We start from the raw sequence: 61481 nt of genomic DNA on the forward strand, positions 1-61481 counted from the left end.
CAGTTGTAAAGACGCTGGTATCTTTTTGAGAAATTATGAAATAAATTGATTTCGATTTATAGTGTGCTACGTGACTGTTTGTTTTTCGATTGTGTGATTGATGAACAACGTCGATGTCGACTAACCCTGGTCGTGGGGAGTGACAACGTCGATGTCGACTAACCCACGACACAGAAAGAGTGCCTGCCCAGTATTGTGAAGCATCATCAATTAATAAACTGTGGCTGAATGCACTTTCACGTGTCAAATGATCAAATTTTTAAGTTGTTAGGATGAAATCAGATATGAGATTTTAGAGGAATTCTTGAAAACTTCATGTACTAACATCCAATTATTTCTGAACTTTCTTAGCTCTCTTTTTTGGGTCTGCCTGGTGGTTTCCGATTTTTAAATGAAAAGAATTCCTCTTCGATTTCTTTTTTTGATAGGGCAACTGAAAAGTTCGCCTTTTTACTCTTCTTCCCATATATGTTAGCCCGGTTGCCGCCCCTTCTCCGCTAGAAACTTGTCATTCGCAGACACAGCCCCATCCACCCTCAGATCATTCCCCCTCCCGCCATTTGCACCGACGACAAACCCGCTCATTACCAGAGTCTTACACATGGATCGCATCTTTCTGATCAGACTCATAGGTCTACAAGTCTCACCTTTCACAGGCATCACCACAGTATCATGCATCAAGATGGGAGCGGAAGCGGAGGCACAGAAACCCCGCCTCCCTGATGTCCTCCGCGAAAATTTCGTCTTTCAATTTACCATCATTGTCTCCAATCAATATATGGCCACCAGCTGATACCGGTGGAGGAGTAGAACTCATTTGGTGGGGTCCAAGAAAACACACAGCAGAATAAGAGGAGGCTTTACCTCTCCCGCTGCCGCTCGTAGTTCGCTGCTCATTGATTGGTCGTTGGTGCTGATCAGAAGAAACAGAATCGTGCATGACGAATGGGAGAAATCTCTGATTCCTCCACAGTGCAGAGTCAGGTTTTCATTTATGCGAGCTAGAATTTTCTAAGACAAGGTTTAATTAGCTAATATTCACAAACAAAATCTTATGTATAAAAAATAGAGTAAAAAACCGAGCTGCTCGGGCGGCTCTCCGCCCGTGTTCCTCCACCTTAAACCGCCGGGAAACGTAAAATTATGCACCACATTGGATCTTTGTGTCCCCGGAGACATATCCTTGAAGGCAAAAGCTGTACTTATCTGTGTATTTCGTGAATTTTCGAAGCGTGAAAGAAGCAATGAGATGGAGAATTAAGGCGGAGGACAAAACGATTGCTTCCTGTGATTATGTGAAATCGCGGGGAAGAGGGGGCGGGCCGCTCCTTTTGTAGTTTTGGCTTTGCACACTACTGATATTTGACTTGGGTGGGAAGTTCCGGAAGTATACATGATTACGTATAAAATTTTTAGTTTGCGAATTGACATTTTTTTATTTCATTTTTGTATATTATAAATGTTCAGTTTTTATTCAGTAATTTGTAATTTAATTTTTTATTTCAGATTTTTTTCTTCCAAAAGTCACCAACCTTCTCTAATATTATGTATTTAATACTGATGTTCTTCTACGTAGCTTTTGTAACACATATTAAAATAAGTATAAAAAAAAAAGAAAAACAAAATCAAAACGATACTCAATATTTAAAAATAAGATGAAAAAACTTTTTCTTTTTATTATTGCCTAAATAAATTTTAACGTGAATAAAATATGTTTTATTCTCATTAAATGAGTAATTTAGAATATTAGCTGTAACAAGTAAAATTTGAGAGATTTAGCATCTTAGGCATTAAAAAATCACAGTTATCTGATGAAAAATAAATATTGATAAATAACATGATTAAAACTCAAAATATGACTAAAATTACAATTTCATATATATTAATACAGACAAATTTGGTATCTTGATTTCTTTTTTATTTTTTTTATTTCAAATTTCAAAATAATCACTTCAAAAAAATTAAAAACATGTCATGAATATGCCAATATATTATTATATATAATATAATGAATATAAATATATTACTCTCATAGTAACTTTTGGCAGAATACTTTTATTCATGCCCTAAAAAGTAATGCCAAATCTATTCGAGAAAATGTAATACCGCACTACGTACTAGTCGTAGAAATTTTTAATTAAAAATATTATTTAAAGAAGTACTTAAAAAAAAAAAACATGAACAAACATATATTTAATCATATTTTATGCTGGTTTTCCATTAAATTTTCAATTCCTGACATTTATAATAAAAATAAACTTGGATCATTATCTTTATAATTTTAAGATTTTATTTCTTGATTTTCAAGTTTTTAGGAACATGTTCCCCTTACTGTCAACTTCCATCAAAATTTTAACGACGTTACATAAATTTGTCAGATAGTTTCGTTTTAATATCGCAGGTGTTTGAATTCAAATATCATTTGTACTTATAATTATTGATCTCACGTACGGAATTTGAGATAATAAAACCCGAAAATAAAGAATAAACTGGATACTGAGATTTACGTGGAAAACCCCTAAAAATTATTAGGGTAAAAACCATGGACAAGATGAAAAGAATTCCACTATAATATTTTGTGGTGTACAACTCACTCACTGTGTTTCCAAAGAGAACACACTCTCTTAATACAGGAGAACAAAACACCTCACAAATATTATAGAACTAAGTACTCAAATGCTTATAAGATGAGAGAAAACTCGAAGAAGGGATGATTTCAGAATGAAGGAGGGAGCTCTATTTATAGAGCCTCTTTCAGTGTGAATACGCGTTAAAAACACGTATGAAAATTCCTCTTCAAATTTTCCTGCGGCCAACCCATGTTTCTTTTTTTATTCAGCCCATTCAAAGTATGCCACCTTTGGCCCCATCTCATTTAATTTTTTCCCGACATTTCTCCCACTTTGAGATTTGAACGAGAACCAAACACATCTCCACACATCCTTTCAATCTTGCTATTGCTTGCTGCTTATGTGTCTACTGGGTCATTTGAAGATCTACACCACTCAAACTTTTCAATGTTCAGTGGCTTGGTCAGAACATCAGCTATGTTGCCCTTCGTATGGATCTTCTGCATATCCACGCTTCTTTTTTCCACTACTTCCCGCACAAAGTGAAATTGTACTCCAATGTGTTTAGTCCTGGAATGAAAGGCTGGATTTCTTGCGATGTGCAAGGCATTCTGACTGTCACAAAACAAGGGAACATTTTCTTGTTTGTGCCCGATCTCCTCCAATAACTTTTTGATCCATATTGCATATATTCTGATTTTGTTGTAGATAACGCCACAACTGTCTGCAGTTTTGAAACTCAGCTTACTGCTCCCCCTGCAAGCATAAACACATAACCAGTAGTAGATTTCCTCTTATCAAGATCACCTGCATAATCCGAATCGACATAGCCCCTGAGTGTAAAATCTGATCCTTCATAACATAATGCAGCATTCGAGGTACCCTTAATGTATCGAAGGATCCTCTTAACAGTGCTCCAATGCTCTCGTCTAGGATTCGTCATATACCGACTAACTGATCCCACTGCTTGAGCAATGTCCAGTCTTGTACAGATCATGGCGAACATCAAACTTCCCACTGCTGATGCATATGGTACTCGAGACATCTCCATCCTCTCTGCTTCACTGCTAGGATACATCTCGATGGATAACTTGAATTTAACAGGAAGAGGGGTCGAAATTGGTTTACTATCTTGCATGTTGAAGCGTTGCAAGACTTTCTTCAAATAATTTTTCTGGGAAAGCCAAATATTTCTGTTACTTCTGTCTCGGTGAACTTGCATCCCTAGAATCTTGTTTGCTGGTCCCAAGTCCTTCATATCAAATTCCCTAGCCAATTGTGCCTTCAATCCTTGGACCTGATCTTTGTTGGGGCCTGCTACCAACATGTCGTCCACATACAACAGCAAAATGATATAATCATCACTAGACCTCTTGAAATATGTACAAGGATCTGCACTCAATCTGTTGTATCCAAGGCTCATGATATATGAATCAAATCTCTTGTACCAACACCTCGGCGCCTGTTTGAGACCGTACAGAGATTTGTTCAATCTGCAAACCAAGTTCTCTTTGTCTTTTTTCGCAAAACCTTCTGGCAGGAGTATAGAGATTTCTTCTTCAAGATCTTCATGAAGAAACGCCGTTTTCACATCTAGCTGTTCTAGATGTAGGTCAAACACCGCACATAATGCCAACACTACTCTGACTGTTGTAAGCCGAATCACAGGAGAAAATATCTCATTGAACTCAATGCCTTCTTTCTGAGCATACCCTTTTACCACCAATTTAGCACGATACCGCTCCACTTGGTTATTGTCATCACGCTTGATCTTATAGACCCATCTGTTACCAATGGCTTTCCTTCCTCGTGGTAGTGTAACAAGATCCCAAGTTTTATTCCTGTCTAATGCCTCCAACTCTTCTTGCATTGCTATCATCCACAAGGATACATCCGAGCTTTGAGTAGCCTCAGTGGAAACTCGATGGCTCACCATCCTCTGATAATAGACAATATGCAATATTGCTTTCAGTGACATAATCTGAAAGCAAACCTGGTGGTCTTCTGTCTCGAGTTGACTGCCTCATATTGGAAACCTTAGACTCAACATGTTCTTGTTCTTCGTGCTCTGTTACTGCTTCACAAGAAACTTGACCTTCATCCGTCTTATTTTCCACCTGAAAAATAGTAGTTTCTGAATTTAGTGTTCCTTTGTCTCCCTTTACTTTATCTTCATCAAAGATAACATCTCTGCTGATAACAAGCTTGTGAACAGTAGGATCCCACAAGCGAAACCCCTTTATTCCATCAGCATAACCCAAAAAGATACATTTTCTGGATTTTGAATCCAACTTCGATCTTTCTTGCTCATTGTACAGAACGTACACAGGACTTCCAAATGTATGCAAATGAGAAAATCTGTCGGCTTTCCGGTACACATCTCCTATCGGAGTCTTCAGATCAATCGCTAATGAAGGAGAACGATTGATAATATATCAAGCGGTTTTGACTGCTTCTGCCCAAAATGACTTTTCTAGACCTGCAGTCCTCAACATAGCTCTTGTTCTGTCCAACAAGGTTCTGTTTATCCGCTCCGCCACTCCATTCTGTTGAGGTGTGTAAGCCGTCGTGAATTGTCTTTGGATGCCCTAATGTTGACAAAATGCATCAAACTCGTCACTGATATATTCTCCTCCATTGTCGGTCCTCAGACACTTGATTTTCTTTTCAGAATCAAGTTCAACCCGCACTTTGAAATCTTTGAAGATCTGGAAAACATCTGATTTCTTCTTGATTTGATACACCCAACATCTCCTAAAGAAATCATCAATGAACGAGACAATGTATCTCGCTCCTCCTAGGGATACAACCGGTGCTTGCCAAACATCCGAATGAATCAGCTCCAATATGATTTTGCTCCTGGCAGTAGAAGTGCCAAACTTTAATCTGTGTTGTTTACTGGTAACATAGTGCTCACAAAGGGTAGTGACACTTTTGTAAGTCCCGGCAGCAGCTTCCGTTCTGAGAGAATTTTCAACCCTCGTTCTGACATATGCCCGAGCTTTCTATGCCATAACACTGTTAATTCTTCTCCTGAACCAATTGATGCAACAGCTAGTTCTGCCTCTTTGTGTGTTTCTCCCAAAAGTACATACAGACTTGCAGCAATCTTTTCCGCCTTCATAACCACAAGCGCGCCTTGCACAATTTTCATGATCGCGTTCTCGATACGAGTTTTGCACCCGATGTCATCCAATTGCCCCAAGGACAAAAGATTATTCGTCAGTCCTTTCACATGTCGTACCTCCTGTATGGTGCGAATGGTGCTATCAAACATTTTAATTTTGATAGTACCGACCCGAGCGATTTCCAAGGCATGATCATTTTCCATGAATACAGATCCTCCTGAGACTGGTTCATAATGATCAAACCATTTTCTCCGAGACGCATGTGCCACGTCGCACCTGAATCCATAATCCATGTGTCACAAAATTTGTGTCTACCTTCTGCAACAGTTGCCGCTTCGCTGAATAATATTTCACCACTGCCTGAAGTACTGACCACATTTCCTTGAGAATTTTTCTCGATACTCGTACACTCTTTCTTGAAGTGCCCTTTACCGCCACATTTAAAATAGTAAATATTTTTCTTCTTACTTCACGACTTTGATCTACCTGGTCTTTGGCTCCCACTGGAGTCACGGTCCATACATCTTCCTCTTATCATCGGTAAAGCCTCTGCCTGCTTCGAGGTTACCAACCTATCTTCTTTATTCTTGCGTCGGTTTTCTTCTCCGAGAACCGCAGTTAAGACATCGTCGAATCATAGAAAGCCCATAAGAATATTGTTGGTTATGTAAATGATAATTTGATCATATGAATCTAGTAGATTTTGAAGTAGAAGCTCCGCACGTTCATTTTTCCATATTTTATGCTCCGTGGAAGTGATTTGGGCAAATAGAGTATTTAGTGTGTTGATATGATCGGTAATTGATGAGGATTCCGCCATGCGAAGAGTATAAAGCATTCTCTTTAGGAAAACCATATAACTTTGGCTGTTTTTATCTCAGAGATACTTGACAAAACTTCGTCAGCTATAGCCAAGTGTAAATTGGCAACATCATTATCATTCATCTCATTCTACTTTCCGTCATCCGTAATTTCCACCGGTCTATCTCCAATAGCCGCCAATCAATTCTCCTTTCTTAAAACTGCTTGTATCTTTATTTTCCACAGCATAAAATTGCTTCCATTGAACGTTGCTATCTCGTACCTGCCCGCCATTATGTCTATAACAATTTTAGTAGACTGGAAAAAATGATCCGGCCTTAAATAAAAAATCTCAAAAAATCTTTTCTGATGTGGAAGATCAGTCTAGGCTGCAACCACAGAGCATAATTTTAAGAAATTTTAAACCAAGGCTCTGCTACCACTTGTTGGTCCCACGTGCGAAATTTGAGATAATAAAACCCGAAAATAAAGAATAAACTGGACACCGAGATTTACGTGGAAAACCCTAAAAATTATTAGGGTAAAAATCACGGGCAAGATGAAAAAAATTCCACCATAATATTTTGTGGTGTACAACTCACTCACTGTGTTTCCAAAGAGAACACACAATCTCTTAATACACGAGAACAAAACACCTCACAAATATTGTAACGTCTACCGTTTAAAAATGCGGAATATTTTTTTTTTAAAGCTCGCAATAACAAAATAACATTTAAAATAATCGTATTTATTTGCCAACAAGAGTAACGCAAATTTAAAAATAACTAACGTCAACCAAAATCAACGAAAACGTAAACGTGTAAAAATCGTAATATCATCAACATATAAAAATGTGCAACTCCTCTCAAAACACGTGAATCAATATGCGGAAAAATAATGGTCCTCGGGTCAGTGTCACCGCACATTCCGCCTACCTACTCAGTCTTCGGCACCTCCGGTCCCCTGATCAAAATGCTCACATGCATCACACATGCCTAGTGAGTCTAAAGACTCAACACACCTGTACCAGTAATAACAAGTACATATACGTAGCACACAGCAGTGAAAAATAGCATAATCAACATACATTTCATGAGCTTAAAAACATGAACATAAGCGTGTCGTGTAAAATCGTAACGTGTCAAAACACGTCTCATCATGTTATCATATCGTATGCGTAACCGTGACCTGTCAAAACATGGTAATAGCATGTATCATCGTATTAGCATATACGTATTAAAATCTTAATTTGAATTCCGTTCATTAGCTGTGACTTTCGTATCATCATGTCATCATGTCAGTCGATGGATACATCTACGTGTAACCGCGGTACCCGACGGCGAGGGTCATCAGCGACGACATTACCCGCCCACTGAGTCCGGGCCTTACATGTCATCGTGTCATCGTGTTAGTCTCAACTAAATCAATTCCTTCAAAACGTGTTAACATATTCATCACTTAAATAAAAGCATTCATATACATAATTTTTCCTTTAAACCAAGCAATGCACCGTAATTATCATAATTGCGTAAAATCGTAAAAATGATGCGTAAACATTTAAAATATCATATATTTGTGCTCAGGGCGCTGATAGGACCAAAATCTTACCCCGGGTACAAAATGACCATTTTGCCCCTAAAACCCGAAAATTATCGTTTCACCCCTGGACCTCCAAAATTGACCCGAAACTTACCAAACTCCTTAAAACATCCCAAAACATAATTACATAAATTTCTTAGACGTAAACTCGAGCCAAAAACCAAACTTAACCGATTCGTTTTAAAACATGGACCGGGGTCCCGGTTTTAACCCAAATCGACTCGAAACTTAACCGAATTTCTCCCAACTTTTTACCATATCTTAAAAACACTATAATGCTCCTAAATATATTCACCAGACCCAAAATCTCACATATGATAATTCCAGAAACTTATCAAATTCTCGGCCTTCCCTTGTTTGGCACCCTCGTGCACCCCCTTTCCCAAAAGCTCACGCCACTAGCCTTACCCGACGCACCAGCCATATACCAGCCTACCATGGACCTTGACCAGACCCTAAGGAGCCTACTGAACCATCGCAACCAGCCCCATGCACGCTCATAACAGCTAGGAGCCGAGACTCATCAACACCTCCTACCGCGGCTCACCCCTCTTCACTTGACTCAAGCGATCTTTCCATCAACTCTGACACGGTTCGAGCCATTCCAGACCCTGACTCAGACCCACTAGGGTCTGGTCCAGGGCTGGAGGAGGCCTTCGCGTGGCCAGAATCGCGGAAGGCACTATCGAACACTCCATCTCGCACAACCACCAAAAATTCGATCGGCCCTCACAAACCCACCGATCTCGACCAAGCTTCCAACTCCAGCACCTAAACTCCATTGATTACAACCTGTACAACCCCCTTACATCACGATACAGCAGCCCCTTGCACAAACGCATAAAAACCGTGAGCAACACAATACATGATGCGATAAAATGGTGCAAACCCGAAAGATTAATCGTGCTCTTGAATAGATCGAAAGATTTCGTGAAGAAATGCACACACAACATTAATATGAAGTGCATGATGCAAAGAAAGAAGTAACAAGCGTGCCTTGGTGGGAAAATCTTGGACAAATGATCGCGTGACACGGCCGAAGGGAGGCGTTCTTTGTTTGAGGGAGAAACGGTGACACCGAAGACTTAGTTGCAGCAATTCACGAGGAGGTTTCTGGTTGGAGGGGGGTGTCGGCTGTGGAATTGGTCTAGGTTTAGGTTAAGATGATAATTAGCTAACAATCCACTGATGGGCCTAATTTTGATAATTAAAAGTTAAAAAGGATTTTAAGCCCAACGAGCTTAGAAGTAGGCCCATTACGTCCAAACGCACTCTCGAAAAATATTTCATGTTGAAAAGGTTTTGAAAATATTAGCAGAACCATTAAAAAGTTCTCCGATTCGCTAAAATTTGCGTACCGTTAAAAATAAAGTTCCGCGGGTAAAAAGACCCAATAAAATCTCATTTTCGAAAAATACACTTAAAAACACCCTGTAATAATTTATTAAAAATTAATCGTGTAATTAAAATAATTTTCCTGAAATTTCTCCGGTCTCCGTTCCTCGCTCGAGCGTGAAATGCATCTAGAAATCCTAATGCATGAACTTATAAAATTTCATGAATTGAATCCTATTATGCATGAATTATGCATAAAATGCACAAAAATAAATAAACACAAACTAATAAAATAAACATACATTTTATGTTTTAAAATAATTTAATAAAATACCAAAGAAATTTAATAATTTGCATGCATGTGGTTCACGTGGACCCTCAATTTTCGGGACGTTACAATCTTCCCCCATTAAATTGAATTTCGTCCACGAAATTCACTTATCCTCGATAATCAAAGAGTTTAGATTCTTAATTCTAATATGCCAATAATCTACGCTTCCGCTGCACTACTCTGATAAAATAAGTGTTGATTTGTCTTTATGTCTCCTCAATCCTAATTAAATTTGATTACCAAAATTCTCGTTTGCGGATCACAACTTAAAACAACTTATGGTGACTTAGTTCTATTTTTCTATGCCCTTGAATTTCTGACTTTCTCACAATTCTTCGTACTAGAAATTGATGTCCAAACTTGTCGCACCTTACTTTTCTTATACTATGCCCATAATGTTCATCCACCTATTACATTAGCATTTATGCAGTTCAACTCAAGAAACCTTAACACCAAAATTTACTGATCGACTTCTATCCTTGATAATACACTTAAATGTTAAACCTTACCTCAACCACATAATAATATTAGCCTAAGATCCTTGAATCGATTCTTTATCTTACGGCACCAAACTTACATAACTTAATTATTTACAAGTACATCCCAAATATTAAATTGTCGTGAATCTTAAATTTCGAGTAGTGATAATTCATAAAACCCAAAATATGCAATATCGATCTTCTACCTTAATAATAAAACCCTTCTAGTATCAAATACATGCTTAAACTATTATCTTTCCAAATACAATAAAGTTGAGGCCTAAGACTCTGGACTTTCCTCATTGGAACAAATGTCGCATTCTTATGTATCATTAATGCTTAATTAATTCTAGCGTATAAAACCTACTAAATTATCCAATGTTAGTGTTGGACTAACCCTAGTAAATCAACTTTACTTATAACCCATAGAATTCTAGAATTCCCATATCAAGATTTTAGATTTCTAGCTCGGTAAGAATCTTAATATTCGTCCATTGGTAACCTATGTTGAACACCATAATTCTCTTTCGTTTTTATTTCACCCAACATTTTCGTATGAACACCTATTTCATAAACTTGAATTCAATCTTACGCAACCCAAATAGTCTTAGATAACATAATCCCTACATACACATCCACTCAATCTTAAGTTCCTTAATGACTTTAAAAAAATTCCTCAGAACATGGTGTCTAACCCACTTCCTGCTTGTTTCTATCAAATAATCTAACCATCCGTTATACCCAACTTTCTAGGAAGATTTAACCATGTCACATGTATAATTTTTAACTCTTAAAATTATGATTAAAACTTATGACACATCAAACCTTAACTCCCCAAAAATAAGTTAACTTACTGTTGAATCATATAACTTAATTAATTGCTCAACTTTATCTTAAATATTGTCACTCTAGATTCTTAATTTGTCACAGCATTATTCCATTAACACTTAGATTTTCAAGCCCAAAATTGATTTATCCTACAATGCCCTTGTTTACCATTCCTTATAACATCATAACCCAGATATCTCAAGGTTCTAAATATCCCTTCAAATCTAAATCATCAAAAATTCTGGTCATTTAAACCATTCGATTCTCACTTACTACCAAAATAATCCCCAAATTTCTTAAAAATTAAAAAAAAAATCTTAATTTTCTCAAAAATTATCCAATTTTTTTCTCAATCTCGAAAATTCCTCAATTATTCATAAGTCATCGGCGTTCCCAAATTCATTTTATAGGTTTCCCGTATCATAAGGTTCAATAGCCTTAAGTTTATTAAACCCAAAATTAATTTTCATAACTTCGAAAATTACTAATTTTATCCCAAGTGTTCCTCAAAATTTCGAATTTAATCCTCAAAATTTGCAATTTGGTCTTTAAAATTATCGAAGATTAAAATTTTGGCCCTATAACTCTTCGAAATTTGCATTTTTTTCCCATTAAATTTTCGACTTGGCCTCATTAAACCTTAAAATTCTCATAACTAAAAATTTAATCCCAAAGTTTGGTAAATTCGAAATAGTCCTTAGAATTTTATTGTTGCATTTAGGTCATCAAATTATTGATTAATACAGTTAGGTTCCTTAAAATTCTCAATCCATGCAATTCAATCCTTATGTCCCACTAAGTAGAGCATGCATTCTAAATAATTTCTACAATTTTATACTTCCAAAAATCGTCGTAGTCTTCGAATCATTATTCCTTACGTCGAGTCCTCAAAAATTAACTCAACTAGCAATCACGAACCATCAATAATTTCTTAGAAAATCTACAAGTCCCAAAAGCATTCATAATAATCAAGTTTAACTTATGACCCACAAGTAGCACATCAGTACTACTAACCGAAATTAATATAGTCAAGTCATTTTCTACTTTTCCTAACGTCCAATAGCCAAATTCTTAACCACGTCCAATTCCACCACAAAGCCAGCATACATGAAAATCATATAATTTCGCATTTTCATGTCATAACATGCATAAAAATTTTAAAGCATCTAATCCCCAAAACATAAAGATAGATAAACATGTACTGTAAAGCATTTATCATGTAAACGTGCATGTGATAACATTAAAACTTTCAAAACATTTAAAACATGTAAACTTACAGACTTGAGGCTTGAAGACTGAGCGTCAGAAGCTGGCGGTGGCACAACCCTATACAGGACCCTCGCTCTGATACCAACTGTAACATCTACCGTTTAAAAGTGCGGAAATATTTTTTTTTAAAGCTCGCAATAACAAAATAACATTTAAAATAATCGTATTTATTTGCCAACAAGAATAACGCAATTTAAAAATAACTAATGTCAACTAAAATCAACGAAAACGTAAACGTGTAAAAATCGTAATATCAACAACATATAAAAATGTGCAACTCCTCTCAAAACACGTGAATCAATATGCGGAAAAATAATGGTCCTCGGGTCGTGTCACCGCACATTCCGCCTGCCTACTCAGTCTTCGGCACCTCCGATCCCCTGATCAAAATGCTCACCTGCATCACACACGCCTAGTGAGTCTAAAGACTCAACACACCTGGACCAGCAATTTTCGGGACGTTACAAATATTATAGAACTAAGCACTCAAATGCTTATAAGATGAGAGAAAACTCGAAAAAGAATGATTTCAGAATGAAGGGGGAGCTCTATTTATAGAGCCCCTGTCAGTGTGAATACACGTTAAAAACACGTATGAAAATTCCTCTTCAAATTTTCCTGCGACCAACCCACATTTTTTTTATTCAGCCCATTCAAAGTATGCCACCTTTGGACCCCATCTCATTTAATTTTTTGCCGACAATAATATATGTAATTTAGGTATGAAATTTCTCACCCCGATTGTATAAAAAAAATAGATTTTGATCTCGGCCAGTTTTAGGAATCACCATAATGGATCTTTAATTTGAATGGTTAAGATTCGAAACTCAAATTTTTAGTTAAAAAAATATTAACATCATCTTTTTTTGCTGTAGAAAATTAGATATACCTATTTAGTTTATTCTTAAACTTTCGTCAGATACATTCTATTATCCAAAAATGCTCGAAGCAAAATTGAAAATTAAGTCGTGAGGCAGTTTTACAAGAGTTTTTGAGTTGCAAGAATAAACTTATATAAAAAGTTTTTTTTTTTTTTAAATAAATATTATTTCTAGTAACGGAGACAAGGAAGATGGGTGGATGCGACTGCCCTTGCCCTTCAATTTTTAATTTCATTACTTTCATTTACTTTCCATCCTAATATGTTCTCTCGCCCCACCTAAAATTTGTAAAAAAAAATTGCCCCCCAACTTTCATTTTCTGACTCTGTCTCTGATTGATTGTTTCACTTTTACATGTAATGCAACACATTGCATCATGTGTTTTTCGGTCACTGCAGGTCTACTACTACTGCAAATCATCCCGCATTTCTTCTTGCAAGTATAAGTTCGGAACGTTAATGAGCTGTGACTGAAAAGTGGAAACTATTCGTCAATTATTCTTTTGTTGAATCTCATGTTTGATTTCATTACACCCATTTACGTTAAGGGTCTTTTGTTATTTGATCATTTAATCCCTGCAAATACATTAAATATCAGGGTTTTCTTGGATCTTATTTTCTGGCAGACACTGTTTCCAGGATTTGGATAATAACATATGTAGTGTTTCATATTCGTATGGCCGCATCCATGTTATTTCTAAGTGATTTGGGCTGTTTCAAGAGTGAGTGAGGCCCAACCCAATTTTAAACATTGAATTGATCATTAATCTAGTTTCAAAAAATTATTCGCCCAATATCCCATACACGTTGGTTAGTTCGGGAATAAAACAGTTAACAGCAAATCAGACCTAGTTTTTGTATGGTAGTGTTGGCATCTCAACTGCGTCAATGGAAAAGGTCATCATCAATGATACTCCCATTAGAGCCCGGGTCATGAGTGACCTGAGATATTATATAGATAGCCCAAATCGTGGTCCATCGGCAGGATGAATTCTTAAGTAGCCGGGCATGTGGATGCCCGGGACATCTTCTGCCCGAGCTACCAGAAGCCCGGGTTCTCAGACAAGTTCCTAGGAGGCATTTTTACCCAGGTTATCTCGAAAATAGCACCTCACTCGAGTGCATCAGCATGTGGTACCTTATTCTTGACAATCATTATTGTTAGAACCACATGGGTTGGCGTGTCAGAGAAGATATCAGAGATAGAGTATGGGCAGCCACCTTAGCCTAATTAGCAGGTAACCACTGAAAACAAGGTAATCATGGGAGGCGCCCATTCACGAGTTCATCTTCTTGTTTGCAGTTTACGGTCACAGCCATATCATACAGATATATACCTTCACCACAAGATATATCTCTTTGCTATTGTCCCGACCTAGCTCACCCAATTCGATCAGATCACATCAATCAAGATTGAAGCGAGTAATATCGCTAAATCCATAGCTAGTTCATTTCATTTTACTGAAGAAGAAGCTATTGTATCTTTGATCCATCAACTCGGTTCAAGTTTCGAGTTTTTTCAAGTTCAACAGTGCAAACGTACAGCTAATGAAGTAACTCATATCGTGGTTTTGAATGGGTTACGTCAGGGTAAAAACATCTTGTATAAGGATTTATATCTCCTGTTTATTACCAAATTTGTGTATTAATTGGACTTTGTTCTAGTTTAATGCTAAAGTGATTGTTTCTAAAAATTAAATAATTAATTAACATGCAAGATAAAATCCCACCAGTTCAACGCCATTATAATGTCCATATTCTTTGTTCTTAATAAAAAAAATAAAAAATTGGTTTAGTTGCTTAACTCTTGGAATGCATTATCTCGTTATCGTGCTTACACGTATGTTTCCTTAGCACTCGATCCATTATTCGTTCATCACCTTTTTTAATTACAATCAATTAGCCGTGACCAAGTCATTAAGTTGGTTCTCGAACCTTACATTTTTTTTTTATATTTTTTTCTTATCATAAGAAAAATATCTCATCATCAATTCAATAATCTCAATACCTTTTTCCTTTCAAAATTTTTTTAATTGAGTGAAAATTTGTTACAATTAGATAACGAACTTGAAACCTCGACCTAAATTTAAAACCTTGGCGTCCATAAAATTAACCCTGATTCAGAATCGGGTGGGCAAAAACTTAATCAATACTAGTAAAAGATACACACGCGTTGCATGTTGTATTATGATTTTTTATTTGATCAAATAATACTAAACAATTAGCATGAAATTATTTTCAATTTAGAAGAGTTAGATAATTTTGTTTAGATTTTTTCTATGTAAAACATGGAGTGACTTGAGGAGGTTTTTAGTATGTTGAGAAGGGTAATTATGAAATTAAATATTTTGGTGTCCTCTAAGGTAGTTACTTTAAGGGTCTAACACTTAATAATATAGTATAGATTCAGCAAAATACAATAATTTTTTTATTATTTCAAAAATGATAAAAAATTATGTCATGGTAAAAACTTAAATAATATTTTTCAATAGGCAAAATATAATAGTTTTATTATTCTAATTTTTTTCACAAGATACAAAAATTTATAGGTAAAATTATTCCATTTTTCAAATTTTTACTACAAAATAAAAAAATATAGCTAAAAAATTATTAATTTTTTAAAACTTTGTCGTGCGAAGTTTTGATATAGCAAGGTGGTCGAGTCATATCAAATATCTTTCCATTCTTGAAATCAAAGTACATGTGTGATACAAATTTGGACAACAAGCCAATTAATTAAGCATCATAGAAAGATAATCATGCATTACGCGAAGCAAGACATCAAAGGCCACGTCCCAAGACTCTATTTCGTTTTGTTTGTTTTATTAATTTTTTGGTTATTTTTCTTTACTATATTCGAAATTATCTCGATATATTTTTCGAAATTCGATAATATTTGGAACAACCGATAAAGGATTTACGGACGGATATTGATTGGGGTGTATTCAATATAGAGATTTAATGACTTTCAATTACTTTTTTTAAAGGATAGATTTTCGTGGATTTGGTAGATTTTTATTGACTCTTGTAGAATCTCACATATTTGTAATCAGAAATCCATGGACTTTTGTAGACTTTTTGCAAGATTTTGATAGATAACTATTAGTATTTTGCCCATACATTGTTGGAATATTAGTGTCATCAATAGCCCAAAAAAAAACAAATAACAAATAAGCCTCCGATACAAAATAAAATCAATGAATAGTGATATGGATCAAACTCCTACAAAAATTTTCATAAGAAGCTAATAAACATATACATTTTTTTAACATAATTTGTTAAATTATCTCAAATTTGTTCATCTCGGTACAATATATGATGATCCACTGTTGATAATTTCTTAAGTTCAACAGAATGAAATATAAAAATTGAAACATATTATTTTTTTTAAGAAACTGATAGACCGAAGCCTTTATGTACAGTACTGATGAATTCTATATATATTGGACATTAAAAAGTTACTAAATTTGAATAAAATATAATTATTTAAGTATAATAATATTTTCCAATTCAATTGATTATTATTATAAGGTTATCAATAAATTATATTCATACCGTGCCTAACTTCTTCAAATTTTTTCTTCTTTTTTTGTTAATAAAAACAATAAAATTTAATATTACAAAATGGTGAGAAATGAGATAATAAATAATAATGAGATAGTAGGAACAATAGATGCCCCGTTCTGTTTTCTATGATATTTTTAAAGCTGGATTTTTTAGCTTGTCCTCGCGGAATTTTTTTATCTTGTTATTGTTTTATCAAGTTATAATTTATAAGTGTAGTGATAATCTCGAGGACAATTTGAATGAGGAAGAGAGATATATGAGTGAGAAAGATATTTTATTTGATTAAAAGTCTACCAAAATCTCTAAGATGAGTAGAAGACAATTTTTGAGTTTTTATAGTTGTACCTAGAGTCTTAAGGTTTGTACATAGAGAATTATATTAGAATCATTATAAATCTATGGAAATATTGGATACCTATAGATTTTTATAGATTTTTAAAAATTAAAGTTTGAATACCACTATACTTTTTAAGACTCTATAAAAATCTAATTTGGATACCACAAAACTTTTATAGAGTTTATAAAAGTCTATGTTCAATACCTCTAAACTTTTAAACTCTATAAAAGTCAATAAAAGTAATTAAATTTCCAAGATTGAATACACCCCGTGGTGTTGAGCATAAAAAAACTCTTGGAAAAATCCAAGTAACAATAATATTCATCAAAGCGCTCTCTATTTTCAAACCTAATTCTTGAAAGTTAAGTCTTCAATGGGAACGAATGTTCATCAAATGATTGAGGTTTTCTTCCAAATGTATGATCATGACTTACCAATGACTAATTGTTAAACTTCAACAATCTTTGTCTTAATATTTAGATTAACATATATTTGACGCAAATAAATTGAATATATGATTTTAATTTTTATTAAATTTTATCATTTTATCAAAAGTTATAATTGATAGATCTACAATAAAAAAAATTATAATCGATAGTGTTGATACAATTCAAACATCTAAAAAACTTCTCAGACATCATGGATTAACGCATTTTTTTAGTAATGAAATTGAAAATTTAATGATTATTACTTTTAAACATTCAAGAAAACTATATAAAAGTACATCAATTTGTAGGAAAATTTGTTGAGAATGGGATTTTTTTCCCCACTAATCAAAACAAAAAATATGGAGGGTGTTTTAAGAAGGCCAAAATTCCAACTGTTATATGGATTTAGTAGTTTCGTGAAAAAAAAATTCAAACAAAAAAACTAAGTTTGGATGAAAACCAAACTTTGACAATTTAAATAACTAAAACTCAAAATATACAAACTCAGAGGATTAAAATTGCAATTTTCCAAAAAAAAAAAAAAAAACAAAGTGACTTGGGAAATCTTTTTTATTGATACCTCAATCAATGTATAGAATATTGATTAATGCGTAATTAATCGAATACTGTTTGAACGCATTGTTATGCTCAGAAACAAAATATTTCAAAAAGCATTGTTATGCTCAGAGAACAAAATATCCCAAATCTTAATGGAAATTTTTGTTCTCATACTTCCTATTTTTCCAACATAGAAAATGATATAGGTAATAGCATATTCACTAAATATGTATATTTACATTTAACATTCTAACATGAAAATAAGGTAAAATAATCAATTGCGTTAGAGAAATTCTCCCCCTTATAAAAATAAATAAATAAATCAGAAGAATATACAAAATCGATTGCAAATAATTTAGCTGTGGCTTCACGGCTGATTCTCAAAGATGGGCTCCGAAAACTTACGGCGCGGATGGAGCTAAGCTGAGGTGCAAATCTAGCCCAAGTGAGTCATCCAAACTGAGCCCATCGTCAGCCGTAGAAAATCTACTCAACGAAGGCCCATCTAATCTTCCTCTGCGGGCCTTGACCTGTTGTTGGAGCCCAATTCTCGACTCCCCAGTGCCGTCGGCGTACGATGAGTTTCCCCCACCCCTCCCACTTGTCGAAGACGAAAACACACTACCATGCGACACGTGGAAGGATGGAGCAGGGCGTGGAACGTAAAGCCACGAAGGATGACCCGCCGACGCCGGGATCACCACGGAGCCTGCGGGAGGCAGAAGGTGCGTCGGCGGAGCGAAGGCGGAGACCATAGGGTTACGCATGTAAGAGACGGCGGCATTTCGACTGGCCTGTAACTGTGCACGCTTAAGCTGCTGCCTCTCTTTCTTATGAGCGTTCTGATGGCCGCCCAAAGCCTGCGAGTTAGTGAATTCCCTGCTGCAATATTGGCACTCGTACTTCCGGCTGTCGGAAGACGGAAAAACCCCTGGTTCCGGGATCGATGGGTTTTTTTTGGTGGAGTCAACTTCTTGATCTTCCGCCACGTTGAAACCGAAGAGTTTTAAATGACCATTATGATTGATTCTTGTCTTGTTGCATGTTTCTTTCTGATAATCAAGGTGATGATCGGCCATGCTCTATATATACATACAGCTATCTGTGTGTTTATAGACGAGCGTGTTATCTATGGCAGATGAAAGGGAGACAGAGAGAGGAAGCAAATTGTTGAGGTATATATGGATCAAGAAAGATCATGCATCTGAGAGGGTATTTATACAAGTTTTTAAGGAAATTTAAATATTTTTGAGTATATAAGTAAGAGGTACGCCGATTATGAACAGAACTGATGATTTCTCGACGGTGAAATTGTATACAAGATTTGATTAGTTCATATGTCACTAAAATGAATAAAGAAGAAAGGTAGGAGTGAAGTTGAGAATATGACTCGAGCCAGAAAAAAACATGGGGACCCAACGAAATTGCATGCATCTGTCTTAATTGGGTCACCATCATTTTTATATATTTGTCTGTCTCATGGGAACTTGCTGGATTGCCATTGAATTCTTGATACCTTTGTTTCTATCCATAAATGTACTTTTTATACAAACAAAGAGTTTCAAATTTAATTTGCCATTTCTGTGAGTAATTAATAATTAGTGGAGTGTGATCGATGCATGTGAAGTAGTTCAACAATCAAAACATAATCAAGCTTTGCCCATTGTTTTGAGTAAGAAAGATTCCACCTCTTTCTTGTTCGATGTGCTACTTTTTTTATCGAGCAAGAACGAATGAATCAGGTGGTCTTTCTTTTAGTTCGGAAAATATATATCAAGTTTTACGGATACCATTTAAAATACTTCTTTTTATTAATGAAAAAGAAAATAAATCAAGAATTCGTGGTCTCCCCCTCTGGAGTAGAAGAAGAAAAGGTCATATGTCAATCATCATCGTTCACATTAATCACTCATGGTAGGATAAAAAAGTCCAAGGAAATCATTAAGGCAAATAAAAGTTTTATTTGAAGTTGAAGATTTGGTAAATATTATTGGGGAAGATTTTGAAATTAATATAAAATTAGCTAGTAAATTAATTAATATATCAGCACTTGTCTTGTTTCATGTTAAAAACGTAGTTTTTAAAGAAAGCTGTACATGCTGTTTACCACCAATTGTCCAATAATCAATTAGTACGTACGAATATTGATGAATTTCACTGTTTAAGTTTGTAGACATTTACTAGACTTCATAATTTACGCATTATTCCAATCCTTTTCCTTGAAATTTTGGTGAAGAAAAATGGGTCGTGGAAGAAATCTCGCCTGGCCCCGTTTCACTTTGCGTCTATTTGATCATTTCATGATGTATCACTTGAATATTACTCACAGCTTCATACCCTACTTCATCTTTTAACCTCACACACATACACACAAACACATAATTATAATATGAATAGGTGTCTTGTGAGACGGTCTCACGAATCTTTATCTGTGAGACGAGTCCATCATACCGATATTTACAATAAAAAGTAATACTCTTATTATAAAAAGTAATATGTTTTTATGAATAACCCAAATAATATATGTTGCAATTATTTTGTGGGCTCACATAATTTAATTAATTGTACATGGACAAGTTATCTAATAAAGGGCCCAATAAAGTGATATAATTAATTATGGGTTTCCAAAGTATTAAATAAATTGGTATGGTCCACATTATGTATAGAAACCCAGCCCAATTAGGTCTTCTATGATGGGTTGAAGACTGCTAATGTTATATAAGGTTATGGTCCCCAAGGCACAGAGAATACAACTCAGAATACATACGGCACACGTATTCTAGATCTCTCTCCTTCTCCCATCAAAGGCAAGAATAAGGTGGTCGATTCTCTGTTGCCTTGGAAGATCCATAACTCCGACGCTAGATCAATCAATGGATTCTGGTATGTGTTTACTGTTATTCATATTTTCTGATAATTCGACATGAATTCCTGGCGTGTTGTGATATATGGATTTAATCACATGATTTATAGATTTATTTTATTAAATCTCCAACAAGTGGTATCAGAGCCACGTTCATGTTGAATTATGAGAATTTTGTTTATTGATGGATCGAAACAGAAAAAAATATGTTATGTTATCAGATCTGTGACGATTTTCTTGCCTATAAATTTTTAAATTCAGATCTGATTTTTTTTTAAATTTTCTGAATTTGGATCTGAATAAATTCATGTTATTTGAATCTAATATTTTCAAATTTTAAATCCAAAATTCAAATTAATTTTCGATTTAAAAAAACGAAAATAGAAAATTCGATTTTTTCGAAATTGGGAAGAGCTACCGGAATTCATGGCAAATCGGATGCTCTACGGCCAATTTCCGGCGTCTTGTTCGCAACACGAAGATTCTCCATAACCCTCCATTAATTTCCCGTAAAAGCTTCTTTATTGATCGAATCGGTCGCGTTTTCTTCCTGAATCGCGATCTTATGTGTGTTTTGTATCTGGATTTATTCCGGCCGATTTCCGGCCTAATACGGACTGATTATGGTATGGCAGTGGTCGGCCGTGGTAAGGCGACGCCTGGGTAATGGTTGCCGCCCACTGGTATCGCCGGAGAAGGTGGTGGCGCCGTTTTTGTGAGTTGGGGTTAGGGTTTCGGGATTTGGAGATTTTTGGTTGAATTTTAAGGCCTTGTTTGGTTGTCCAAATTTTGAAATCCAGAATTTTAATCTTTTATGAAATTTTGACTTTCGCAATTCTGATTTGTGAAAATTAAATTCGACCATTTCAAAATTTAATTGCATGAAATAAAATTAATATGAAATTATTCATTATTTTATCGTCTTTGTTTATTTCGATAAAATATTTGTGGATGAATAATTATAAGGTGCAAATATTTTATTTCTTGCATGTTTGGTCTCTATGCTTTATTTGGTCCGATCAAAGTAAATTAAATTTTCTTGTGAAAATTTTAGTTAAGTTGATATCTTGTATCTCAAATTTGATTAAATTTAAATTACATGTTAATAAAGTGATTTTTTGAGATATGTAGATATTGTTCAAGTTCAAAATAAATTGTGTATCAATTTATGCGAAAATAGTCGGTCCAATGGAAGACTATTTTTTGGCCAAATTTCGAAAACAATAGATGATTTTAAAGTGCATCTAGATCTATGCGGAAATTAATCGGCCCAAAGAAAAATTATTTTCTGGCCAAATTTTGGATTCAATATATCTTTTTCAAGTGCATTTATATCTATGCGAAAAATAGCCGGCCCAAAGGAAAACTATTTTTTGGCCAGATTGCAGATTTAAACAAAAAAAAAGTGTTTATATCTATGCATAAAATAATCGGCCCAAAGGAATGTTATTTTTGGCCATATTATAAGCACATAATTATGTGGTCTTAAAGCGTGTCAAGAAAAACTATGCAAAAATTAATCGGCCCAAAGGAAGATTGTTTTCTTGCCAGATTGTAGAGACATTATATGATATTAAATTGTGTTAAATTTATGCGAAAAATGATCGGCCCAAAGGAAGCTCATTTTCTGGCCAAATTTTAGCACAATATGTGGTACTAAATATGTGATAATTTCGGATTATCCATGCATGCAATTGTCGGTCCAAAGAAAGGCATATTGTTGGTCGGATTTATTATCAATATTTAATAATCATGATGTTTGAGTGTATCACCTACAAATTGTTATTTTTGTTCAAAAACTAAATATCAATATTGTGCTAGATGCTTTTTTTATGGGCCCACCACCAGCATGCTTATATTTTGTGATTTATTTAATTCAAATATATGCATGGACTATATTTTATTGTGAGTTTTTTGTTCTATTTTGTTATAGCATCTTCTATATCTGTCAATCTGAACAATATTCAAGTACTTAATGGCTCAAACTTCAAGAAATGGAAGTGCATGTTATGGTAGTGCTCGGCTGCATGGATTTGGACTATGCGCTAAGGGAAGATCGCCCCGCACTTTTGACCAGTTCAGGAACTGCTGATCAAAAGGGTTCTTTGGAAAAGTGGTAGCGATCAAATCGCATGAGTCTGATGATTATGAAACATTCCATTCAAGATACTATAAGGGGTGCAATTCCTGAAGAAAATGATGCTAAAAAGTTCCTTACTCAAATAGCAGATCGTTTCGCTGCAAACGAAAAGGTCGAGACAAGTTCTATTCTGAATAAACTTGTCTCAATGCGGTACAAAGAGAAAGTGAATATAAGAGAGTACATAATGGAAATGTCAAATCTTGTGACTCGATTAAAAGCATTCAAGTTGGAATTGTCGGAAGACATAGTCGTGCATTTAGTCTTGATCTCTCTGTCTGCGCAATTTAATCAATTCAAAATAAGCTATAATACCCAGAAGGAAAAGTGGACTTTGAATGAGCTTATTGCGCAGTGCGTTCAGGAGGAGGAGAGATTGAAACAAGATGTGATTGAAAGTGCTCACTTGACATCTAAATATCAAGGTAATTGCATCAATAAGAAAAGGAAATGGAGCAATAAGGAAGGAAACTCTGGGACTTCACAGCATATGGAGCAACAGAAACAAGATAAAGTGATCACTTGTTTCTTTTGCAAAAGGACTGATGGGCATGTGAAGAAGGATTGTCCCAAATACGCCAATTGGCGTGCAAAGAAAGGGTTGCCTAAGAAGTCGGTTACCAACTGATGGTGAAAGATACATCTTATGGAAAATGAAAATAAAACTGTTGGTGTTTTTTTTTAAAGCTTTATTAAGGAACTGAGTTTTTTTTTTTTTAATTTTCTGGTATTTGGATTTTTAAAAAATAAAATTTGATTTTAGTTTCATGTTTGAACAAATCAAGTTTTTCTTTATCTATGTGGTATTTTCAGTTTTTCGAAATTCAATTATGTTTGGTATGAGTTCTTTGATTGATAAGCTTGATAAATTGAACATCAATATTTTAAATGACATTGACATTATGCATGCATGAAATTTTGAAATTAAATGCAAATTAATTTCGTATGTTGACTTTAGTGGGAGTGAGTAAATTGAAAAGTCAACATTAATGTTTATGTCCACATATGTGGTGGTATAAATTTTATTAGGTGGTAATCTCATTTGGATTTATAGAGAACATTGTTTAGATATTGTGAACATCATTATAATGTGGGGCATATATTTAAGAAACCCGACATTGGATTATTAATCAGGTTATGCGGTACATAAAGTGAACTAAGGATTTTATGCTCACACATCGGAAATCTGACATTTGGAAATAGTTGGATATTTGGAATCCTAATAAAGTTGCGGAATTTTATCACCGGTAATGATCATTGGTCCAAGAAACCATTGAGGATCAATTGTGATAATAAAGCCGTTATATTATACTTAAAGAACAACTGAAACTTGTCAAAGTCAAAATATATTGACATGAAGTTTCCAGTTGGAAGGAAATAATTCAGAGTGGTTATGTGTCAATTGAGCATGTTATTGCAAACTCTATAATTGCGGATGCAGTTGTCATGGGTTGGCCACCCAAGATTTTTTGGGCATGTGACACACATTGATGTTATCCATATAGTTGATATGCCTGTACAGTGGGAGTTTGTATTCGGTTTGAGCATTGACTCATTTAACATGATTTAAGTTTCTGTACAGACTAAGGTTTATTTGAATTACTCTGAAATAAAGTGATGCCTTTCATTGCGATTTAGCATTTGGTTGAAAGTCTGTTATTGGACTCTTTGAGTCATTAGGAGGACCAGTTGGAAATGCATGTTTTATTCTGGGATCACATTTATGTATTTTCATGCTACACATCCATACTTGATCTATGTTATTGATTATGCTAATATTGTGATAATTGATGGGTCTAGTGATTTTAAATGTTGCGATGACTGCTTTGGTTCGATATTGGTATAATTGATAGACCAGATTGTTAAGTGATATTTTGGTTTAGATAACAAGAGCTCAATCCAATTTTTGCATGTACAATATCCGGATAAGTTATGTGGCCCAAGTGGGAGATTGTTGGAATTATTTTGTGGGCTCACATAATTTAATTAATTGTACATGGACAAGTTATCTAATAAAGGGCCCAATAAAGTGATCTAATTAATTATGGATTTCCAAAGTATTAAATAAATTGTCCACCTTATGTGTAGAAACCCTGCCCAATTAAGTCTTCTATGATGGGTTGAAGACTGCTAATGTTATATAAGGTTATGGTCCCCAAGGCACAGAGAATACAACTCAGAATACATACGGCACACGTATTCTAAATCTCTCTCCTTCTCCCATCAAAGGCAAGAATAAGGTGGTCGATTCTCTGTTGCCTTGGAAGATCCATAACTCCGATGCTAGATCAATCAATGGATTCTGGTACGTGTTTACTGTTATTCATATTTTCTGATAATTCGACATGAATTCCTGGCGTGTTGTGATATATGGATTTAATCACATGATTTATAGATTTATTTTATTAAATCTCCAACAAGATATTCGTATAACAAAATACGACTAGTGAAACCGTCGCGCACAATTTTTTTCTTATAATATAGCTTCGATATGGTGAACATGTCTCGTAGACACTTATACAAATACCGATGAAATGATCTAATATATGGACATCACTTTAGATGTTATAGACTTTCATCATATCAAAACTAATGAATATAAACCTAGTTGAAATGAAGGTGCTAGCTAGTTAGTGCATGTCTCCGTCACACTTACAATATTTATATTATATCTATATGTGAAGTTAAAGACTTCTACAGCAACTAACCAAGTTGTGAAGTATTGTCTATATTTTAAAACGTAGCTTTCCAATTCAATTAAATTACATATTTTTGCACTATATATAAAATAAATAAGAGACTATATATATTATACTTCTTCCTTGATTTATCAAATGTAAATTTATTGGTAAATATTCAGTTCCTTATAATCCGTTGACATTTTATATGGAATCTTGGCTATAATTTAGTTTTTATTTGAGAAAATTAAAAGTAAAAATTTTATTTAAAAAAAAGGAAAATCAAATTTGACTGCAAGCTCATATATAATACTAAAAGTACTAAAAGTAAGTTCTATTTTGAAATGTTACTTGTATATACATTTAAAACATTAAATAAACACACACATCGTGAATATTGTCATATAGTAGAAACAAAAAAACAAGAATGCCTTAATTAAAACTGTCTTTTGCCATTTGCAATTCATCGTTGTATTGTTGTAAGCCATGAGCTTGGAACCGACACAAAATGATTGTCCGGCAAAGATTCCTTACTTTGATAGAATATACATAAATTGAATATTTTGAAGATATAATATTGATCGAGTACAATTAATTATGTCACTCGGTTATATTTATATAAAAAAAATTATAAAGTGTAAAACATACGTAACTAGGGATGTAATCGAGTCGAGCCGAGACGAACTCTTGAATGTTTGAGCTTGGTTCGTTTATAATCGAGCCGAGCTCGAGCTTTATTTAACGAATATATGCATGGTTCACGAACTTATTCAAGCCTTTATCGAGCCTAAACAAGCTTAATAAATATGAATTATACATTTAAATTTTCATTAAATTAATTAAAAATTAAATTATATATTTAAAGAAAAATATATTATTCTTATTAAAAATTATAAATTTATTATAATAAATAAATTTAATAGATTTTTCTATATATTTTATAAATAATATGCGAAATCAATAAATCAAATATCAAAACTATTACTTTTTCATCTAAAAGATTACTCATGAACTTATCAACGAACATGTTCACGAGCTAACGAGCCGAATACTGTAAAGCTTGAGTTTGGTTTGTTTATCTTAACGAGCCTCATTAAACGAGCTTTTATCGAAACGAGCTTCGAATAGCTCACAAACGGTTTGGTTCATTTACATCCCTATACGTAACTTAATTAAGAGTATTTTTTTTCATTTCATAACTTGAATTTTTTAAAAAATTTATCATCTTTTCTCTGAATCTGCGTATTTGGCATCATAATTCAAGTAACGAGAATAAAATATATATTACACGTGTCAAAATTCATCTAAAGTATAAATAAAGGTGAAACACAAGCAAAACACCACCCAGAAATGGATGGAAAAATTTGTAATTTCTCATTTATTTTTGCTTAGATATACTATAATGTGAAATTTTTTATGTTTTATCATCGCCACATAAGCAAATATAGAAGAGTATTGATTCAAAAAAGCAATAGTCGATGAATTGGTGGCTTCGCGCAAAGAAATGATCGTAACCAGAAGAAAAAAAATCCAAGTTACAACTTACAAGATGAAAGATAAGATATTGACAGATTAAATGACTAAAAATCTAAAACAAGACAACTTACTTAACTAAAATTGCAACTTTCTCCGACGGAAAATTTCAACCTAAACATCTTTCGACTAATTTAATCGTCCTTACCATGTTAAAATGGAGCACCATCGGTGCTGCTCCTTCAATCAGTTTTCTTGCCCCATGTACCATAAAATTTCAAGTTTTAAAAACAAAATTTCTACAACTACGTGGGTCCAATCTATTAGCTTTAAAATATTGTCACGACATTACTTGAAAGGTCTCGAAATCACATTTCTTTTTTAGCAGTACATTTTACGTAAATAGGTGTGAAAAATTCAGAATTTTCTGTTGAAATATCTGCTAAAGAATGACATGTTCTTGGTCCACATGTACTCTCACGCATAGGTCTTTGATTTAATTCCCTCCATTTGATATTTTGTTATCTTGAACAACAAAATTTGTGATTTGTATATCATGTTTCTTCAAGTGTACATCACTATCGTTGGATCACATAAACTATGCGTAGAGTTCATATGATACAACGACTCTCCAAATTAAACTTCAAAATTTACGTACCAATCTTCTTCGGCGGATAAAAAAAAGTAGACTTTTTTCTTGTATTAGTTGATTTGTGGGATGTGAGATCAAGGATAAATTCGTTATGGTTTGAAATGCTTATACGTAGTTTTCTCAAACCTAATATTATCAAACTCTAATTAATGAACTAGCATTTTCTCTTGGAGGGAAATGAGGGCCCAAAAAAGTATATTAGAATTGAAGCAATTCTAATATATTTAACAACACAAAATATTCTTTATTAATTTGATTTAGAAAATAAATTTTCAATACGAGCTTGGATAAAATCTTTACTAAATTAGTTGATACTTAAATAAAGATATAAAAAAATTTAAAACCGTCATTTTATAGCTAAAAAAAACACAAAATAAAAAATTTATTCTCTATAATTTATTTTTAAATAAAAATGATGTACAAGTACATGAATAGATGGCCCAATTGGGCACCATTACGTGATGATGAAAGATTAATTATTTAGGATGTTTGCGTGATTGACGTTGATATTAAGCTTTTATTTCTATGGGAAGATCTCCACCAAATCTTACTAACCACATCTTGAAAGTGAGAGATATGATAATAATGGAATTATTAATATAGAAACATATTTAGTTTACTTATTAAGCAAAAAATCATGCATATATAGAGTTGATTGAAATATATTTAACTAGCGAGTAAGTCTCTTGTGAGACGGTCTCACGAATCTTTATCTGTGAGACGAGTCAATTATACCGATATTCACAATAAAAAATAATACCCTTAGCATAAAAAGTAATAATTTTTCATGGATGACTCAAATAAGATATATGTCTCACAAAATACGATCCGTAATACCGCCTCACACAAGTTTTTGCCTTTAACTAGTTTTTTTAACCCAAAAAAAATTGTTTAACTAGCTAGAAACTTCATTATTCTATGCATATGTAGACCTTTTCAATATATTTTTTTAAATAAAATGGATAAAGGACAAATAAATAAAATCGATTATCTTATATTAAAAATTCTAAAATTTAAAAGTTAATAAACATTGCGAAAGTGATATGACAATTTTGAATTTTTTTGTTAATAAAATAAATAAATAAATAAGAGACTAATTTTGAAAAGTCTTTCACAACTCCATGCATGACCCTACCATGTCTCCTCTTTCAAGTGGGTTCAATTTCATATCATAACTGGCGCTCGAAATTTAGGCAAGAAATTTTTTTTATATATTTTCAAGAAATGAGAATCATAATTAACCAAATTTTATTTCTCTTTTGCTCCAATAAATTATTTGAGCATAGGATTCCTAAGATGATTAATTTTCTATAATTGTTTTTAACGAAAACTTATTGATTCTCATTTGATTCACATAATTATCTTACACTTTTAGAAAATTATATAGATAAGAAAAATACAAACAAAAAGGTGTATATAATGTTAAAAATTATCATATTTATTTATTATTTTTTTTATAACAAGAGAACCTGCAGCCCGCTATCGATTGATATGCACTTCATAAAATATTAAATTGAACACATTAGCATGTAAATCACGCCAACGAAATAAACCACACTAAGTAAATTTCATGTGACATAATCGTTCAATGTGACAAATTGATAACACATATACCTATTTCACCAACTTAAATATTTTTTCATAAACATATATATATTTTTACTTTTTCACAAAGATAAATGTACATGCAATATTTAAGATTTCTTGAATATTACATGTGTAATTCCATATGTTTGTAGGACCAAGCTGTAAAATATTGGATGTTGAGCTCCATAAACGTCTTAAATCATTAATATAGAGCTTAATTATGACAAATAGATCTAGCATCTAGGTTAGATTAGTATCCGGTAATAGAAAATATTAATAAAACCTATCCATAGCCAAGGAAGATGCGTACGTTCAATCAAATATGTTAGATCCATGAACAAAAGCAAAACATTTAACAGATAGACAAATAATTATAATTTATATAAAATTTTATTATATTTATAGTTATTGCACTTTATATTAAAATTTAATATATATATATATATATATATATATATATATCAAAAAGCTATTTTGACTTCACAAAACAGCATTTTCAAAACACACTTTAATCGGAGTAGGTCTCTTGTGAGACGGTCTCACGAATCTTTATCTGTGAGACGGGTCAATCATACTGATATTCACAATAAAATATAATACTCTTAAGATAAAAAATAATATTTTTTCATGGATGACTCAAATAAAAAAATATGTCTCATAAAATACGATACGTGAGATCGTTTCACACATATTTTTACCATTTAATCGATGGCTTTTCTAAAAAACCATGGTTAGTCAAATGGGATCACGTAGGCAAGTGGCTGCTACGAATCAATTACAGTGAAGCATATTATATGTATCATAGGATACGTTAATGGCAACGTTTTCTGTATAATATTTGTTGATTTGCATCATTTTTTTTCTTAAAAAAAAAAAATAAAGTTGACGTAGTTACTAGCTCCAATATTAATTTACCTAATTCATTTGGATTATGTGTTGCTTAATATAATTCAATAAATTATAAGTAATTGATCACAAATTTTGTGCAATTATTGAATTTTTTTTAACAATATTATAACCGAGGCAGCCAGAAAACTTCATCATTTTATTTACATTAGTTGATTACATCATCATATCTCACGGGTCAAGCGATGTCTCAGCGAAATTTCTACTAGTATATACCTCCTTTCTGATTGAATATTTCTCACGTATATATTACACGATAATTAAATTATTATATATTTCCTTTGAATGTATTAGAGTTTCATTTAAATAGTCTAATCTGATTTTGTCAAGATTGTTGATTAAACTAAAAAAGCAAAAACGGCCTGTGTGAGACGGTCTTACAGGTCGTATGTTGTGAGACAGATATTTTATTTTGGTCATCAATGACAAAATATTACTTTTTATACTAAGAGTATTACTTTTTATTGTGAATATCGGTAGGATTGACCCGTTTCACAGATAAAGATTCGTGAGACCGTCTCACAAAAGACCTACTCAACTAAAAATGCCCTTAATCAATCATTTAGTTGAATAATTAGGAATGTCTTTTCTTGTCATCAGTGGTTTCCACCACCTAATATAAAACGGTTGTTAAAGACTTAATCATGTTTTCTTTTGGTGTCCAAGTGACGTGGATATAATATCATTTGAGATTATCGAATCGCAGGCCTGGCCCGCAAAGATGTATTAATTATCAAAGGTAAATAATTATGCCAACAATTGTTTATTATACAATCCCATTAACCTCTTATTAACTGTCTTGGGCATATTTTTCAAAACTAGATCACAATCCATAATGTCTTATTTTAAAAATAAAATATTAGGATGTTTCGACATATCAAGATATATAATGGGGTTTAAATAATAATATTATTTTTATTATATTGACTATTGTAATGTCCCAAATTCGACGATTAATGTCTCCAATGTACCAAAACAAATCTTTCTAGCGTTCTTATGTATTCACTCACACGCGTCCCATGAAATTTTCCAAAGAGTCATCCATTCCAAAATTATCCCAAGTCAAGTACGCTTAACTTTAGAGTTCTTATGTGAGTATTACCTATCAAATTTTTTAAGTACTCCTCAACTGCACAGTCTCATATCTGAACAGTTTCGGACACTCTCTCATTTTGGTGTGAGATCAATTTATTCATGTTTCATTTGTGACGTGTAATTGAATTTTTGAAATATAGATAATTATATTTTAGAAAATAATGTAAAAATTATCTAATAACTTATTTCGATAGGACAAAAACTTGTGTGAGACAGTCTCACTGATCGTATTTTGTGAGATGTATCTCTTGTTTGGGTCATCCTTGAAAAGTATTACTTCTTATGCTAAGAGTATTACTTTTTATTGTGAATATCGGTAGGGTTGACATGTCCCATAGATAAAAATTCGTGAGACCGTCTCATAAGATACCTACTCTTTCGATAGCTCTTCGAACATGAATATTATGTCCATAAAAATAATGTTTTTATAAATGTCTTTTTAACTTGTAAAATAAAATAAAATATACACGGGATGAAAGATAAGTGCCAATACATTTAGAGCATATTTAATTATTCCAAATGTATTCATGGGCTGATTCACGTAAAGTTGGATCCATGAATTTCATGGATCCAACTTTAAAGTCTTTTTTTTTCTCTCTCTTTCCACTAATTACATTTTTCAATTAAACTCTAAATAATTAAAAATATTATGATTATAATTATTAATCAATCTAACCTAAGGTCCTGAATATAGAATTTATACTAATTTGTTTTTTTAAGATTGATTATGAAAACCACTGGTAATTAGGGTTTGAGATTTATTTAATCTATTGACAAAGCATTGGTCAATTAAACGAGAAAATAATTAATTACATTTACTAATAATAGAATTAAAATGTTTTTTTTTTTGTACTGCCATTTAAAGTGGACATAGACACCGCATAACATGGTGAAAAGATATTAGTCAGGAGACACAAGCACATGTAATGAGATTAAATTATATTGCACTATTAATTAATTAAGCAATTAATTTCACTAATTGGAATTAACAATTTTTTTATATATAGAAAATTAAAGAGATTAATAAAACTATTTGGAATTAATTAATCAATTTATATATGTCTCATAGGTGATGCATTAAGTCAAATTAAAAACCTCTAGCTAGATTTGGATATACTTAACAAAGAGTTTTATCAACTCATTATTATGAGTCTCGAACTCAATACATTGTCTAATTTTTAATCTTTTTTCAACGCATTATTATCCCTAGCTATATATTTTTAAACGAATATTTGATTAGCACATGACAACTGACTATGTCTGAGTTGTAATAACTTTTAATCAATTGAGATAAGATATTTTGGTCGTTAATCCATTGCTTCATAAAACTCTTTGAGACAAATCCAACAAACCAATTGATTTAATGTTGAGATCCAACACATATAATGTAATAGTGATCATATGCATGTGACTGACTTTGTCATGTAAGCTTTCATATTTACCTTAACACATGCTAATTATTAACTTAATATATTGACAAAGAATCTTACGTTAAAAATGAAAAATAATAATTGTACAAGATATGGAAGTTAAAATTATAAAAGCCCGAAGCAAAGTTTTGTACTTTTGAAAAAAAAAGAATTTATTTAAATATCTAAACTTTGTTCTCTACCACAAGAAATAGTATAATATATATGCTACTTTTTTGCTGCATTGCTTTTTCTATGGGTTAGTTAAATAATAACAATGAGTTCAAGTCAAGACAGACAAGACCCGTTCATGCAAAAAAGAAAAGTATGCAATAATGACTTATTCAAGTGAAAAATAAGGTATTATTAGACTATTGAAATATTTTGACAAAAACTTGCATAAGACGATCTCACGGATCATATTTTGTGAGACAGATCTCTTATTTGGGTCATCCATGAAAAAATATTATTTTTTTATGCTAAGAGTATTACTTTTTATTGTGAATATCGGTAGGTTGACCCGTCTCACAGATAAATATTCGTGAGATCGTTTCACAAGAGACATACTCTTGAATTTTTAGCTAGTAAACTGTGTGTTCTCAAGTCTATGAACAGATAACCTAAGATGGCGTTTCTGGTCGATATTTTGTGTGTGTGTGTGTGTGTGTGTATATATATATATATACACACACACACACACTTGAAGATGTTGTTTGAGATTAATTTAATTGTAGGTTTCCTGTCAATGTGCCAATATTTTAGGCCGGATTTACGGTATTATAATAATTAATGAATATAGAAGTAATTGTGCAGTAGAGTATTAAATTAATTGAAAGAATTATTTTAACAAATTAATTTTATAACATCGATCGAGAATTATAATTTTATACGATGATAATTTGACGATTTTTTTTGGTAACTTACGGATTTGGGTTTAATACTCGGTATACCGAAAATTCGGTATTTTTTCTCACCCCTACTATTTCTATTTAATTTGCTTGATTTTAGTTGCTAGTGTTAGAACGCAAGTGAACAATATAATTTATGAAGATATTTCGAATTAGTTTGGATGTGATTTGATTCATATTTGTAGTCATCAACTTGAGTCAAACTTGAATATATTTTAAATCACTTTAAAGTTAAAAGTGTTGTCATTCGATAGTTTGAATTGAGGGTTACATGCACAATTATTTATCTATCGATATCGTGTTTTATTATTCAATATTTTTGTGATATAGTAATGTAACATAAATCTTTCTCGTTTTGAAAATATATGAGTTTGAATCCTCGTTTTTTTTTTAAAAAAAAAAATTTCCCCATAATAATAATAATAATAATAATGATAATAATACAAATTGTGGTTTATGTGACTCACCACATCTTGATTATTAGAATGGCCTAAATGAGTTTTAAACAAAAAAGACTGAAAGAAAGAAAGGGCTAAAATGGATGTTTTTTTTATTATTATTATTAGAATGGCCTAAATGAGTTTTAAACAAAAAATACTGAAAGAAAGAAAGGGCTAAATGGATGTTTTTTTTTTAAAAAAAAAAAACAAGAATGGGCTAGAATGGAATTTGAAACTCGGCTCAGTAGCCCATTATATGCATGAAATTCTCTTGAAACTAAAATACCCTCTAGATATATATAATTTTGTTATGAAAATTCTATTACATATTTTCTCAAGAATCACTAAAAAAATGAATTATATTTTGTTAAAAATTAATTAGTCAATAGTATACGACATGAAAATCTTATTTTTTGTCTTGTTGATATTAAGAAATAGAGCTAAATGTTGGATTTAAAATCCATCTAATGTAAATTCATCAAAGAATCAAAAAAATTTGAAATCCATAGCTTCAAATCTCTTCATACAGCACAATATATATTAAATAGATATGGATGTGTAATAAATAGATGGCTTGGGAATTCATGCACATAGGCAACACTTAGCTCATCAAGGGAGACGATGAAATGATATTGATATAATACGAGAGATGAAAAAACGATATATATATAATTTATAACACATGTTAACAAAGTTCTAAAATTTATGACTAGCTCTCATATTTGATACTCGATTACAATTTGAAATAAACCACCAACTAAAAAAGAAAAAAGAAAAACAATTGAATTTATTATACTTATATTTTTTTAGAAAAAGAATCCAATATAGTATGAACTAGGATGAGACCATCAATGGACAGTCGAACAGAATATGGAAACTGTTTTCTTGATCAGCACAACCAGCTGAGCCAATACTTGAGTTCTTGAACAACCTTGTTAAAACTGAAAAAGGTTTCATTCAACCAGCTAATTAATGGGCGCCGAAGAGGTGAACCTCGTAGCGATCATCAAGAACCCATCGAACAACGCCGAATTCCTCATTGTTAAGCAAGAGCCATCTCTGAAATTTAATGACCCCGAGTATGATTCTTACTCAAAGGGATATAATTTATTATTTAATTATATTTTCTTTTTTGATAATATCGTGCATATTAAATTATAGAGTTTTGTCTTTTTAGACTATTGAGATCTTTGATAAACTCTAGATATGATAGATTTATTTAAAAGAATTTATTTTCTAATGAAACTCTTGTTTTCATATCTTGTAGGATTCTATTCAATGAATAATCTCTAGGTTAAAGAAAGCTTATAAATTATCAAAGATAGATCCTGGGATTGATAGATGAATACAGATGCCGCATGAGCCAAAAACGGGAGTTGGTGATTTACTTCGAAGATATCAAGTACTCAAGCCAAGTCGTATTGATGTGTTGTCGTGGAGTATTGAAGACAAGCAGACATAACACCTAAGCTCAATGTTGATTAGATGCTTGTTCATCAAAAAAATTTCAGCTTCATAAACGTTGCATCTGCAGTTTTGGTTATTTGGTTTGATAAATGTTTTGGCCCACTCTCTCACTTTGTTAAAAGAGTTAAATTTTCTTTATTCACTAGTATTGGTTTTGTAAGCTGACAATTTTTTCTAGTGAATCTTTGTCTGAGTCAACGCGCACAAGTGCATACACTTGTGCATTATTAATCAAAGTTTAATTGTATGATAAATTATATTAATTCGATACATGTTATGTTAAGATATTATAACACTGCGTAGAATAATTATATCTGATTCACACAATCTCTATCTATTTAGTACTTTTATGTCAACCAACTTTCAATGGGTATCAAGAGTGACAAAAAAGTCTTCTACTAAGTGAAATTCTGGTTATTTTTCTTTGAATAGGAAAAAGTACTAGGACGTGTCAACTATCAACACTGCACTTCGGCCACCAATTTCGGAAGGATCCAACTGCACTATTTGAAACGTCAAGACGAGGGTCTACATAAATTCTATTGAAGAAAGAGCATGATAACATGTTATAGATGGTTAGACTCCACCAAAGACTGTTGATGAAGATGTTGACAGTTTTATTAAACTAGTAAGTGCATGGAGGACTGATGAAGTCCAGATTTCGAACTTCAACCCAAAAGAACTCAATGTCATCTTCACGTCAGTTGACATAAATATGTTCAGTTTAATTGTGTCTTTGCCAAGGATATATGAAAATCCTTCAAAAACACAATGAATGATCTGAAAGTGTGCGAAGAACCAAACTCAAATGCTAACCACCAAGTTTGAAAGTTTGAAAATGGAGGAAACACAGTCTATTACTGCTTATGATCGCCGACTGTGTGATATTGCAAATGATGTATCCAGTCTTGACGATCCGATTTCTAATGAAAGACTAATCAGTAATATGTTATGATCACTTCTAGAGCGATTTAACATCAGTATATGTGCAATCCATGAAGCCAAATACACTACCAAGCTTGGATTGGATGATCTGATAAGTTCTTTCAGAACATTTGAGATTAATATGGATTTATAGAAGAAAGATAAAGGAAAAATCATTGCATTCCTAGTCTCAAATAATTCTTACAATGATCTATTTTAACTGTATTAGGAAGTCAACGAGTCTGAACTGTGTGAAGACTTCATCTCATTCATGATAACGGAGACTATCTAAAGAAGATAAGAGACGAGAAGAAATCAAATATCATCTTAATCTTCCTAGTATTACTGCTCTCGAGCTCAAATGATTGCACCTACTCAAGGAAAATTTTGACCAAAGAATGATGGAAAGATTCAATAAGATGTCAAAATACTAGACTCGGTTCAATGCAGAAAGTGTTCAGGCTTCAGACATTATGTTAATGAATGTGCCAACAGGCTTCAGAAAAACAAAATATTAAATGTCTCTCTAAATGATGAAGATCCTGACAAAGAACAGAGATCCAGTGAAGAGAATAATCACACTTTTCTGGTTGCACTAGAGAAACACTCAATGCAATAATCCATTGGGTGTTGTCTCTGGTGTTGCAACACCTAGTAGGAACACCTCTCAAAATTCATCAAAGTCTATCTGTCTCCATGTGACAACTTGTACTGATTCAAGTGATTTGGAAACTCATGATGTAGATAAAAAAAAAAGTCACTTTGGAAAGCTTACAGAAACTCTACGAGGAACTATATGCTGAACTGAATCAAAATGAGCAAACTGAACTCGATTATCTCGAAAGAGAATTTGAAAGATTGTGTTGGAACATTTTAAGTTTTGGTGATTGAATGAGATTGCTGATCAAAAGGATAATTACCGAATCTAACTGAACTGAATTTAACGAGGAAAACTAAACTAAGAAGTTTAACTGATTACAAAGTAAGACTGATAAAACATAAGAAATATACTGATAGCCAAACCGATTATAGGTCGACTGATGAAGCTCAACTGACAGTCTATCTAGTTGCTAACACAAAAGAAATATTCTGAAATAAATTTATTCACCAACTCTAAATTTATTTTTGATCCTAACAAGTGTTATCAGAGCCATATTTATTCTTTCCTCTTAACAAAATATTCTAAATGGCGTCATTAAGCAAGATCTGAATGTTCTCTAAAGAAGATTTTGATAACAGCTGCTCAAGATGATGATATGTGGTACGTTATCATAGACGGACCAATGAGAATCATGAAAGCAAACACTGCTACTGTCATTTTTTACAGTGCTCCTCAGATGATCGAAAAACCAAGGATGAAATGGACTAATGAGGACAAGAAGAAACAAATCTGAACAATGTAGCCAATGACATATTAAACAAAACTTTGGACATGAATACTTTCAGCAAGATCAAAATGTGTCTCATTGCCAAATATATCTAGGATAAATTATACAATTATGCGAAGATAATGATCAAACAAAGGAAAATAAACTCTCTGTGACAATCCATGAATTTGACAGTATCAAGATGAAAGACAGAGAATCCATGTCAGAGTTTGATGAAAGAGTGATGAGCGTATTATTCACTCTAATATTTTTAATTAGGGGCACACAGATGGCCATATGGCTCTTCTTCATGTCAGTACAAACTCATTGATAGTTGGGGAACACTGCGTAGGGTAAGCATCATCATCAGAATCTTGACGTGGCTATTAATATGTGTATCTGATCGTCCAGCAGAATCTTTCATGTCGAACATTTTTAGTATCTTTATACTTGTTGAACTGATGTGTGGATGTATGGTGTGTAATCTCAGTCAAGGAAGTGCATTATTGGATTCTACTTCTGGGGGAAATATGAATGTTAGTGTACTGAATTATCTCTGTATTCTTGTTTATCTATTGACTCTCAGAATTTGAGTTTGACTTCTTTAATTTTATTTTCAGGATTATTTCCAGACATCATACAACTTTTTGGAGCTCTCCCCGCATGCATTGATTCTAATGCGTGGTAGAGTTAATATCTAGCCGAAACTCATGCTTTATGTGGCAAGTAAGAATGACAATTACTTGCTCGGTTTGCCTTGATATTTATGTTTTCAAATAATAGTTCGAGAGGGTGAGATTGAGCGACGCAAAACAAGATCTTTGACATCCCGTTAATTTTCCAAATGAGACTTGGAATTCCAAAACAGAGCAAATAAATGTAAGCAGTGTAATTTAACTGATTCCCGACGTAGCTTTCTATCCTCCTTTAATGTGAATAGAAACAAAATTGATAATAAAGTTGTTGTGATCAGATCAGCTCTCAGATGCTATTCTAGTGGAAAGTTCAACTATCCTTACCATTGTCACTAGAAAATAGGGTATGAAAGTAGACTCAATTCCTCTGGAACATGCAGGATTTCTCAATACAAAATTTCAACGGCAGTTTAGCTGAATTTGCAAAGTGTGGGTAAACTATAAAACTACGTAAAGAAAAACACTTTCCGGAATACATCGCCTAAACCATCATTTCTTGGGTTAGATGACTTACCCTTTTTAAATTGATGCAAAACCTGGTTACGATTTATATGAAATAATTAGACCAAATTCTAAACAACCCAAGTTTCGTCCCCTTATTTTTCCTCACCCGTTTCTTTACTTCTTTATGTTTTGATTCGTGTCTGATCTTGAACTCTGATATGTCTAGGAATTCTCGATGCAGGGGTTTCAATCGAACTGTGGGCTTAAATTCGTATAATGATGGATGGAGTCGTAAGATTCGTCAGCTGCGGACTGATAAATTTGTCGGTATCGGGGTGGTGGTGATCGCCATTGTTGTTATGTACTCCGACCAAAGAAACTAATTTATTTTAGTCAGAAAAATTAAGAATGTTGGTAGTTTATTACACTTGATGTTTGTAAGAGACAATGTTGTAGACTTCTTAATAATAAAGGGATCCATTTATCTAACTTGTTAAAAAGTTAGTAATTTAAAATTTTGGATCCAGAGCTTGATGATAATATGAGAGACATAAAAAAATTGATATGTAAGAACCCGAATTTCCAGCATTCCAGCGGCAATGCAAATTTCCAGCAGAAGCTATTCCAGCATTCCAGCAGAAGCTAATATTTCAGAAGCTGTTATTTTTTCAGCAGATTAGAATCTAGCAGCAAACCACAGATAAAATCCAGCAGCAGCAGCACGAAATTCCACCAGACAGTTACTAATTCAGCCCATGACTTGTAACTGAAGCATTTAACACGGAATAAAGATTGTTAATGGCAGATTATGACCATTAATTGGGAGGCTAACAGTCAGAATTTTGCCTATATATAACACTCTCAAACCTCTAATTGGTGTTACACAAATCTTGAGTTATCACTTGAAATATTTGAGATAAAAGAGTGCTTATTTTCGGGCAGTAGAAACCAGTAGCGAGAGCAAGCCTATTTCCAGACTTCAACCGAAACTCTCCAGCAAATTACTGTAAGTGGGTTTATGTATAAATATCTTGAAACCCGTTTGATGATTTCTGTTTTAAAGCAAAGTATATTCTTGATTTCTAATATCTGATTTTGAAGCACTGAAACTTAGTGAACTAATGGTAGGAATATATATTCTGAACATTACTAATTACTGATTACTGGCCTCACCCCTTAGAGGAGATGTAAAATCCAAGAATTTTAAGTTTTATCACGATAGTATATTTTGGATACCAGGATTTATCTCATTTGAGGATGTGAGATTTGTAAGATTTTACCAAGATTGAGTGAATAATAATATCGTGTATATTATTATTTGAAATTTTGCAGATAAATGCCTAAGATTTGAGTTGATATGGAGATACCGGGATAAAAATCAGGCAAAGGATAATAAAATCCCTATAATTCGAAATTTACAGTGTATATATTTGAGAATTTCGAAAATTGAGAGATAAAAGATTTAGAGTTCGAATTTATATCACGGATAGATCACGATTCTCGATAAAGATTTGATTCAGATTCAAACGCGATATCACTCGATCACGATAGCAGCCAACCCCTATAAATAGGAGGGCCCTGTAGACTCGAAAATCACACCACATATCACACCAAATTTTCGAAAATTTGTGCTCTAGTCTCCTTAGGAATTTTCGAGCGCAGCGAAGCCCTGCCGCCGTCCAACCAGTGAAGTAGGAATTTCGAAGAACCCTAGCCTTTTTACGTTTTTCATCAAGAATTTAAGGTAAGTGGGCTTGTTTAAATTATTGAATTTCGATGCATATATTTTCGGTTTTATAAAAATTCGGGCGAGTACAATTCTTCTTCTACACCCTTCTGGTTACGATATTTTGCATGAATAAATATTTTGACACTGTGAGAATTCAACTTGATATGGGTGGGAATCCCAACCATACGTACCCTTACGCGGTGGGGGAGATAACCGCTATACGGCCTCGTCCCCTTAGAGGAGTAAAAATTAGGGACTGATATCAGTAAACCATTGAAAGTAGATGAATCTCAGTGTCGGGTTAATGATGCGCACGTGATAAGAATTATGTTTGCATGGTATGTATATTTCGAAAATTGCATGTTGTTTTGTTGTACTCGAACGGCCCCCACTTGCTGAGTATTTCCCAAAATACTCACCCTTTACAACCTTCCCAGATAAATCCGAAGAGCAGATTGAAGAAGAAGAATCTGAACAATTTTGGGGCTGGTGAATTGTTTTAATCTCGAGAGTTGCTAGTAAAGAGGTTTCTGAATTTTGGTACTCAAGTTTATGTAAAAACGTTTCCGCATTTATTTCATTAGTTATTTCAGTTGTAAAGACTTTGGTTTTTGAGATTATGATTAATAAACTGGTATTTCGGTTTATACTATGCTACGAGGCTGGTTGTTTCAATTGTGTGATTGTTAAACGACGCCGGTGTCAAATCCCGAGTTTCGGGGCGTGACATTTTAGTGGTATCAGAGCCGCCAGGTTCATAATCCGAGTGGGAAAAATCGAGTTTCAAAAAAAAAATCAAATTTCGAAAAAAATAAAATTCGGCCAAACAGCCCCTACGCGCGCCGCCGCGTTTTTCGCCAATTCTGGCCGCTTCCGGTAGTGTTTCTTTGATCGGAGACCAGATCTAGAACCGTCTCGATGAGACGAACAAAAGCCCTCAAACAATTACATATTTTGCATTAGGATGAAACGGGAATTTCAGATCTACGAATTTGGCGTATGAACCCTAACCTGAAAATTATTTTGTCCAATTACCCTACCAATCCTACTCCGATTTTCAATTCCTTATAGCCAACCAATCTATGATCCATGGGTAACTTTTACCAACAATCAATTTTGAGTTCGGATCACCCAATCGAAAACGCCCAATTTCATTGAGTTAACCGAGTTGCGCGAGTTCCCCGCCAAATTAGGTAGTTTTCCTACCGATTCCTGCCGTGCCACCACCGGTTCTGTGATCGTGACCCCTTCGCTGTCATAAGCATTTGCTCCGACCATACTCCGACGAGTCAACCCGGAGAGTCAACCCGGCCGAGTCAGCGAACCAACCCGCCAGCATACGTCCTTCGATTTTTTTTTGTAGGAAACTCTGAATTCGGTTCTGTCAACTGTTCTGAAACCCTCTCGACGAATTCTTTCAATCCATATGTTTATCTCTAGACTTTCCATTTTTGGAAAATATCTCGAAAAATCTCGTTAAACGCGTTTCTTGTAGTGCTTATCGGATTTTTATGGAATTTTATTAAGGAAACAATTAATATTGATCTATATTGTTGGGATTGTACTTATCTGAGATAAGTTGACTTAAGCTTCTGATTTAAGGTGAAATATTTGATTTGGGGACAATAAATTATTTATGGGAAGAAAAAAAAAACTAGTATGTGAAAATCTGTGATAAGAGTTATAATAAGTTTTGGATATTCCAATATGGAAGTTGATTTTGAGCAATAGTTAAATGTGTAAACATTAATTTGGGTTCTTAAAGAATGCTAAGCGTTAACTTTAAATATGTATAATTTTGGGTTACCTTGTCTAAAAAGAAGTTGGGAAACAATATTTTAAGGTTTAAGTAATTTATATTATTTTGGGATAACTCGTAGATTACGATCTTATATGAATAAAATAAGTTATGAGATTATTGCTGGATATTGAGGAAAGTAAGGTTTAGTGCAAGTAAGATTTAACAAAAGCATTAATTGATGATTAATTTCATTTATACAAGGTTGAATAAGATTTTATTTTCTGACGACTGAGTTATAATTTTTGGGATTTAAATCAATAGGGTATAGATTGATATTGAATTAAGTTCCAAGATTTTATATGGCTTTTTTGTTTTGAGATAGTAATCTTGATAATTTCAAGATTGAATAAAATCATCATCTATTCGTATATATTCAGTGCCGACTTGATTCAAAGCACTTTGGTAAGATTTCGACGTCATTATATGGATGGATTGGTTATCTAAGAGCAGTGCAATAGCAGATTGCCGGAGTAAAAGGAAAAAAAAATTCAAACTTCGAAACGCGAACCAAGAAGAAATAAGGTATCATGGCAATGCCAAGAGACAGAAATACATTCTTTCTACTTCCCAGACTTGGAAAGCCATTAAATCAGGCAAAAAAAAAAAAAAAGTTTACCTAGCAATGGTGAACGAAGTATAGGAAAAAATTGAGCTCAAGCTGGAAGATACCCTAATAATGCGAGAATTTCCGAACGTTTTTCTAGAAGAACTCCCAGGGATAGTCCCGGACCGCGAAGTTGAGTTCGAAATTAATCTGGTCCCTGGTGCAGTACCAATTTCGAAAGCACCTTACCGAATGAGGCCAACTGAACTCCAAGAGCCAAAGGAACAACTCTAAGAATTGCCAGACAAGAAGCAATTTCAACTGGGTACGTCTCCATAAGGAACTCCAGTACTGATTGTGAATAAGGAAGACAGAAGTATAAGATTGTGTATAGATTATAGAGAACTCAATAAGATCACAATGGAGAATAAATATCTTCTTCCAATGATAGACGATTCTTTTCGATCAACTTAAAGAAGTTACAACATTTTCCAAGCTTGACCTGAGAAGATGCTACTACCAATGGAAGGTCAGGGCTGAAGATATTCTCAAAACAGCTTTTCGGACAAGATATGGGCATTATGAGTTCATAGTGATGCCTTTTGGACTGACCAACGCGCCTGCAGCATTCATGGACCTAATGAACAGAGTTTTCAAGCCATTCCTGGATCAGTTCATAGTAGTATTTATTGACGACATCCTCATCTATTCTTCCAACGAACATGATCACGAAGAGCATCTCCGCATTGCACTTAGACCTTGAGAGAGAAGGAACTCTACGCTAAGTTTAAGAAATGTGAGTTCTGGTTAAAGGGTGTATCCTTTTTAGGACACGTAATCTCTGAAGTAGGAGTATCAGTGGATCCCAAGAAAGTCGAGGCAATTACACAGTGGCCAAAACCTAAGAACGCCACAGACATCAGGAGCTTTCTGGGACTGACAGGTTATTACAGAAAGTTTGTCGAAGGTTTTTCCTCAATCGCCATACCACTAACTAAACTCATTCAGAAGAATTCCAAGTTCGTCTGGGACGAAGGTTGCGAGAAAAGTTTTCAGACGTTAAAAGAAAAGCTCGCATCCACGCCAATACTAATCTTACCCACTGAAGATAAGGAATTCACCCTTTACAGCGACGCATCTAAGGAAGGTTTGGGATGCGTACTCATGCAAGAGGGAAGAGTAATAGCCTACGCATCAAGGCAGTTGAAACCGCACGAGCAGAACTACCCTACGCATGATCTGGAGCTAGCAGCAGTTGTATTTGCCTTAAAAATTTGGAGGCACTATCTCTATAGCGCCAAGTGCGAAATTTTCACAGATCACCAGAGCCTCAAATACCTGTTCACCCAAAAGGAACTTAACATGAGGCAAAGACGGTGGATCGAACTCCTGAAGGATTACGACCTGACAATCAGTTACCACCCGGGTAAAGCGAACAAGGTGGCCGATGCTCTGAGTCGGAAAAATGAGAGCAAAATTACTCTGGCTTCACTCTCCGCGAGACCATGTCTGCAAGAGACCGTCAAGTTAAACCAGGATCGAGACCCTGAGCTAAAGAAACTTAGGGGACAAGTCGAAAGCGGGAAGTCTCAAGATCTACAAACTGATGACAAAGGAGTCCTGTGGATGAAAGGGCGACTGTGTGTACCAGAATGCGATAACCTTCGCCAAGAAATACTGTCAGAAGCACACAAATCCAAGTTTTCAGTCCATCCAGGGAGTACGAAGATGTACAGAGATCTTAAAAGCAATTTTTGGTGGAATGGAATGAAAAGAGACGTGGCAGAATTTGTCTCTAAATACCAAGTGTGTCAACAGGTCAAAGCAGAGCACCAACGACCTGGAGGATTATTGCAACCGTTGGAGATACCTGAGTGGAAGTGGGAACACATCTCCATGGACTTTGTGGTGGGGTTACCAAAGTCGAGGCAAGGTCAAGACGGAATATGGGTAATTGTAGATAGACTTACAAAATCTGCACACTTCCTACCCGTCCGTATGAACTATAATCTGGACAAGTTGGCTACACTGTATATGGATAATATTGTGCGAATTCATGGAGTACCAGTGAGCATCCCGTTTGACAGAGACCCAAGATTCGTCTCACGTTTTTGGAAGAGCTTTCAGGGGGCCATGGGAACTAAAGTGACTCTTAGTACGGCCTATCACCCACAAACCGATGGCCAAACCGAGAGAACAATTCAAACCCTGGAAGACATGCTGCGAGCCTGCGCTCTAGAATTCAGTAGCAATTGGAGCAATCATCTACCATTGATCGAGTTTGCTTATAATAACAGCTATCACAGCAGTATTGGGATGGCTCCATACGAAGCCCTGTATGGGAGAAAATGCCGATCACCCTTATATTGGGATGAAGTGGGAGAAAAAGCAATAGTAGGACCCGAACTCGTACAGATAACAATAGGCAAGGTTACAGTAGTCCGAGAGAAACTCAAGGCAGCTCAAGATCGACAAAAGAGTTGGGCAGATCTGAAAAGAAGGGTAGTGGAATTCAATATCGGCGAGAAGGCCTACGTAAAAGTCTCGCCTATGAAAGGAGTGGTCCGATTCAGTAAAGCCGGGAAGCTGAACCCTCGTTATGTGGGACCCTTTGAGATTTCGGAAAAAATGGGCACATTAGCATACAGATTGGCGCTGCCACCAAACATGCCTAGAATTCACAACGTTTTTCACGTGTCCCAACTACGGAAATACATCTCGGACCCAAGCCACGTGTTGGAAGCAGAACCGCTCATGATCGAAAGTAACTTGGGAGAAGAGCTGAAGTACGAAGAAGTTTCCATCAGAATTGTGGACACCAAGGACCAAGTACTAAGGCGACGTATCATTCCTTACGTCAAGGTACAATGGTCTAACCACACGGAAAGAGAAGCCACGTAGGAGCTAGAAGAAAGGATGAGGGACCAATACCCGTACCTCTTCGGAGACCAAGCCAACCCAAGTTTCGAGGACGAAACTTCCCATAAGGAGGGAGGGATGTAAAATCCAAGAATTTTAAGTTTTATCACGATAGTATATTTTGGATACCAGGATTTATCTCATTTGAGGATGTGAGATTTGTAAGATTTTACCAAGATTGAGTGAATAATAATATCGTGTATATTATTTTTTGAAATTTCGCAGATAAATGCCTAAGATTTGAGTTGATATGGAGATACCGGGATAAAAATCAGGCAAAGGATAATAAAATCCCTATAATTCGAAATTTACAGTGTATATATTTGAGAATTTCGAAAATTGAGAGATAAAAGATTTAGAGTTCGAATTTATATCACGGATAGATCACGATTCTCGATAAAGATTTGATTCAGATTCAAACGCGATATCACTCGATCACGATAGCAGCCAACCCCTATAAATAGGAGGGCCCTGTAGACTCGAAAATCACACCACATATCACACCAAATTTTCGAAAATTTGTGCTCTAGTCTCCTTAGGAATTTTCGAGCGCAGCGAAGCCCTGCCGCCGTCCAACCAGTGAAGTAGGAATTTCGAAGAACCCTAGCCTTTTTACGTTTTTCATCAAGAATTTAAGGTAAGTGGGCTTGTTTAAATTATTGAATTTCGATGCATATATTTTCGGTTTTATAAAAATTCGGGCGAGTACAATTCTTCTTCTACACCCTTCTGGTTACGATATTTTGCATGAATAAATATTTTGACACTGTGAGAATTCAACTTGATATGGGTGGGAATCCCAACCATACGTACCCTTACGCGGTGGGGGAGATAACCGCTATACGGACTCGTCCCCTTAGAGGAGTAAAAATTAGGGACTGATATCAGTAAACCATTGAAAGTAGATGAATCTCAGTGTCGGGTTAATGATGCGCACGTGATAAGAATTATGTTTGCATGGTATGTATATTTCGAAAATTGCATGTTGTTTTGTTGTACTCGAACGGCCCCCACTTGCTGAGTATTTCCCAAAATACTCACCCCTTACAACCTTCCCAGATAAATTCGAAGAGCAGATTGAAGAAGAAGAATCAGAACAATTTTGGGGCTGGTGAATTGTTTTAATCTCGAGAGTTGCTAGTAAAGAGGTTTCTGAATTTTGGTACTCAAGTTTTATGTAAAAACGTTTCCGCATTTATTTCATTAGTTATTTCAGTTGTAAAGACTTTGGTTTTTGAGATTATGATTAATAAACTGGTATTTCGGTTTATACTATGCTACGAGGCTGGTTGTTTCAATTGTGTGATTGTTAAACGACGCCGGTGTCAAATCCCGAGTTTCGGGGCGTGACAGGAGAGAACATATAGGGGACTGATATCAGTTTAGCCATGAAATTCACGAACGTGCTCAGTGCTTACTTGTTAAATTTCTGATTACTGAATACCGAATACTGATTTCTGAATACTGATTTCTGTTCTGAAATAAAGAGTTACTGTATATTATTGTATTACTGTTTCTGTTGAAAACGATTTCGAAATTGGGAATTATTCCCGCCCCTGCTTACTGAGTGACAACCATATCACTCACCCACCAAACCCATCTCAGATAAGAACGAGGAAGAAAAGTTAGAAGAAAAGGAGCAGAATCAGTTTTGGGGATGGTGAAGAAGAAGACTGTTATTCTCAGTTTTAAATTATGTTTTTCCGCTGCATCTGTAGAAGCAATGTTAGGTCTGTTTTACATTTCCGCTGTAAAATATTAGTGATTCGAGTTTGTATCAGACAATGAATTATTTCGTATTATGAATAAAAAGACTGGTTTCTGAATTTTGTATTTCTGAGACTTGTTGTTTTCGAATGTAAATTTGAGAGCAACGTCGGTGTCAACCAATCCCCGTCCCGGGGCGTGACACAATAGATATTACTTATATCAGCAATGTGTTTTAGGAGTTCATAATTTTTAAATTCCAAAATTAAATTTGTTTGACTTTAGGATGATTATGAGAAGAAAGTTTAAAAAACGCATATGATTGATGACATAAACATTTTAAAAAATCTTTGCTGATAAATAATCGTCAAATATGGACATTACATTGATAATAACAAGTAAAATGTGTTGATAAAACCCACATATTATTTCTCCACAGCTAATGAATGTTTCATTTATATGGTTTTATTATTCAACTTAACTAGTATTCTTACATATATTCATATAAATAACGTGCGAAAATATGATAAAATAACATTAAATGCAGTACACAACAAGTCAAGGAAATTTCATATCTAGATTAGATATTTTGGGTAATGTTCGAGCATACTTTATTTTGTTTACATCTCTAACTACGGTCTCGAATGGCATGATACGGTAAATTGGAAATAGTTTTCAATCAAGGTAAAAACTTGTGTGAGACGCTTTTACGGATCGTATTTTGTGAGATAAATCTCTTATTTAGGTCATCCATGAAAAAGTATTACTTTTTATGACCTGTCTCACAGATAAAAATTCATGAGACCGTCTCACAAGAAACCCATTCTTCAATTAATATAATCGCTCTCTTTATAAATGTTTCTTGTAATTTGAATGATTGATTATGTGATTATTGTTATTAATGTTGTTGTGATCGAATAATACAATGTATTGTGATTGTTATTCTTTATGATCGTAGTATTGATCTATTAATATTTAGTTATAATTATATTTGGTAATAAAATTTAAATTATTATTATTAACTTATCATTATTTTAATATTTTTTTAAAGGCAGTCACGCACTTTTTGACAGTGTGATTTACCTGGTTTGCTGGTTAATGAGTTAACCCGATATTTATCCAGCACACACCAAAAGGTAATGAAAGCGGGGGTTCCGTATTTAAAAAACAAAAAACAAAAATTTTGGAGGTAACCTGAAACATATTTTTATATACTTAAATCTTTAAAATTAACACTAAACGACATCAATCTTTCTTGTATTGTGATTATTCAACTTAAAAGTCTTAGGCTGTGTTTGGTTTAAAGGATAAAATAAACTAAGGATTAGTAAGTAAATGATAAAGAAAATGATTGTTGTAGGAATGAAATATATGATGTTATGTTTGGTATGATTTTTAAGTGTAGGATAATTTTGAATTTTTTGATGAGAGGACAAAATTGCCCTTTCTTCTTTTTTTTCTTCTTCCACTCCAGCGGCGGCGACGGCGAGGACGACGGTGAGTTTCCGGCGACGTCGGTGCTGCCAGCAGTCAGCGGCGTCGACGGCTGCCGACCGGCCGGCCGGAAGTTATCGGTCGGCGGCGATGGTCGGCGGTCCGACGTCGGCTGGTTCTCGGCGGTTGTCGGTGGCCGGCGGTCGGCCGGCGGCGGCGGTCGGTGGTCGGTGGCGGCAGTCGTGGTTGGAAGTGGTGGTGAGTTTGGATATAGGAGAAGGGTAAAATCGGAAAAATAGGAAGGATTAAGAGTTGGATAAATAATCCTAGGGGGTGAGGATGTATTATTTTAACCCACCTAATATAACCTAATCATTCATAGGAGGTATTGACTTGGTTAAATAATCACGCGTACCAAACAAGGGATAAGATGAGTTAAAAAAAATAAACCCACCTTATCACCCCAACCAAACACTACCTTAGTACACGAAACCTGGTCCATACAAGACTAGCAAGTCAACATAAATTTCATCCTCCACAAAGGCAACAAGAAATCATTTGGCCGGATATAGATAGACTCTTCCCATAATCTCACCACCATCGCGGCCGCCGCCATGAAAATGAAAACCCAGTATCCGAATCCATTCTTCCTAGCCGGAAAACTAATCAAAACCTCATACCCACTTCGTCTGAATCTTCTCTCCTACCTCTTCCTGGCCATTTTCGGCTTAACTTTCGGACTCATTTTCTGCTTCCATTACAAGAGATTATCGTTCAATCTCCAATTTACCAATGGTAAACTCTCCATCATCGCTTCTCAATCAACCCTAATTAATATTCGACCAACTGATCAAATTATCACGAATAATACTTCCAACACCAGCAGTAGATGGAGGGATCTCCTAAAACCACCTGATGTGATGCATGGCATGAATGATGAAGAGCTGCTGTCGGAAGCATCAATGGTTCCTAAGATTCAAGAATTCCCATTTCAGAAAGTGCCCAAGGTTGCATTCATGTTCTTGACAAGAGGGCCGGTGGTTTTGGCACCGCTCTGGGAGCTGTTCTTTAAAGGGCATAAAGGGTTGTACTCAATATATGTGCATTCGGATCCATCTTGTAACGGGTCGGAGCCGAAGGGTTCTGTGTTTCATGGCAGGAGAATTCCTAGTAAGGTTAGCAAATTACCTTAATTATCTGCATTTTACTTGAGCTGAGCTAGTTTATATTTAAAACAATACCCGAAAAATTCTATTTCAAATTAAAGCATTATTTGCTAAAAAAAACAAGTCATTCATCCAAGCTAAACAGACAGTCCAATTTTTCTTGCCAATTATATATATGTGATACATATTGCATATTTATCAATTCCGGAAAATGTCGATCCCGATAATTGGAAAAGCTGGTGTGATCAATTAATTATTTTAAAATTTTAACAATTCATGTGGAGGAAAAACTGGTCGTATTAAATATTTTTGCCAAAAATTATGGTCCCCTTTTATCCGAAAAAGACTAATTAATTGTGACCTTATTTCTGTGGAGAGAAGATTTAGAATGGAGTAGGGTTTTGGTATCTGCCTGCCTTTGTGGTCCAGCATTCTTTTGTCATTGCAAAATACGATCAACAACTATTTGAAACAAGATTCAATGCCACATTCTTATAAAAATTCAGATTAATTATATTATGAGCTGTAATATGAGAATTTACATTTCTGCAAATTAAATCTCACATAAAGAAAAGTTAGGAGTCTAAAACCCATAAAATATACTAGAATCAGGAATAGATCTAAGTTAGAGAAAATTATATTTTTGGTCATGTATGTTTATGTCAGTATGATTTCGGTACTCAATAATTTCCATAGTTGGGTTTAATTTAGTCCTACATTTTCTTATTTTTGAAAATTTTAGTCTTTTTTTTATCAGAAACACTGATGGGAAACAACAAGCGTCAGCGCCATATCAGTGATGCGTCAGAAAAATGATTAAAATTGCAATAACAAAACTAACGGACTAAAACTGAATTTTGACAACATAAATGACCAAGATATACATACATTAGTGGAAGAGTTAATTAATTTGGTGCTATAAATTTTAGTGACATTGTAATTCACACTATAATTTATCGTTTTTCTGCCGGCTCAATCATTTGAGATGGGAAAAGCAAGAGCATTCATTAGTGGAAGAGTTAAATTGGTGCTATATATTTTAATGGAAGAATTTGAGGGTACGCCCAATAAAAAGAAGGAACACATGTGTGTGCTTTAATTAATGGCACACTACTAGGCCTTGGATGTGAAATATTGATAAGAACATACGGCACGGGATATTGATGATGTGTCTGGTATTACGTCAATAATCTGATGAAAAAGATTAAATTTGAAAAAAATATAAAATATAGGACTAAAATTGTAAAGCGATCGATAACATGAATAAAAATGGAAAATATGCAAGTTGATGCAACTTATGAAATTAGTTAGACCTTTAAACACTTTGTGGATCAATGTAGGAAGTTAAATGGGGCAACGTTAACATGATTGAAGCAGAGCGAAGGTTACTAGCCAATGCTCTTCTTGATTTCTCGAATCAGAATTTCGTACTCCTCTCCGAGTCTTGCATTCCCCTCTACAATTTCTCAACTATCTACTCTTACTTAATGAACTCTAGCCGAAGTTTCGTCGAGGTTCTTGATCTACCTGGACCTGTTGGGCGTGGTCGATACAACCACCGAATGAATCCGACCATCAAACTTGATCAATGGAGAAAAGGGTCCCAATGGTTTGGGATGAAGAGAGATCTTGCAATAGAAGTCATTGCAGACAACACTTATTTCTCAGTTTTCCAAAATTATTGCAATGGAACGTGTTATGCTGACGAACACTATTTGCCGACTCTCGTGAACATAAAATTTGGAGGGAAGAATTCGAATAGAGGTTTGACTTGGGTCGACTGGACGAGAGGTGGGCCCCACCCCTCGAAGTTTATAAGACCGGACGTGACTCCGGTGTTCTTGGAGACACTGAGGAATGGTACCAGTTGTGCGTACAATGGGAAGCCAGCTCGTGTTTGCTTCTTGTTTGCACGAAAATTCACATACCATTCATTGGAGAGGTTACTAAGGTTCGCACCAAAAGTTATGCACTATAGTGTATAGGTATCCTATATATAAATAACAGTGATCTTTTATCACGCGTTGTATGTTTGTATAATTTTTTTATAATTAGTTTAATGTGTCATACCATAATCGTGAAAATCGATGAAAAGACTAAACTATAATTTTAAAATTTGAATGAGAGTCATATTATAATCGTGAAAAATAGTGAGAGATTAAATTGTAATTTTAAAATGATAAATTAAAAAAACCAGATTATGACACCAACTATTTTTGTAATATAGTAAGTGAATAGTAATAGATTGAAGGGGAATTTTTTTTTTGTCACACTAATTTTTTGGTAGGTAATAATATATATACCACACATTTTTTTAAATAGAGTAAGAGTTTTGTTAGAATTTACAAGGAAAAGATAAAAAAAAATCTATTATTTTATTGCATCACAAAAACGCATATGAAACCGTTTAACAAAAAATATTGTGAGACAGGTTTCTAATCCGATCCGATTTTTAAAAAAAATATTTTTTATATCAAAAATATTGTTTTTAATTATAAACATGAATCATAAATCCATGAAACTGTCTCACATGTCACTTACTCTTATGAAATAGGTTCAGTCTATTATTCAAGAAAATAAAAAAACCAATTACTTAAAGTTCCACCAATTTACGCACTGGTAGAATATTTTTTTATAGTAAATTATATCCCAAAATACATGTATAAAAAATTATATTTATATATCCGAATGTATTAATCAACTTTTATTCAAGACTTTTAACCCAACATGCCAGTCTGCTTTCAATTCTTCTTGGTTGGCCTGCCTTAGGTCTATCATCGATGAGTGCTCTCTGAGGTGCCTAGACTCCCTTCTATGGATGGAAATTAATATTTTGTGCCGGTGAACCATCCAATAATCACGACCATCCAATAATCATGAACCCGAGCCTGTATACAACTATTCGCATTTATTCTTACATATAAAGTTTATGAGATTTTATGTAAACCAAGTTTAATCAACATCTTTCCTAGTTCTAAACCAAATGCAACTACACATCTAAATCTAAACAAAGTAAATACCCGATCCCAAACCAATGGAAACAAGTTCTCTAGCTGGTATTGATACTTCATTCGCTCGTTCTGCATGTGTCTTCAGAAACCGAAGGCGATTCTGAGACCGAATCAAGATTTTTATGAGAAGGAGACACCTCCAATGCCCTTAACTCCTCTATCATTTTCAAAACATAGTTCATCTTCGGTCTTTGATCCGGAGTACGTAGCTTGAGTACAAGACAACGCTATCAGCAACAGCACCACCATTTCTTATTTGATGTCTTTATACGTAAAAAGCTCCAAATCGAAAACCTCAGCCGTCCATTCTTCTCTCATGCACGACAGACTGAACCCACCTCGGTAAATCAATAACCCCACTGTAACCCGAGGCAGGAACATCATTCACAAAAAAAATTATCGTATGAATATGAATTAAGCTATCTAATTTATTACGTAGTAATGGCTGCAACATGGTTCTTGGGAATTGGGATATCCCAACCCTTTAGAAAGCATGGAACAAACGGTCCAAGAACTGTGGATAATAATTACAGGGGTGTAGCTGCCACGAGTTTGTGCACACGACAAATATAAAGAGAATGCTTTATTGTGCAATAAACCCCAAATCGCCTGCCAAGAATGGTATTTCAAGCAAGCCGAGGCAGACGGGTTTTATACAATTCTGAACAAATTTTTTGCCTCAATTGTTCTGATACCCCATGGATGGGCCCACTATCTTTGGCCCATCCCCAGCCCAAATGAAAAACAGGCCCACCATCCCCAACCCAAATGGAAGACAGGCCCACCAAGGGCCCAGTTATTCTCCTATAAATACCAAGTTTGAACGTTCAGTTGATTATTCACTATATTGTTTTCAGCAGCGCTCTTAGCTGCTCCCTCCATATATCCTCAGTCACTGACTTGAGCGTCGGAGGGGCTACGCCAGGACACCCTCCTGGCACCTTCTAACGGTCTTCTTCGTGATTTCAGGCTCAGGACAATTTCAAAACCATGCGTCTGTACTAGTGACGCTTGCTGGAATCGGACCCTAAATTTCCCGTGAGTATCACTTGGCGGCCGTATGTGAGAACTTTGAGTTGAGACGTAGAGATGGTAGGCAAGAGAGGAGTAGAAGAGCTACCTCAGCATCATCGCGTCCTGATAGGGGACCCGAACAACCGCATCTTGAGACGAGACATGAACAACCTCGTCAAGAGACAAGAGCTGAGCAGCCCCTTCATGAGACAAGGGTCGAGCAAACCCATCCCAATAAGAATGTGGGGAAGTTGACCCTGGAACAGTTGGGCCAATTTATCACCCGGACAGTGGATGAGGCAGTGAAGAGGAATCAAGAGTCTATGTTTGCAAAAGAGCAGGCCACTCGCCAGGAGCAAGAGGAGAATGTGGAGGGCCACCGGAGCCGGGTTGAAGAAACGCATCCCCTCCAAAGTGGGGAAGTTAGTGAAATAGGGGAGATGTGGAAGGAGATACGGATGTTGAGGCAGCAGGTAAGAAGCCAAGCGCCGGCACCCAAGAGAGGAAGTCCTCAATACAAGAAAAATGGTTTTCCGCAGCACATCATCAACAGCGTGCACTAAAAGCACGCTGCGAATAGTACTTTTAACGGCATGCATTTAAAGCACGCTGCGGAAAGTAATATCCGCAGCGTGTATTTATGTGTGCTGTAAATATTATATACTATTCGTAACGTGCAATAATGTGCGCTGTTAATACCCTATGTATTCACAGCGTGCATTAAAAGCACGCTGCGGAAAGTAATATTATATACTATCCGCAGCGTGCAATAATGTGCGCTGTTAATACACCATGCATTCACGGCGTGCATTAAAAGCACGTTGCGGAAAAAGGTTGCAAATGTTTAAATTAGCGACGGTTTTAAATAAACCGTCGCTAATTTAAAATTTGTGACGGTTTATAAAACTGTCCCAACATTTAAGGACAGCATACGATAAACCGTCGCCGATTTAAATCGGCGACCGTTTAATAAAAAACCGTCGCGTTTAGCGACGGTTTAATAAAACCCGTCGCTAAGAGCAGTAAATCAGCGACGGTTTGACGGAGAACCGTCGCTAATAGTCGCAAATTGTCTATAAATATCCGATTTCCGTTCCAATTTCTTCCACACAACTTCACTAACACTTAAATTTTTTCCTTCTTATACGATTTTAATTTCGATTTAGATAATTTTTTTGTTTCAATTTTTGGTTAATTTTTAAAGTGTTAGTTAAAATAATCTGTCAATTTATCGTAGTTGTATTGTAGTTTTTTAAAATTTATTAAATTATAAAAGTAATTTTTTTTTTATTTTTAAGCAAACTTTAGCGACGGTTTTTAAACTGTCGCGACATGTAGCGACGGGTTTGGAACCGTCGCTAAATTTAAACACCGTCGTTAATTTAGCGACGGATTAGACACCGTCGCTAGTTTAGCGACGGATGTATTCGGTTTAAACGACGCCAAATGTTTTTTCCCTATTAACGGCGTACATTGCACGCTGCGGATAGTAGTATTAACGGCGTACATATGCACGCCGTTGATAATAGTATTAACAGCGAGCACATGTACGCTGCGGATAATCTTGAACTTTCAACAGCTTGGAACTTCGCAGCGTCCAATGTTCGCCGCGGAAAGCGAATTTGCGCGCTGCGAAAAGCCATTTTTGTTGTAATGTCTTTTTCATTGGCCATCTTGGAAGAAGGACTTCCTCCAAATTTCCGACAGTCAAACGTGGGAGAATATGACGGACATACTATCCCTGAAGAACACTTGGGAAGATTTGAGAATGCGGCTCTGTTGCACCAATATTCGGATGGAGTCAGGTGCAGGGTGTTTCTGGACACGTTGGTGAAGTCAGTTCAGCAGTGGTTTAACACCTTGCAGCCCAACTCTATACGTTCTTTTGAGGACTTCTCAGCTGCCTTCTTGCACCGATTTGCTAGCAGCAAGAGGCACCAGAAAAATTATTTGAGCATATTCGTGATGAAACAGCAAGAGAATGAAACTTTGCAAGAATTTGTCTAGCGTTTCAACAGTGCAGCATTGGAAATACCAGCGGCTACCCCTGACATCATGATAAGTGCCTTCACACAAGGACTGAGGGGAGGAGAGTTTTTCAAGTCGCTGGTCAAGAAGCCTCCGTCGAGCTATGATGATCTGTTGGCTTGAGCTGAGAAATATGTAAACTTGGAAGATGCCCAACGGTACAGAAGGATGGAGAACCGGCCCTGAGGAAGTAGAGTTGAGGGAGTGGAAAAAGGAGGAAGGAAGAGGGGTGCGAGGGAAAGAGAGGAGGACAGAACTAGAAGCAGAGGACAATTCTCATCACATGTTCCCCTGGATAGGAGTCGTGATGAGGTGATGGAGGTGAGGGAGCACGCCGGGAGGTGGGAGAAGTCACGAATGGTTCAGTGCAGCGCTAGATTGCCTTCGCGGGACAGACGAGAAAGATCCGCATCCGGGAGTCGACCGAGGTCTCGCCCATCCGCTAGACGTGGTCAAGGCCCTCCATGGATAAATCAAGGGGTTGGGGAGCAGTGTGGGGCCCTTAGCTCCTAATCGTTATTACAATGCAATCTGATTAGAGTTAATTAATTACAGCGGAAAACGAGTTTAAATTTTCTTTACAATGAGCCCAAATCATTTTATTTGAATACTAAAAATAGTATTTAATCTCACGTCATAAACATGCCCACACGAAATCAAAATCTATCATATACAAACAACTCACATTCTCGGGACATGCCCCGGTATATAGATACATATACATATATACTGGGAACAAGACAAAACATAAAACCTCAGCCCAAACTGTGGCTCCCTCCAGAAGTACCCTCTCCGATCTCCTGATATCCTGGAGTACCTGCCATTGTCCACACACAAAGACAACAACAGCCCCCCTTGGGGGTGAGCAAAGCTCCGTATGGAACAACCAATCATATATACCACAGATATCTAAACAATGATATATGGTATGCAATGCATGTATGTCGTGGAGGTATCGGGTCAAATGCCCATCCACTGAGCACATGTCAGAATCAATCGAATCGCTATCAAATCAATGCTCGAGCTGGCACACCGGCCAATATGGGATACTCGTATGATAGCGTCGGCAAAGCGCCATCAAGTCCCAAATCTCATATCCAATCATATGGGGCCACAATTGTCTATGCTTTACGGGTCATATAATACCGGCATAGCGATTGTGTTCACAAACCCCGGAATCCAATCAAATCATATCAGGGTATCCAAGGATCATAGCTCAACGTGCATGTCATGTATCGATGTATGCATAAAATGATGTGTGTTAACAAAACATTTATTTTTTACATCGATATCTCAATCTCAATGTCATGTATGCCACATCAATCAACAAATAAGGCATATAGACACATAATCTCATTCCAATCAATCAAATCAATCCGACATATATCATATAATACAGATACCTGTCGTATGTTACCCGGTCGCAACATACCTCACTTCTTCGTTTCCAGTTGATGTAGCCTGAAGATATTGATATTACACTTTATCTACATCAATAACATACTCATTCCAATCAATAACATACTCCAAAATCATTAATATGAGTTTCAAATATCATTTGAAACTTCAAAAATTCATATCAAATCAAATTCATATCATAATTCAATTTCGACTTCGAATATGAGTTTCTTGTCGGTTATTCTATCACATATCATAAATTCAACTTCAAATACATGCTATTCCAGCACTTTGATATTTAGAGCTACTGGAACTAGAAGAAAATTACCTTAGTCAGAAGCCCTCAACGCGACGATCACAAGTATATAATTTGTTTCGCGTGTAGACAGCGTTTCGAAGTCGATTCGGACGGAAGAAATCGAAATCTCGAACTTAACTCTCGAATTTACTGAAATCAACTGACGGAGGAAAGAAAAGAAGAATGTATGCTTATCCCACCGCCTCTCGCGCTCGGGCGGTAGAATTCTCGCGCCCGAGCGCGAGACATTCTGCCCCCGGCTAACAATTACACCGCGCTCGGGCGGTAGCAAATTACCGCTCGGGCGCGGCACATTCTGCCCGAACATCACTTCTACATGCACTGGCGCTCGGGCGATAATTTTCTACCGCTCGGGCGCCACATGTTCTGTACAACATATTGGTTTTTGTACTATATTGACGTCCGGCTTCTCCACTCGAGCTCTTACAACGTCAATTCATATTCAATATTCATTCTCTCAATTCCATTGTCACGATATACATCAAATACATAATCACATGACAATTTCATAAATTATCGATAATCACACAGGATTTACAATAATACGATACACGGTCCTTACATTTCTCCCCCTCTTAAAAGATTTTGTCCTCGAAATCTTAAACATCTCTATATACATAACATTGGCAACCATACATATGTCACCAGTTATAGTACATATCAAAACTAAAATCAGTAAAAGGATCAGAATACATCGAATACAATGGAACAGATGGATTAGCATCAAATAAATGCGGATATGAATCTCGCATTTTGCTCTCCAATTCCCACGTCGACTCTTCAACACCATGTCGTGTCCATTGCACTCGTACTAGGGGAATCGATTTATTTCTCAATAACTTTTCCTTTCGATCCATAATACGAACAGGTTGTTCGACATAGGAAAGAGAAGGATCCAGTTCAACCTCGTCAGGTGCAAGTACATGTGATGGATCGGGTTCATATTTCCTCAGCATAGAAACATGAAACACATCATGAATAGTAGATAGAGCTGGTGGCAATGCCAATCGATACGCAAGGTCACCAACTCGATCCATAATCTCGTATGGACCAACATAACGAGGAGATAATTTCCCTCGCATGCCAAATCGAATAGTGCCTCTAAAGGGAGATATTTTCAAAAATACTCTGTCACCTTTCTGGAATTCCAAGGGTCGTCTTCGTTTATTCGCATAACTCGTTTGACGATCCTGAGCAGCTTTCATCCGCTGCCTAATCAACTGAACCTTATCGTTCATTTCCTGTATCATTTCAGGTCCAGTCAATTGTCTCTCACCAATCTCATCCCAGGATAACGGTGATCTACATCGTCTCCCATATAGAGCTTCAAACGGTGCCATACCGATACTCGTTTGAAAGCTATTATTATAAGAAAATTCGACCAATGGTAAGGCATCTTGTCATCCCATTCTGAAGTCCATCACAATCGCACGCAACATATCCTCTAGAGTCTGAATCATACGCTCGGTCTGGCCATCAGTTTGAGGATGATAAGCAGTACTCATAGCCAAACGCGTACCCATCGCTTCCTGAAAACTACCCCAGAATTTAGAAGCAAATCTGGGATCACGATCAGATACAATCGAGACTGGCACACCGTGCAGTCTCACAACATTCTCAATGTATAAACGGGCCATTCTCTTATAAGGATAAGTCCGTTCATACGGAATAAAATGCGCAGATTTCGAAAGCCGATCAATAATCACCCAAATAGCATCACAGCCCTTGGGCGAACGAGGTAAATAAGTCACAAAATCCATAGCGATATGTTCCCAATTCCATTTCGGGATTTTAAGACTATGGAGCAATCCTCCCGGTTTCATTCTCTCGGCTTTTACTTGCTGGCAGACAAGACATTTCGAAATAAACTCAGCAATGTCCTTCTTCATACGTTTCCACCAGAATTGAGGTCTCAATGTCAAATACATCTTCCGACCTCCAGGGTGAATACTGTATTTGCTACAATGTGCTTCACGAAGAAAAGCAGATTTCAAATCAGAATCATTAGGGACTACCAGCCGACCATTAAGTCGTAAAGAACCATCAGAAGAAATCTGGAATCCAGATTGATGTCCTGCCGATACCAGTTCTTTCGACTTTTGGATCTGAGCATCGCTTCGTTGGGCCTTTCGTATCTTCAATATCAAATTCGGCTCAATTTGCAATGCTGAGACAGTAACAGAATTCCAACTCGAGTGAAAAGTCCAGCCAGAAGTACAAATATCCTCATGTACCTTGGCGACACAAACAGAAGTTAAAACAGAATCATAAACTTTCCGACTAAGGGCATCCGTAGTAACATTCACCGATCCAGGGTGATATTGAATCTCACAATCAAAGTCCTTCAAGAGATCCATCCACCTGCGTTGCCTCATATTCAAATCAGATTGAGAAAAGAGATATTTCAGACTCTTATGGTCCGAATATATAACAAACTTTTCTCCGTACAAATAATGGCGCCAAATTTTCAGAGCAAACACAATGGCGGCCAATTCGAGATCATGAACAGGATAACGTATTTCATGAGATTTCAATTGACGAGATGCATAAGCAACCACTTTTCCATGTTGCATCAAAACACAGCCCAAACCTTTACCAGACGCATCTGTACATACCACAAATCCTCTGGTACCTGAGGGAATAGTAAGCACAGGTGCTGTGGTCAATCTCGTCTTCAATTCAAGAAAACTAGCTTCACATTTATCTGACCAAATGAATCGCTGATTCTTCTGTGTCAGTTGAGTAATAGGTTTAGCTATTTTCGAAAATCCTTCAATAAAACGACGATAATATCCAGCCAAACCCATGAAGCTACGGATCTCAGGAACATTCGTAGGTCTCGGCCAATTCAATACAGCTTCGACCCTAGCAGGATCAACAGATATGCCATGTCTTGAAATGACGTGGCCCAAAAATACCACTCTGTCCATCCAAAATTCACATTTGGACAATTTGGCATATAAATGACTAGTACGAAGAGTTTGAAGTACCAGTCTCAAATGTTCAGCATGCTCCTTTTTCGATTTCGAATATACAAGAATATCATCGATAAATACAATAACGAATCGGTCCAGATAATCTCGGAAGACACGATTCATTAAGTCCATAAAAATAGCAGGAGCATTCGTAAGACCGAAAGACATAACCAGAAATTCATAGTGGCCATATCTCGTACGAAAAGCAGTTTTGGGCACATCTTCGTCTCGAACTCGTACTTGATGATACCCAGAACGAAGATCAATCTTCGAGTATA

General features: G+C 35.2%; 4 protein-coding genes and 1 long non-coding RNA gene across 5 annotated transcripts; 4 read left to right on the top strand and 1 right to left on the bottom strand.

Moving 5' to 3' along the window:
- Positions 1-18313: 18313 nt before the first annotated feature.
- On the bottom strand, positions 18314-19518 carry LOC142541735 (zinc finger protein GIS3). The gene has a single exon (XM_075648200.1). The coding sequence runs from the start codon at positions 19187-19189 to the stop codon at positions 18512-18514; it is 678 nt and encodes a 225-aa protein (XP_075504315.1). The 5' UTR covers positions 19190-19518; the 3' UTR covers positions 18314-18511.
- Positions 19519-38275: 18757 nt separating this feature from the next.
- LOC142541758 (uncharacterized) lies at positions 38276-38739 on the top strand. The gene is made up of 3 exons (XR_012819463.1): positions 38276-38372; positions 38510-38555; positions 38640-38739. It is a non-coding gene; the product is annotated as an uncharacterized LOC142541758 (long non-coding RNA).
- A 5855-nt stretch (positions 38740-44594) lies between these two features.
- On the top strand, positions 44595-45376 carry LOC142542079 (uncharacterized). Its single transcript, XM_075648522.1, has 3 exons — positions 44595-44876; positions 45051-45182; positions 45320-45376. Exons 1-3 carry the CDS (start codon positions 44595-44597, stop codon positions 45374-45376), a joined length of 471 nt encoding a protein of 156 aa, XP_075504637.1.
- A 172-nt stretch (positions 45377-45548) lies between these two features.
- On the top strand, positions 45549-46133 carry LOC142542080 (uncharacterized). Its single transcript, XM_075648524.1, has one exon. It carries the CDS (start codon positions 45549-45551, stop codon positions 46131-46133), a length of 585 nt encoding a protein of 194 aa, XP_075504639.1.
- A 3660-nt stretch (positions 46134-49793) lies between these two features.
- LOC142543592 (glycosyltransferase BC10-like) lies at positions 49794-52455 on the top strand. Its single transcript, XM_075650948.1, has 2 exons — positions 49794-50467; positions 51799-52455. Exons 1-2 carry the CDS (start codon positions 49907-49909, stop codon positions 52441-52443), a joined length of 1206 nt encoding a protein of 401 aa, XP_075507063.1. The 5' UTR covers positions 49794-49906; the 3' UTR covers positions 52444-52455.
- Positions 52456-61481: the final 9026 nt, after the last annotated feature.

This window comes from Primulina tabacum, chromosome 4, assembly GCF_025594145.1.
Source record: "Primulina tabacum isolate GXHZ01 chromosome 4, ASM2559414v2, whole genome shotgun sequence".
In the NCBI taxonomy this organism is placed as follows: domain Eukaryota; kingdom Viridiplantae; phylum Streptophyta; class Magnoliopsida; order Lamiales; family Gesneriaceae; genus Primulina; species Primulina tabacum.

What these genes read in the sequence shown, in the direction of transcription:
- LOC142542080 (XM_075648524.1), top strand. Translation starts at nt 45,549, where the DNA reads ATGGCTCCATACGAAGCCCTGTATGGGAGAAAATGCCGATCACCCTTA.
- LOC142541735 (XM_075648200.1), bottom strand. Translation starts at nt 19,189, where the DNA reads ATGGCCGATCATCACCTTGATTATCAGAAAGAAACATGCAACAAGACA.
- LOC142543592 (XM_075650948.1), top strand. Translation starts at nt 49,907, where the DNA reads ATGAAAATGAAAACCCAGTATCCGAATCCATTCTTCCTAGCCGGAAAA. An exon ending in GCAGGAGAATTCCTAGTAAG is followed by an intron (nt 50,468 to 51,798) that starts GTTAGCAAATTA and finishes GGATCAATGTAG; the next exon opens with GAAGTTAAATGGGGCAACGT.
- LOC142542079 (XM_075648522.1), top strand. Translation starts at nt 44,595, where the DNA reads ATGAGGCAAAGACGGTGGATCGAACTCCTGAAGGATTACGACCTGACA. An exon ending in GGATGAAAGGGCGACTGTGT is followed by an intron (nt 44,877 to 45,050) that starts GTACCAGAATGC and finishes GTGTGTCAACAG; the next exon opens with GTCAAAGCAGAGCACCAACG. An exon ending in AAGGTCAAGACGGAATATGG is followed by an intron (nt 45,183 to 45,319) that starts GTAATTGTAGAT and finishes CCCGTTTGACAG; the next exon opens with AGACCCAAGATTCGTCTCAC.